Source organism: Castanea sativa, chromosome 9, assembly GCF_040712315.1.
Source record: "Castanea sativa cultivar Marrone di Chiusa Pesio chromosome 9, ASM4071231v1".
NCBI classification, from domain to species: Eukaryota; Viridiplantae; Streptophyta; class Magnoliopsida; order Fagales; family Fagaceae; genus Castanea; species Castanea sativa.
Genome location: NC_134021.1, coordinates 34,411,712 through 34,462,256, shown reverse-complemented (window position 1 = coordinate 34,462,256; position 50,545 = coordinate 34,411,712). Strand labels below are relative to the sequence as shown.

The 50,545-nt window shown below is 35.4% G+C and overlaps 3 protein-coding genes across 4 annotated transcripts; 1 reads left to right on the top strand and 2 right to left on the bottom strand.

Moving 5' to 3' along the window:
- Nucleotides 1–21,099: 21,099 nt before the first annotated feature.
- On the bottom strand, nucleotides 21,100–22,212 carry LOC142609094 (uncharacterized). Its single transcript, XM_075780726.1, has 2 exons — nucleotides 22,169–22,212; nucleotides 21,100–21,700 (listed from the first exon to the last, which is right to left on the bottom strand). Exons 1-2 carry the CDS (start codon nucleotides 22,210–22,212, stop codon nucleotides 21,100–21,102), a joined length of 645 nt encoding a protein of 214 aa, XP_075636841.1.
- Nucleotides 22,213–27,608: 5,396 nt separating this feature from the next.
- Nucleotides 27,609–28,198, top strand: LOC142609093 (uncharacterized). The gene is made up of 2 exons (XM_075780725.1): nucleotides 27,609–27,761; nucleotides 27,803–28,198. Exons 1-2 carry the CDS (start codon nucleotides 27,609–27,611, stop codon nucleotides 28,196–28,198), a joined length of 549 nt encoding a protein of 182 aa, XP_075636840.1.
- Nucleotides 28,199–32,753: 4,555 nt separating this feature from the next.
- Nucleotides 32,754–43,450, bottom strand: LOC142610247 (alpha-L-arabinofuranosidase 1-like). 2 transcript variants are annotated; one of them, XM_075782008.1, is made up of 18 exons: nucleotides 43,330–43,450; nucleotides 42,356–42,556; nucleotides 41,990–42,044; nucleotides 40,542–40,753; nucleotides 40,104–40,225; nucleotides 39,851–40,004; nucleotides 39,120–39,189; nucleotides 38,072–38,217; nucleotides 37,910–37,955; nucleotides 37,755–37,807; nucleotides 36,747–36,891; nucleotides 36,419–36,537; nucleotides 36,205–36,276; nucleotides 36,020–36,123; nucleotides 35,333–35,389; nucleotides 35,016–35,208; nucleotides 34,179–34,325; nucleotides 32,754–33,138 (listed from the first exon to the last, which is right to left on the bottom strand). In XM_075782008.1, exons 2-18 carry the CDS (start codon nucleotides 42,533–42,535, stop codon nucleotides 32,989–32,991), a joined length of 2,025 nt encoding a protein of 674 aa, XP_075638123.1. In that variant the 5' UTR covers nucleotides 42,536–42,556; nucleotides 43,330–43,450; the 3' UTR covers nucleotides 32,754–32,988. The 2 variants fall into 2 exon arrangements, with proteins under 2 accessions (XP_075638123.1, XP_075638124.1); XM_075782009.1 differs by lacking the exon at nucleotides 43,330–43,450 and adding an exon at nucleotides 43,171–43,263.
- Between the last annotated feature and the right edge of the window lie 7,095 nt (nucleotides 43,451–50,545).

The following is a 50,545-nucleotide window of genomic DNA, read 5'->3' as shown; positions in this document are numbered from 1 at the left end:
TAATATCATTGATTCTTTTTAAAAGTAATGCGATAATCACAAACTCTTCTACAATATTTTTACAAACTATTGAAGTTGTAAATTCTTATTGGTTTGCATCTAAACTTACCACTTACATCACTTTTTTACTTACCAATAACTACTCATCACATCAACAATTTGTAAAAAAAAATTGTAACTCTAGCATTTTCCTCTTTCTAAAGGCCATAAAAAAATTTATAGATACAAGTCCAAAAAAAAATCAGCCCAACAACAAAAATTACCAATAATAAAGGTAAAAAAAATTAAGTTTAATCAACCAATTTTGCCAAAAACAAACAACCCAACCCTTTAAAAAAATTTAAATAAAATAATTGTGTCTTTACCCAGCAACAATGCACACATCAAAAGCACAAAAAATAATAAAAAGAAAATAAAAATTCCCTTAGCAGTTAATTAAGCAGTAGAGTTGGAGGCCAAAACTATTGGAGGCCAAAACTGCCGCACATAGTCAACAGCAAAACTACCCCCTAACTCTAAGTCCTGACTCCGTCCCTGACTCCTAAGCTAAACCAAGATAATAAAAAAATCGTGTCTAGAACCAAAGGTCAAAGTTTGGAGGCTTGCTTATATGTGAGGAATGTGTTAAGCAGTTCACATTGCCCATCTCTCAATATTTGATGGCACCTTGTTTTCAACCATTCCTACGGTTCACTATTTGAAAAGTAGCTTAAACATTTGACATTTTAAATCCTCTGGTAAATTTTCTTCTGAAATAATCTATATATACTTTTATTCAAACTATTGAAGGAAGAAGAAACAAATATTTCAATTAAATACATCCAACTTTGCTCCTTTACCATAAAATAGCAAGCTTAATTTTGCAAGTTCTGTCTCCCAATTTTTTTCCGTGCAAAAAAGACAATAAGATACACAATAATGAAATTTGTGGATGGGGGAGCTTGTTGACTTGATTTTGGAGTACATGAGCTCAATCAATTTAGTCTATGGAAAAAAAAAACATTAATTAATTTTGGAATTTTTGAAAATAATTCAGGAAAAAATAGTTTTTAAGGGAAACAAATTTTTAAAAAAAATATTTTTGAAAATTTAATATTTTTGAGAAAGAAATTCATTCATGAATATTTTTTTGGTGGGGGGGGGGGTTCTTTTCAAGGGAAACCCATTTTTGAAATTCTTTTTGGAAAAAAGGGAAAGCCCGTATTTTATTTTTTGAAAAAAAAAAAGTTTATTTTCAAAGGAGTAAAAAGTTCCATAGATTAAATAATAAAAAAAGAATTTAGTTTCCAAAAGATAGAAAATTTCATGGATGATTGAAAAAGAAATTTGTTTTCATAAGTTAGATAAAATCCCGTTGATGATTTTGGAAAGATGGTTTCTAACAGATGAAAAGTATCATGAAAACAATTTTCAAGAGAGTAAATTCTAATTTTCAAGAGAGTAAATTCTATGGAGTTTTGGAGTGCATTTCAAGAGAAAAATCTCATGGCTTTTTAAAAAAGTATATGTTAGGAGGAAAATTCCCATGGATTTGGAAAGTAATTCTCATGTGAAAATAATCCATGGGTTTTTAGAATAGTTTCTTTTAAAAGAAAATTCCATGGGTTTGGAAAAGTGTATCCTAGAGGAAATATATCATAGTTTTTGGAGAAAACATTTTTTTCGAGAAAAAATTGAAATTCATGGTTTTTTTTTTTTGTTTTGAAAGTATCTCCCCTTTCAAAGCATTTTTATACAACAAGTTTTTTTTTTTTTTTTTGGGACAAGATAGGAATTTTATTCTAACATCATCTTAGTGTATATGTGTGTAAAACTTCATCCTGGAAACTTGACCTAGATCTTTTCCTCCCACACCCCATAAGCACTTATACTTGTAAAGTGACATCGCGCAAAAAATGTACGGTTGTGCCACAAAAAATTTTGAAAGTATGATTTGTTTGAAAACACAAAGCATACTTTGGAGACGATATTACTTTGACAACAAGTTGAAAATCATTTTAGAAGTACTTTCAGCTTCAGATCAAGCAATATGTGATAGTAGGAGTTTACACTTTACATCATTAAATAGGAAGTTAGCATGCAACCCCATACGCATACATGGAGGAAATTAAAAAAGAAAATAAACTCAAATTAAGTGAATAATCGCCACAAACATATAATCAACTCCACATGCATCTTTGAGCATATATAATCAATCTTAACATTCAAGTATACCCATTAAATACACCATGTACGTTCATAATGTATTCTTAAGCATATTCAACAAATTTCAAACATACATGCAATATATATATATATATATATATATATATATTCATCATACTCATCATGAAAGAGATTACCTACATACTAGCGTAAAATTGATTGATTCATGCATGGCCATATTATTCACTTAAACTTGTTATTTATTAACCTATAACAAACTTTATTATAAGAACAAAAATGGGCAAAGCATTACAACCAACATCTCAAGTGATATCCCCATTAAACATGCATGGATATATTCATTTAATCTTGGAAATTAGCATGCTAACATAAACTTGAAAATAATCCTAGCCTAACTAAACATGTTGAAAGTCATTCATAATCACCCAGGAAATGGTAATATAGAAATCACACAAAATGGTATTTATTCAAACAACAAAAGCAAAAAATCAAGAAAATAAATGGGATTTGTGAATTTTTACTTAATGGGAAGCCCAAAATTAATGAGGGATATATTAGGAGAATTTTGCTAGTGATTAGGAGAAAATTTGGACATTTTAAATGCATTTTTAGTTGACTCTCTTTTTTTTATTTTTTTCTTTTTGAGTATGAGAAGTGCTGAATATATAGAGTGAAAATAACTAATTGGCTGGCTCAGTCTCACACATAGCATGAGCCACTGAGGTCAAGCGCATGGTACGTGTGAGCATGTTACCTGGCTCTTGCATGTGTCGGCTTTTCCCAATTTCAATAAAATGGTTCAATTTTCACAGTTTTGAGATGCAAACTTTGGGCTCTTGTTTGGGGGTTCTTTATTATGTACTTCATTTTGCATGTTCTTAATTATTACGGTAGGTAGGAAAGCATGTGAAACATATATATATATATATATATATATATATATATATATATATATATATAAAGGTACTAGTATTATGCCATTTGGTGCTACAGTTAAAAACAAGATATTTATAGGGAAGTGGGTGGTTCAAATGGGAAATCTAAAATTTATTTTTTGTCATTCTTTGTGCAAGCAATTACGGCATTCCGAGAAACATGCAGCAAATATGTTTGTTCTAAAGCGTCGATAAACATGCCTAATTCACTAACATACCAACTTTTTGGATCATCCATGTGTGGATTGTGGCAAATTTATGTACAAAGTGGGCACCTCAAGCTGATTTTGCACCAATTTTCATTGGTATCGCAAGATTCTGTGTACTTTTGCAAACTTACTTTCTAGCATTTTCGCATGATTCTATGTACTTTTGCAAGCTTATGACACCAATTTTCTTTTTTTGAATAGGGACACCAATTTTCTTAAGATCCTAGTTTTGTAGCCTTTCATTCCAAATTTGGAAAGTTTAATGCACGAAAATATGGTACAAAATTTAAGTTTTAGCCCAAAAACCCATTTTAGTACTTTTGTGAGTTCTCTTTGTTCGTGTTGAATTTTTGTGCTCTGATCTTGCCATATCGAAATTTGTTTCAAGATTTTTCTAATGGCATCTCATCCACTTCATCTTAACATAATTTGATCCAATCAAATCGCGATCAAGCTTTAGGGCACTTTTTTTTTTTTTTTTTTAAATGGCGAGAGTTACTAGTTTTTCGCTATATCTTGTTCATATTAAATCCAATTTATGCTCATGTATAGTCATCTTAAAGGAAAATCAATTATCTTTCACATGAGCTCAATTTCTTTGCGAACACGATCATATTTTTGATAACCCTCGATCAAATTTCAGTCCATCATGGTCAAACTTAATTAAAGGGTATTTTTGTAATTATGGCTCTCAATTCATAAAATTGATTAATCTAACATTTGATCAAGACAAATTAATTTGATACTTGTGATTCATTTGGTACAAATATAATTTGAATTTTACCTTATCGACTAGGTAGATAATACCGTTGTGGTTTCAAAACCTACAAGATTGTGTGTAATTACCAATACAAAAAAGTTCCATATTTTACATTTAGCATCTCCAAAAGAACTAAGAGTATATTAGTTTGTAACAAACTAAACAATTTTCTGTCTTACCTGACAAAAGATCTTCATCTGGTCATCTGGTATTGAGAAGGGAACCCTACTCACCTTAGTATGTCATTGCTCAACCTAAGTAGAATGAAAAGAGGAGCTGGGAAATTCAAAGGGGGAGCCATAGCTTGCTGAGTCTCGTAGTTAGAAGATGGCTCTTAAATCATAACTTCGAAAATTGTAAGATGGTTCAACCAAGAAAGAAAAGCCCAAAAGAATTGTTTTGATTTTTGACAGATTTTTGCAAGGTTACATCTTTACGTCTATTATTACGGATTGTAACAAAAAATATAGAGGCACATTACATCAACAAACTGTGTATGACTGAGCAGGCAGAAATGGAAATGGTGCAACAGAGGCATATGCTATAGGTGGGCATGCATGTTTATTGATGATGCACGAGAATCATCAGCGAGTTGATCGTCCACACACGTGCTAATGGAGGTACTTGAAGAACAAAAGAGTAGAACCAATCAAAAGCACTGGTAGGGTACCGGCCAAAGACCCTCCCAAGGTTAAATTAGTGATAAAAGAATCTCCAAGAACTCAAGAGTGTCAAAGCTAAGGAGAAATCACGTATCTCAAGAGGGGTAAGGTCAGCGGTTTATATAGTGGTATAGAGCTGATCTGAATCCTTTGGTATGAGGAAATTTCCTTGTAAAGAGAAGTGTCCCGAGATACTCAGGATCACATTTCCATATATAAGAGATCTAATTGCGTGGTAGGGCTTTTGGTCGTGATGCATGTGCAAGCAATTTCTATGTAAGATCTATTGGCGTTGTCATGGATTTACAGTGAACTATCTCTCCAAGTATGCAGTCAATTGCTACATACTATCTCTCCAAGTATGCAGTCATGTCATAGATAGCAAAAAAAAAAAAGTGAAAAACCCGAAAACTAAAAATAAACACAAAATTTTAAAAATTTTAACTATTCAAACGTGCAATCACCTTTGTTAACACCAAATACTCGCATCTCAACAAATCGGCAACCTTGAAAAACATCAACAGATGCATTTAAAATTGGGCTTGTCCAATGAAGTTGCATGACGTTCAAAATGTCATCGGGAGTTCTTTAAGTGAAGTGTTTAGGATATGAAGGAATTTTTTAATTTTTTGAGAAATAGGATACGAAGGATTGATTTTGATATGATATATAAGTTTTATATGTAACAGTTTCTAAAACAAACCAAAAATAAATAGAATGTGATTGAGCGTTTTTAGTGTTATTTACGATTAATTCTTAAAAACTGTATTTAAAACCAATTGAATTACATGAAAAGTCACAATCTTTGGGTTTTTTAAGATATAAACGTGGTTGCAATTTATGTAAACACGTGGCGCATTGAGGATCGGTCAACAAAAAGTCAAACATTTCGACTATTAGTTATTATATATATTGGCTGAAATGAGTTTTGATTTGCTTTTAGGTTTGGGTTCGGGTTTGAGGGTTGAAAAAAATATTTTCCATTTGGGGTATATGTTTCTTCACAATCTGCTGATGTAGCTGAGCCTTACTGCCAAGGGCGAGTTTAGATTTTTTTGTTCTTAGACTTTTGTCTTCGCTTTTTTTTTAAAAAGTTCTTAGGTGAAGTTTGGGATTCAAGCTTGTGATCTTTAATGCATCTAAACATTTGTCATGTCAGCTATTCTCTCATCTATGGTCGCATTTTGCTGGCAAATTTATATAAAGATTCTCACTGTTTTTTTTTTTTTGACCAATAAAGATTCTCACTGTTACTATTGGTATGAAATGGAGTACGCATTCACATAGCAAAAGAAGGAAAAACATACCTGCATGATCTGTTTTGTTTCTTGAAAAACCTTTTAGCAAATTTTTTGAAGGCTTCAAGTAATCTTTCAACTTTCAAGAGATCTAGGTGGAAACTTGTCAGCCAGCTTAAACGCATAAATTAACCTTTTAGCCCCAGGGAGCTACTTCCTTTTAATAAAATTTTGATTGAATCTTGGTACCAAAAAAAAGAAAAAGAAAAAAAGAAAATGCAGATAACAAGTTCCATCAAACTATGGGAAATGGGATACTAATAAGGCTAATTAAGCAAAATTCCTAAATTAAGTAAACTCATTCGGGGATTTTTTATTTTAATCTAACATGGCGGTAGAGTTGGAGGCTGACGTAGCATGAAAAATAATATTTTATTATTTCATTTCACACATTAGCTTTTTCTATCCAAAAGATAACAGTAGAAACTAAATTGACATGGTATAGAAAATACTAAAGACTAAATTGATACAATTGAAAGATTATAGACCAGATTAAAATATGGTGTAAAGGATAAGAATCAATTTTGTTATTTACCCAATATTTTTACATCCATGGTAGATATGTGTATGAAATAGTGGATGTAATGTGTAAATAAGTGTGAAAAAATATTTTCCTAATAAAAAGATTATGATTTTGAATCATGATACTTTATGCATAGCTACAATCAATCATGTATCTATATTTACTATTTGTTGCTAACTCGTGCTATGCACAGGAATCTACCTATTTGTGAGGTAAACTAAAATGATTTTATAAAATCTTAAATTGATTAAGAAACTATTCTATTGCATGATGTGCTCTTGTATGACTTCAATTTATGTTACAATTTGATGAAGAAGTCATTGCTTGAATGTGCAATGGCTTACAAAAAATTTGTCAGACAGTTTCAAATACTGTAAAAAAAAATTCAAATATTCAAATATTAAAACTTTTGAAAGACCAAAAAATATTAAAGAATCAGATAATTCACTGTTTATAAATTATTGAAATATATATATATATATATATATATATATATATATATATGACTAAACAATAGAGAAATATAAGAGAAAGATGAGTTACGTTTAAAAGAATAATTCATGGCTATAACTATTGAAAGGAATCAAAATATTCAAAGTCTACAAATTATAGATTATATGTGTGTGTGTGTGTGTGTGTGTGTGTGTGAATACACAACAGAGAAATATAAGAGAAAAATATGTTATCATTAAAAGAATAATTTAGATGTTAAAACTTTTGAAAGGCCAAAAATATTAAAGAATCATAAGATTTACTCCCTGTAAATTTTTTAAGCAAAAAAAAAAATATATATATATGATTACACAGTAAAGAAAAATATAAAAGAATAATTGATTACCTTCAAAAGAATAATACATAGTATAGTCATTGAAATCTGATAAATATGTTCAAATATTGCAAAAACTAACATAAATTCAGATGTTAAAACTTCCAAAATGCCAAAAAAAAAAATATATATATATATATATATAATTAAAGAATAAGTTATTGAAACAATTCAAAAAATAGATGACTATTCAAAAGAGAAATATAAGAAAAAGATAAGAGTACACAAACCTGTAAAGTAATAAGTTTTAAATTTTAACGAGTCTAAACTTCAAACAATGAAAAAAAAAATCATATACAGTCACAAGCGCAGGGTTTGGTGGTTCATTTATGAAAATCACTTTTTAAAAAATACATGAAAAACCATTAAATATTTTTATATATATATATATTTTTAACATAGTAGAGAGGAAAATAACAGAAGAAAAACTCATACCTCTATTCAACTTTAAAAAATATATATATTGGGTTTTGAACCACTTTTATAATGTTCATGATTAACCTCACAAATTTAGAGATAAATTATTAATATTTGAGTTTAAGTTTTAAGTTTTAAGTTAGACTTTTTAGAGAAATAGAGTTTCACTCCTTATTAAGTTTGGACTTTGGCTATTGATGTCAAAGAATAGTCTATTTAAGGATGCAAATTGGTTCCCAAGCCCAAAGGATGGATGAACTTCAGCCCAAAGAGCCCACTACAATGAATTTGTAGAGAGTGGGTTGGAAAACTGGGCTTTAATGAGTTAGACAATAAGTAAAATGGATCTAGATAACAAGAAAGTGAAGATAAGCTCATTAAATCTAAAGAAAATCCTCCTCGACTCAATCTGGGGGAATCTGTTCTTATATATATTTCTCTCCTCCTTTCTTACAAATTTTTCTTCCTCTCCTAAGGGTGACCAATAAAGTATCATCGTGTGGCTGTATAGTTTCAATCTTGTCCTCCTCTGAAAAACTCAACGTCGGTTGGACCTCCATTCTAGCCCTTTTAGGCCCAGAATCAAAGTCCTCGGCGGGTAGCCGAGCTACAGACATCAACTTTGAGGGGTGAAAACCAGTTCTTCCAGGAGTAGCAAAGATGACATTAATTGTGCCCAAAGGGGGCCTTGAGGGGGTATTCCCTTGGTTTCTTGACCTTCCTTGGTCTCCCTGCCCATTGGGCCGATACAAAAACTGTTGTAACCTTCCATTACTAACCAGTTACTCTAGATGATTCCACAAAGTCCTACAGTCCTCGGTGGTATGTCCCCGTTCTTGGTGGTACTGGCAATGAAGACTTTGGTTACACCTCATGGGGTCTTATCCTATCTTGTTTGGCCACTTGAAGTATGGCTCATTCTTAATCTTTTCTAGGATTTGATGCACTAGCTCTTGGAATATCGTGTTGACCACTAGAGGAGTCGTAGACCCAGATTGCCCAGAAAAATCCCTTCGCGGTCTACTATCATTGTAACGGTTCGACTTGAAATCCCTCTTGTTCTAAGGGATAACCTTAGCCTTTCATTTCCCTTGCTGCTGGTCTTCCTTAACTAGCTTGTATTCGTCAATGCGGTCCATAAGCTGACGCCCACTCCTTATTGGCTTCTTGGTCAAGGACTTTCTCAAATCATGCTCGGAAGGTAGGCCGACCTTGAAAGTCCTTATGGCCACATCATCAAAGTCCTCATCAATCTCATTGAACATCTCCCAGTATCTGTCTGAGTATGTTTTCAGGATCTCCCCCTCTCTCATGGACATAGACAACAAGGAGTCCAAGGGCCGAGGAACCCTACTATATGTTATAAAGCGAGATCCAAACACCCAAATAAGTTCCTTAAAGGAATCAATGAAACTTTCCCCTAAGCCATTAAACCATCTCATGGTCACGGGCCCTAAACTAGAGGGGAATACCTTGCACATCAAGGCCTCATTCTTAGAGTACACAACCATCCTCTGGTTGAAGTGGCTCACATGCTCCACAAGGTCTGTTCGATCATTGTATATGGTGAACATAGGCTGAGTGAACCATCGAGGAAGTTTTCCTCCCTCAATTTGCTCGTGAAATGTGATCTGGAAATTTGGTTGAGCGCTCTGCTCATCGCATCATTTCCAAAGCCTTTGGAAGATGAGCCCATGTTTCTGCACTCATGGTAGTAGTCTGCATCATGGGAGAAAGACTCATTAGGGGGAGTCCTCGATCTAGACCTGTAACTGCCGTCTCTTTCCTCACCAGAGGAAGAATCGGACCTAGAGGGAGTTCTTCTTCATTGTTCACAGTGCAACTTCCTCTGCAGGTAGTTAATCTCTAGCCACATGTTTCTGGCATTCTCCTCATGAGAGACGTGGCTCCTAATATGGGCAGTGTGTACACTTACCTCTTGGTCCCTCCTTCGTTCAAGATCACAAAAGTGATCTTGACGTTGAGACCTCATAGATTTTACCTGGTTCGGACCTGAACCTACCATAGTTGAACGTTAGACTCACTATCACACCAGCTCTTCCCACAAATAGCGTGAATTGTAAGGATGCAAATTGGTTCCCGAGCCTAAAGGATGGATGAACTTCAGTCCAAAGAGCCCAATACAATGAATTTGTAAAGAGTAGGTTAGAAAACTAGGCTTTAATGAGTTAGACAATAATTAAAATGGATCCAAATAACAAGAAAGTAAAAATAAGCTGATTAAATCTAAAGAAAATCCTCCTCGAAACAATCCGGGGGAATCCGTTCTTATATATATTTCTCTCCTCCTTTCTTACAAATTTTTCCTCCCACCATTCTTAGGGACATCTTTCTATTTTATACTACATCCCATTCTCCATTTCCGCCTTCCACGTGTAGATTTGTTTGCTGGTCTTGATCCTTGTCCCATCAGCCATTTCCTAAAATCTTTGGGAGTTGCTGTAGGGCTAAAAATCACTGTTCAGATATCACTTCCTCATTAATGCGGCCAGAAAGTTAGATATAGAGCATTCAATGCGATGGTAGCAGCTTTCTCTTAGATATTTTATAACTGTTCTTTTGCTCTGTGCTCCCATGAAGCATATCCTCATCAATAGAATCTCCTAGAAGATCATTCTAGATAACAGGATGTACCACCTGACCTTTGCTATGCTTAGCCGAGGAGACACCCCTCCTTGGCCTACCTCTCTTAGCTTCTTCAATCATAACTTGCTCGTGGACCTCTAGGTCTGACGTCTTCATTACTATTTATCTGTTCTCAGATCAATGAACACCCTCGGACAAAGCCCATGACCCAATATGCATTTTTGGGCATTTTATCCCTACATTTTTGTAGGGGAGGATTTGTTCCAAGAGCGTACCACTACAACACGTGTTGTAGTGGTACACTCTTGCCTTCAGCTAAGGCTTATAAGGCATAAGTGGGGCGCATCTTTCTTCGATGTGGAGAAAGTCTTAAAAACTAATCATGTCGTTTGAAGAAACAAAGCCGTGCGGGTCCTTTGGCCCCAAAGCGGACAAACTGCTTGCAGGCTTGGAACAAATCCTCCCCCACAATATATATATATATATAGTCCTTATCTTCTTCTCTTATAATTTCTAAGTTTTTATTTGATTGCAATCCAAATTTTTCGTCTAAATTTTTTATTTAAAATATTAAAACACACACACACACACACACAGAGCATGTGGTAATTGACATTCATGTGACGTGAGTAATTGCAATGTTATTGCATTACAAGTCAAGCTCAAGCAAAAGCTAACGTGTAAAGCTAAATCCAATCCATCTTATACCAAAACTTGAAAGGCAAAGAAAAAAAAAATCAAACCTCAAAACTACTGGGAGAACTGTCTAAGTGTTTTAAATCATACACAGTACACACAAACAAACTTTTTTTTCCTACTCATTCAAGGTCTCTTTTAAATCATAAGTTGTTGTACAGTGATTTTGCCACCACCGACCTACAAGCAAGTATTTTTTTTTACAATCTATATGCACTTAATTCGTCTTTCAAATAATATTTACTGTTAGTTGTTTGCAACATATATTGTTTGGGTCAAATAGTTGAACAATGTTAAAATAACAAGCCTTGCAAGATTAAAAAGAAGATTGATTATGAATGAACAATGATTTCTCTATTAGGAGTAACATTGATTAGAAAGACAGATCTACATAGTTCTGATTTGAAAGTAAGTCCATAAAATAAATATATTTTTGGCTTTTAAATAATACTATTTAAACACTTTTAATGAACAATGTTTTTGGAGTGATTATATTTATATAAGATTATAATTATATAATTGTTCTTTAGTCTAACAACATTATTTATATTTTTAGACTAATATACGTTCATTGAGTTGATGTTACACCAACTTATGTCCTTAATCTTATTGGGGAATTTTGACTGAAAAATATAATATATACACACATGTAGCATGATTTTTCTTTCAATAATAATAATAATAATAATAATTCATTTAGCTATTATTATTTTTAATAAAATTATACATTTTATGAGTTTACTCTTAACTTTGTTTCAATCGTTGTATGGATTCTTCTAAATATTAAATTTATATTTATTTTTTTTCATGCATATATACACGCACATTTTGCATGATTTTTACTGACAATTATATAATACTAATTCATTTAGCTTTTTTAAAAATAAAATTATATTTTTTTGTTCTTTTTTTTTTTCTCTTATAATTTCTAAGTTAATACTCCGTAAGTCTCAATTTGATTACAATCCAAATTCTTTATCTAATCTTTTTATTATTAAATAAATTATATTACAGTCATAAGCAAAAGAAAAAAAAAACGTTATTGGAAAAACAAAATATAGAAGTTTTTGTTCATACTGATTTACCAAAAATGTTTTTGGATAAAGTTTATAAAAAAAAATTGTAAATAAAGTAATAAGTATTTGAGTTTAAAGTAAACAAATGCTCTTTTTTCTCCAAAAAAAAAAAAAGTATCTATATATAATAAACTTTTGTTCATCTAAAAAAAACATTTGTTGTTTTCTTTTTTTGGTTACAAAAAAAAAGTTTCCTTTTTTCGATAAAAAAAATGTTTTCTTTTTTCTTTCTATTCATATGACATTTTTTTTATTCCACTTTTTATGGGATTTATGAGATAGCAACAAACAAATTGATTAGAAATCTTAATTCCAATAGGATTTAAATTCTATACCAAATGAAACTCTATCTATATATTAATATAGATATCCTTTTTGAAATGAAGTTTATTCCAATACGTAAATGCCTAAATCTCATGACAAATATGCATTCTTTCTTCATTATTATTGTAAGGTCACAATTTGCACCCGAACCCAACAGTATCAAGGGTACAAGCCCAAAAGGCTCAATACAATGAAATTTATAGAGAGTGGGCTTGAAACCTAGGTTCTATGGATGTTGGATAGCAAAAATGATGGGTTAGATCCCCAATTCACATGCAACGAACCGTTTATGTAACAGAAATTCTCCTCGGACGTATGTCGAGGACAGTTTGTATTGGTTTTTCTTCTTTTAAAGATAGATTACAATTGAGGGTGGTGTCTACAGTATTTTTCTCTTTCTTCTCCGATCCCCCTCTTAAATGCCTTTCCTTTCCTTTTATATCATCCTCCTTCTTCCCTCCACCCTCCACGTATGGATCAAATTACCGATCCAGATCTTTGTCCCATCCACCGCTCTCTTGAAGTCTTCAAACAATAACTGTAAGCCTGATCCCCACTGTTCAAATGTCATTTCCTCATTAATGCGGCTAGAGAGATTGGTGCAGAGTCTTTAATGCGATGGTAACAGCTTTCTCTAAGATATTTCTCATTCGTTCTTCCTTTCTGTGCCCTTGTGGAACACATCTTCATCCACCAGACCTTCTAAAATCTCATTCTGAACATCATGGCATTATCATATGATCTTCACTTCATTTAGCCAAGGAGATGCCCTTCCTCAGACTATTTCTATCAGCCTCTTTCGCAACAATTTGCTCGTGGGCTTTTAAGTTCGGTATCATTACTACCATTAAACCCTCCTCGGACAAGTTAATACCCTTGGATCAGGCCCAAGGCCCAAGAACAAGCCCTGGACCTTTTGTCCTTACAATAGCCCCTCAAAACTTCATCTTTCTACTCCATCCGAGGAGAAATTTGAGGTTTTGACCTTTCGCATGCCTCTAAAACTACCACACGCAAAAACATCATTTCCTTCCTTTAAAACCGTTTCTAATGCCTCGAAATCCACAAAGCCCTTATTAATTGCTCCAAGCGACGCATTGTCCCCCACGTCCAACGGTGAGATGTAAATCTAACGGTCTGTATTTTTCCTTTGAATTTTTGAGCGGGATAACTACCATTCGGTTCCGCCTCTCATATAAAACACCTAGAAAGTTGCAATTTTTCCATTTACTTCGTAAATCGACCAGCTCTAAAGAATTCCTCATCTTTTCTACTCCCAAGAAGTTCCTGAAGAGTCGTCTACTCCTTCTCTCATAAGTTTTCATGCCTTTAAGTTTTTTTTTCTCCTCGGCTGTAGTCCTCAGCCATTAATTGTACCCCCTTTCCTTTTAAAATATTCACTTTTACTTCAACCAAATAGGTAGATTCAAATGTTTAGTAGATATTGACACCAGTATGGAGGGTTTTCGAGCTAAATACCACATTCCTCAAGAAGTGGGTTTGAGGTACTGCCCCCTAGAAGCCATAGCTGATGATAGGAAAGAATGAGAAGTTTTCATTCCCATAATCGCATTTTAAGAGGGCGGAATGACACTTCCCATGAAGAACGTAATCCGTGACTACTTGTATAAACATAGATTATGCCCAAACCAATGTACACCTAACATGTTTAGAATCTTAGGTTGTGTCGACACGCTCAACGAGCAAATGGGTTTAAGACTCACATGGCGTGACGTAGTCCACATGTATGAGTGTTACAAACTTAAAGACGTGGGGTATTACCTCAAGTCTAGGTCTAACATAGTTAGGCTCATATTGTGTCTTCTCAAATCTAACAAAGGCATGAAGGATGACTACTTAATCACCTTCGGGGAATGATACGACGGTCCTCATTGTCCAGTCAAAGAGGGAAAACTAGGTGTGATTCCATAGGGTTTAGGTCCCTTGGCATGGGGTTTAGTTCTTCTAATTTTATCATTTAGATTTACATTGTACTTTACTTTCTCCTTGTTTCACATCTACTGTTGGTCTAACCATGTTTGGCTTCTCGGATGTTTTTGCAGATAAACAACACGTATCAACTCGTTTGAGCCTATCCAGCATCGCGGACCTCAATAGAGTTTTAAGATCCAAGGTATTCGTGAGTGAAGACGGGCAGGTGAGGGCAGCCCATCTCATCTTAGGGTACGAACCGCTATCGACTACCTTCCAAGATATCAGCAACGCAATCATCGCAGGTGACAGGAGACGTAAAAGGATAGACGTTTGAAAAATGGGATTCCTTGCATCACGTGATCTACCGGACGATCCCTCTGTCATTCTCTACGTACGCCCAATAACAGTAATTCCTCCACCTGTGCAACCTGAAGCAGCAGCCGTCCGAGAAGAATCCACATCTTCTCGCTTGTCCCTTGAGGAGGAAATAGATTAATTCCAACTTGAGGAAGCAGAGAAACCTTCAGAGGGCCACATTGTCAACCTCTCGGATGAAGAAAATGAATCTGCTGAGAGTTCTGGTATCAAAGGTTTCATAGTTGTGTGTGTAGATAGCAGCGCCGAGGAAGAGGAAGAAGAAATGTCTCATCAACCAGGGAATAGCTTGAAGGATCTTCTTGCCAAGAAGGGCAAGTAGGCCACCACGAAGGACGCTTCGGGATCTCAGCCTCCTGCCAATTTCCTACCTCCACCTCCTCTTTTAGTCTCCCCCACTCCCATACCCAACCTTAAAAAGAAGAAAAGAGCAGACGAGGTTGAGGAAGAGGAGTTGGCCCAGCAGAAAAAATGGAAACTACAAAAAGCGGCAAAGGGCCAAACACGAGCTTCCTCTGTGGAGAGCAAGGAGAGCCATGATTTGGCTGAGGTGCATCACACGTAATCCCATTGGTCACCTCAGTTAGAGTTGGATGGGGCTCCCATTCCCTGCCACTCTACCATAAGGGAATTCCAAAAAGGGTACGCCCATTACTTGGTTGAGGCTCTAGAGCAGCCCATCTTGTTACCGAAGGACATGGCTGCCTTGGAAAAAATGAGGCAACCAGAACTATTCATGTCCCTAAAAAGGGATTTAGCTTTGGTATGTAACATCATCAACAACATCAACTACCATTTAATTACTTTATTATTGCGATTTACTTCCTCCTTATTCTTTTATTATTCTCTTCATAATGCACTTATTCACTATTTTTGTACAGGCCATCCAGGAGGTTTTTGTAGCAGAGAAATGGGTTGAGGATGCGCGAAACGATGCTAAGGTAGAGGCCAACATCAGGATCGAGACTGAAAAAGCTCTTGGCCTAGCTGAGCAGGAGAAAAAAGAGCTTGCTGATAAGTTGGTAGAAGAGGGGAAATTGAGGAGGAGCGTTGAGGCTGGACTTAAAACAGCCGAGACCTAAGCGGAGGAACAACGCAAACAGCTCCAAAACAAAGGAGTGGAGTTAGCCACTGCCCAACAAGAAATTCGGGGTTTGAAGGGTGAGTTAGCTCAGGCTAAGGAAGCAGCTCGCACCATTAAAGAGACCGGTGAGGCCGCATCAATGGCTTCCTTTAACAAGGGGTTGAAGAGACGGAGATTCGGCTGGCCGAAGAACTCGCGGAGGTGTGTAGGGACTACTGCCAGTAGGTATGGGCTGAGGCCCTTAACATGGCAAGTGTCCCTGCTACCTCCGAATGGAGAAAATTCGAGAATGTATGGTATCACCCTGATATTCGTGCAATTAAAGTCATACCTCCTCCTCCTACTACCTTCGAGTCAGTGCCTCCTACACAACCCTCTACTGTCCAGGGCTCTCTTCCACCTGCTAAAGCATCTACAGGCTCTGACCAAGCCACAAACCAGGGCGAGAAGACTAATAAGTGTCCAAGCAAGAAAGCTGGCCAGGGTGATCCTCCACTTGGGGCGAAAGACAAAGGAAAACAAATTATAACCCTGCTCGAGACCAAATCCGCAAATGCTCCCCTTGTCATCAAAGTAATGGCTCCCCAACTCAAAGAAACTGAGGTGAAAGAAAAAGGGTCTGAAGATAAAACAAAGGAGATTGCAACCAAGTCCAAGGAAACCAAGGTGTAGATCAGGACTCCTTCTCCTCCAAGCCCTCGTTTGTGACAACTCTAGCTTACCATAGGCTTTTTTTTGCTATTCTACCTACATTTCCTTTTCACAGTGTAATTACGCAAACTTATAATGACAAGTTCAAGATTTTTATCTTTCATTCCATACAGATTTCTTTTCATGGGGATGTCTAACTCTTTATCCTAATGCAATTTATATACACATCTTAATGTAAATTATATACAAAATATGAATGATTTGGCATTTAGTTGAATAGAGTAAATCCCAATACAAAATTTGATAACATAGGTAATATGACAAGGAAATACTCTCATTTCCAAAATAGAGGAATTATTAAAACACTTGTACCATTAATCAAGATACACCCATATTTTCATTTGACAACTTGTATATTGGGATTATCTCCTTCCCAAGACTAACAAGCAGTAGAAAACAAATGGAATCAAGTGAATGTGCATAAAACCAAAGCGGGAGAAAAATAAACTAACGCTAATATCTATGTAATAACTAGGCAGACAATGAAAGATACCAACCTTGCCAAAATATATGGTCCGAGAGACCAGGCATAATCATAGTCCAAGGACCAGTCATAACTAAGGTCTTGTTTAACACTTAATATAATATCAATTTCTACAAGGTATGTGGTCCGAGGATCCAAGCATAACCAAGTTTCTGTTTGATATTTAGAGAAATGAATTGAAGTGTTAATTTTCTCAAAGTACATGGTCCGAGGACCAGACGTAACTAAGGTTATGTTTAACACCTAATAAAAATATTAATTTCTACAAGGTATGTGGTCCGAGGATCCAAGCATGACCAAGTTTCTGTTTGATACTTAGAAAAATGACCTGAAGTGTTAATTTTCCCAAAGTAGATGTCCGAGGACTAGATGTAACTAAAATTCTGTTTAACACCTGATAAAAATTTCAATTTCTACAAGGTATGTGATCTGAGGAGCCAGGCATGACCAAGTTTCTGTTTGATACTTAGAAAAATGATAATCAACGCAACACAATGTCAAGAGAAATAAAATGGCAGAAGTGTCTTTCATTAATAATAGTACCTTCATAGGTTATTTACATTCCAGAGACATGGTACAACATTTTTATCTAAATCTGCAAGATAATACGCCCTTATGCCAGCTACGAAAGTGATACAATAAGGTCCTTCCCAGTTAGGTCCCAATTTTTCCCATGCTGGGTTCTTGGCAGTACCCAAGACCTTCCTCAACACCAAATCTCCCGGAGTAAGTGGCCTTAACTTCACATGGAAATCATATCCCTGTTTGAGTTTGTGCTGATAATAAGATAGCTAAACCATATCATTTTCTCTCCGTTCCTCAACTAGGTCTAGGCTATTTTCTAGTAATTTGTCATTACTACTTGAGATGAAAGAGCTCGTTCTTAGTGTCGAAAACTCTATTTTCAGAGGGATTACAGCCTTGGCTCTATAATTCATAGAGAATGGTGTCTCTCTAGTGGATCTTCGAGGTGTAGTTCGATACGTCCACAAAACATGTGGCAATTCTTCTACCCACCTCCCCTTAGCATCATCTAGCCTTTTCTTGAGCCCGTTGACTATAACTTTATTGACCACCTCGGTTTGCCCATTCTCTTGCGGATAAGCTGGAGTAGAATATCTATTCATGATGCCCAGATCACCATAATACCTTCTGAAGGCCTTATTATCAAATTGCAGGCTGTTATCTGAAATAAGTGTATGAGGGAGTCCAAACCTGGTAATAATGTTTTTCCAAATAAACCTCTTCGCGTCCACATCCCTAATATTTGACAAGGGCTCAATTTCAACCTATGGAGTGAAGTAATCTGTTTCGACGAGCAACTACCTCCTATTCCCTGCTGCTTTAAGGAAAGACCTTACAATGTCCAAGCCCCATTGAGCAAAAGGCCAAGGACTAGAAAAAGGGTTAAGGACACCCCCTGACTGATGGATGTTGAGAGCAAATCTCTGACATTGGTCACATTTCTTTGCATAACCTTGTGCCTCTCTCTGCATATTAGGCCACCAATACCCTTAGGTAAGAGCTCTATAAGCTGAAGACCTTCCTCCTGTGTAACTTCCACAAATCCCTTCATGTAACTCTTCCAAAAGTGATTCTGTTGCTTCAGGGTGTATACACAACAAATACGGTCCTGAAAAAGAGCGTTTGTACAACTTCTAGTCCTCAGACAGCCAGAACCAAAGTGCTTTCCTGCGCACTTTATCTGCTTTAGACTTCTCTTCGGGCAAGATATCATTTTTGAGGAATGACACTAGAGGATCCATCCAACTAGGTCTCATTCTGATTTGATGAATCCGAATGGCATTACCCCCTATCCCAGCGGGTTTACACAAATTCTTGATAAGGATGACCCGAGGTAGGCCTTGTGCCGAGGATATTGCAAGGGTGGCTAGGAAGTCCGCACGGGTATTCATACTCCTAGAAACATGCAACAAGGTAAAACATTCAAATTTTGATTGTAAATACCTAGCTCGGGCTAGATATTCTTGGATCTCTAACCTCTAACTTTCCTTCTACCTGGCCCACCACTAACTGTGAATCTGAGAATATTTGCACTGTCTTTCCTCCCATCTTCTGAACCATATCCATTCCTTCCAATAAAGTTTCATATTCTGCCTCATTGTTACTAGCCGAGAACCTTAATCTCAAGGATTTCTCAAAAGTGATTCCTTCAGGGAACACCAAGACTAGCCCTACACCAGATCCTCTTTGATTCGTTGCTCCATCAACATACACTTTCCATGTCTAAGGTTCCTTGCACGAAATCATGCCAATTGATTTTTCATCCATGCCCAATCTCTTAGCATTTTCTTCTAATAAGGGTTCAGCAAATTCTGCCACCAGATTAGTAAGAACTTGGCCTTTCATGAAGGTGCGAGGCATATATTTGATATCAAAAGCCCCCAAGATGGTACCCCATCTGGCAATCCTTCCGGTATAGTCAGCACTCTGAGGTACAGACTTAAGAGGAAATTGCGTTAAAAAAACAATCGTATGAGATTGGAAGTAATGGGAAAGCTTACGCGTAGCATGCACCACCGCTAGGATTGCCTTTTCCAATGGTAAATAGGGCACTTCAACCTCATGTAAAGATTTGCTCATGTAATAAACTAGACTCTGCACATCATTATCAACCCGTATCAGAACCAAACTAACGGCATGATTAGCCACCGCAATATATGCGAACAGAACTTCATCAACTTCTGGCCGAGACATGATGGGTGGTTGCGAAAGATATTCTTTAAGCTGTTGAAAAACCAAAGCACACTCATCGGTCCATTCAAATCCTTTCCACTTATTCAATAGTTGGAAGAAAGGCCTACACCTATCTGCAAACTGAGAAATAAACCAGTTGAGGGCAACAATCATCCTTGTCAACCTCTGAACTTCTTTAGGATTCCGAGGTGGCTGTAAGCTATTAATTGCCTTGACCTGCATAGGATTAACTTCAATTCCCCGATGAGTAACCATATAACCCAAAAACTTACCAAATCCCACACCAAAAGAGCACTTGGAGGTATTAAGGCGTAATTTTTACCTCCTTCGCGTCTGAAAAGTATCGTTCAGATCTTCCACATGCATGAAAACCGTTTTACTTTTCACCTCTATGTCATTTACATACACTTCAATAGTCCTTCTCAGCTATGGCTCAAACATCCTAGTCATCATCCCTTGATAAGTAGCTCCTGCATTCTTCAAACCGAAAGGCATCACCTTATAGTGATAATTCCCTGTAGGGGTGACAAAGGCTATCTTTTCTTAATCACCCAAAGTTAAAGGTATTTGGTGATAACCTTGGAAAGCATCCAAAAAACTCATCCGAGGATGCCCAACATTAGCATCTACTAGCTAATCTATACGAAGCATTGGGAAAGAATCTTTAGGACAAGCCTTGTTCAAATCTATGAAGTCTACACATACTCTCCACTTCCCATTCTTCTTCTTCACAACCACTATATGAGCCAACCATTCAGGATAAAATACTTCTTTGATAGCACCAGCCTTTTTGAGCCTAAGTACCTTTTCCTTGACAGCCTTAGAATACTCTCTTGATGAGCGCCGAGGTGGTTGCTTCCTTGGCACCACAGCCGGATTGACATTCAAATGATGACAAATGAAACTCGGATCAACCCCCGGGGCTTCATAAGCATTCCATGCAAATACATCCACATTTTTCTTTAAGAACATAACCAACTCTGCCTTCTCTTGAGGCGGCAATCGAACTCCTACCTGAAAGAACTTTTTAGGGTCATCATCTATAAGAACTTTCTCTAATTCTTCACACGCGGGATCTTCCACCGCTGCTGCCCTGGGCACAACCAGAGACATTAATTACTATAAGCCCTTCTCGGTCAAGGACGAGGATTTTAGCCCAGGCTGATGCAGAATTGCAGCCGTCATACACTATCTAGCTATAGATTAACTCCCAATTAGTTCCTCAACTTGATCCCTAGATGGGAACTTGACCTTGACATTTAGATTTGAGGACACGACCCCCAAAGCATGCAACTATGGTCTTGCCACAATGGTCATGTAGGGAGAATAGGCATTAACCACAATGAAATCCACTTCTACCACTTCTGAGTGGGATTGCACAAGCAACCTAATTTGTCCCTTTGGTATGACAGTCTTCCCCTCAAAGCTTATTAGTAGCGAGTTATAATTCGTAAGATCCTCAAGTCTTAAGTTTAGCGCCTTAAACAAATCAGGGTACATAATATCTGTCCCACTACCTTGGTCAACCATCACTCTCTTTACGTTGTAACCCCATATCCTTAACGTAACCACCAAAACATCATCATGGGGTTGGATAGTTATGATCTTATCTTCTTTCGAAAAACCCAAAATAGGTAGGGCATTCCCCTTAATCCTCTTCGGCTTAAAGCTAGACTCCTCGGCAAGGGTTCGTGCCACAGACATCACCCTGGAAGGACGAGAACCAGTCCTACTCGAGGCAGCAAATATAACATTGATCGTACCTAAAAGAGGCCTTAAAGCATCGTTACCTTGATTTACCAAGCCTGAATGACCTCTTTGCCCATTGAGCCGATACAAAAACTGCTTTAACCTTCCTTCCTTAACCAATTGCTCCAAATGATTCCACAAAGTCCTACAATCCTCAATGGTATGACCCCTTTCTCAATCATAGAGGCAAAGGAGATTTTGATTATGCCTCATGGAGTCCCTGGCCATTTTGTTGGGCCACTTAAAGTATGGTTCATTTTGGATTTTCTCCAACACTTGATGCACTAGTTCTTGAAATACAGTATTCACCACTTGAGGAGTGGTAGGACCGGATTGCCCATTAAAATCTCTTCGAGACTTGTTATTGTTGTATCTGTCTGACTTGAAATCCCTCATCTCCTGAGGGATAACCTTCGCCTTTCCCTTACCTTGTTGTTGATCTTCCTCAACCCGTTTGTACTCATCAATGTGATCCATGAGCCAACGTACACTCCTTACAAGCTTTTTAGTCAGAGATTTCCTTAAGTCGTGCTCAGTAGGGAGGCCAACCTTGAAAGTCCTTATTACTACATCATCAAAATCACCATTGATCTCATTAAACATCTCTTAGTACCTGTCAGAGTATGTTTTCAAGGTTTCCCCTTCCCTCATGGCCATGGACAATAATGAATCCAGAGGCCGAGGAACTCTACTGCAGGTGATGAAGCGAGACCCAAATGCTCTAGTGAGTTCCATGAAGGAATCAATAGAACCTACCTTCAGGCCATTAAACCACCTCATCGCAACAGGTCTCAAGCTAGAAGGGAAGACTTTGCACATTAAAGTTTCATTTTTAGAGTGTACAGTCATTCTCTAATTGAAATGACTCACATGTTCTACAGGGTCTGTTCGGCCATTATAAATGGTGAACGTGGGTTGGGTGATTTACAGTGGAAGCTTCCCCTTCTCCGCCCTTCGTGTGAAAGGTGACTTGGAAATTTAGTGCAACGCCCTACTCATAGCATCATTTTCCAAGCCCCTGAAGGAAGACTTCTTGTCCTTATGACCATGAAGATAATCCTCCTCATAGGAGAAAGACTCACTAGGAGGAGTTCTTGACCTGGGCCTATAACTACTACCCTGGGAATCTTCAAAAGAAAGGTCTGAAAAAGAGGAAGTTTGTCTTCGTCTCTCACAACATAGCTTCTTCTTCAGGTGGTCAATCTCCTTCGACATGGACTTAGCATTTTCCTCGTGATGAATTCTGCTTTCACCTCGTGAATGACTCTTGCACACTGCCCTCTCGATCTCTTTCCTACTAAAGATGTTGGGAAGTGATCTTTATGTTGGGACCCCAAAGCCTCTGCATGGTGTGAACCTGAGCTTGCCATAATGTTCAATTCCTAAAACACAAGATTTTCCACAGACGGCGCCAATTGTAAGGTCACAATTTGCACTCGAACCCAACAGTATCAAGGGTACAGGCCCAAAAAGCCCAATACAATGAAATTTATAGAGAGTGGGGCTTGAAACCTAGGTTCTATGGATGTTGGATAGCAAAAATGATGGGTTAGATCCCCAATTCACATGCAACAAACCGTTTATGTAATAGAAATTCTCCTCAGCGTATGCCGAGGATAGTTTGTATTGCTTTTTCTTCTTCTAAAGATAGACTACAATTGAGGGTAGTGTCTACAGTGTTTTTCTCTTTCTTCTCCGATCCCCCTTCTTGAATGTCTTTCCTTTCCTTTTATATCATCCTCCTTCTTCCCTCCATCCTCCACGTATGGATCAGATCACCGATCCAGATCCTTATCTCATCCACCACTCTCTTGAAGTCTTCAAACAATAACTGTAAGGCTGATCCTCACTGTTCAGATGTCATTTCTTCACTAACGCGGCCAGAGAGGTTGGTGCAGAGTCTTTAATGTGGTGGCAGCAGCTTTCTCTAAGATATTTCTCATTCGTTCTTCCTCTCTGTGCCCTTGTGGAACACATCTTTATCCACCAAACCTTCTAAAATCTCCTTCTGAACATCATGGCGTTATCATATGATCTTCACTTCATTTAGCCGAGGAGATACACCTCCTCGGACTATTTCCATTAGCCTCTTTCGCAACAGTTTGCTTGTGGGTTTTTAAGTTCGGTATCATTACTACCACTAAACCCTCCTCGAACAAGTTAATACCCTCGGATCAAGCCCAAGGCCCAAGAACAACCCCTGGACCTTTTGTCCTTAAAATTATTATTTTTATTTTGTTTAAGCTATTTTTCTTTAACTTAAAAAAAATTAATAAAAACTTCTCACGTACGTTTTAACCCAATTCATAATATAAAACTTTTGTACTCATTTATTCACTTCTACAATAATTTGTTCATATTTTAGTTACGTAGTCACACTTTCAATTCTCAAAGTGATAGAGAAAACAAACAACTTTTTTCTTTTTTCTTTTTCTACATTTATATTTTAATTTATAATTTGTGTTAATTTTTTAATTTTAAATTATGAATAATTTTGATTATATTCTTTATTTTGAATTTAAATTGTTGTATATAGGTTTTTGGTTGTGTTATATTCTTCAAAAAAAAAAGGAGAAAAAAAAGTAAATAAAAGAGTTTATATAAATTTGGCAACAAAGCTAAATAGATAAGCCTAATAAACGATTACAAATAATAGTGTTATCAGTATTTTTTATTAACGCGATTTAAAAAAAATTGAATAGAGAGTTAATTTATTAACGTGATTTAAACTCTACTAAAATGTTTTTAAGGGATTGGTTTAAAAAAATTTCAAAGTAATTTTCTAATTATTAACTACTATGCGCTAATTTCTAACTACCAAAACCCACAATTGAAATACTAATTTATATGAGATACCACTTCCAAAGATTAATATCTTAGTTATTATATATTATACGCCGACTTTGGTTTTTTAAAAGAAGCGTTTCTCCCTCTCCCTGCAAAACAAAGCGATTATAATAAGAATTAGTTAGACAATGATAAGACTACACCACCTTTTTTCTGCAATAAATTTTAAAATTCAAATCATTTTTCATGCATATACACACACATGTAGAGTGCAACACTGCAACGAACAAAACTTAAACTTAGTAGGGTGAAACTCACTCAAGTTTCAACGTCTTCTTCCATGCTTCCAATGACAAAAATTAAATTATCATGTCAGTCTCTCTCTACTTCAAATTTTTAAATGTTTAGTAATTTTGATTGTTCTTGATTATTGAATAGATATTTCTACTTAAACATGATTTCAATTATTGTTTTGGATAATTTTTAACTATTAAATTCAATAGTTTTCCATTTAAATATATGTGATTAATTGAACCTTAAATTCAATGTATTATTGAAAATCATTTATATATATATGCATTTTATGATACCTTAGTCTCACACAACATGCAGTCATTATGTAACTTAAAAGTAAAATATTCATTTATTTTTATTATTTATTTTAAGTAAATTAATAAAAAAAATTATTTACATATGAATTTTGATTAAATCGTGCATTGCATGGGCATAATGCTAGTATATATATATATAGAGAGAGAGAGAGAGAGAGAGAGAGAGAGAGAGAGAGAGAGAGAGAGAGAGAGAGAGAATTATGCATTTTTGCATATATACAAAACATCGGTGCCTAAAAAATATGTCAACATTTAACGCAGTTTTTTGCATGCTCCTCTAATATATGATACTTATGCCCGTGGCCCATAAGTTGATGTGTTATAGTCTTTGCAGATGAAACGTTCAATTTCATCACTAACTACGAACTATATTTTGTGTTTATAAGGAACTTGTGATTTACATCTTCTGTGACTAAATCACATACAATGCATCTCATGGAGTATAATAATGTCCCATTAATTTATTTATAAATAATCTCATATAATTAAACAATTTAATTATTAATGACATGCTAATAAATTGGATTTTAGGGCGCGCACACACACACACACACACACACACATATATATATATATATATAGAGAGAGAGAGAGAGGGAGGGAGGGAGAGAGAGAGAATTATGCATTTTTGCATATATACAAAACACGGGTGCCTAAAAAACATGCAACATTTAACGCAGTTTTTTGCATGCTCCTCTAATATATGATACTTATGCTCGTGGCCCATAAGTTGAAATTAAAAATAAATAAAAAAATCAATTTTTAAGTCTTATGACGTATTAGATTCATCATATATAATTCCTTGAGATGGAATAGGCCAACAAGTTCCCTCCTCTTTTTTTTTTTTAAGACAAGCTTCTAGTGTATGACCGATGCGCTTAAGCCTTAGGCACGTAGCAGCAGTTAGAGTCTCACAGGTGCTTGTGGGAGTGAAAGTGATCTTCCTCCTACGTTCTAGGTGGTAGGGTCAAGGAAGCGAGTGGTCAAAATGACGGAAGAGCTTAAGGTATTATGGCAGAAGTTAAAGGTCATTGAAGAGGAAAAGGAAAGTGTAAACCTAGGGAGAGAATGCACTAGGGCAGGAAATGAGCGAGGGGAGAACTGCCTAGTTATGAAGGTGTTATCACGGCGAGGGGTTTTTTTAGACGCTCTAAGGAATAATATTAGGATGTTATGGAAGCCAAATAAGAGCGTTAGGATTTCGGTGATTGGAGAGGAGATGTTCTTAGCAGAGTTTGACAACGAACAGGACAAGATGAGAGTCCTTGAGATGAGCCCTTGGCATTATGAGAAGCAACTGATTCTACTCTAAGAATTTGATGGAGACTAAGACCCAAAGGATATTGTCCTCAGGTGGTATCCTCTTTGGGTTCAAATATACAATCTACCCCTGAAACACAGGACAAGGGAAACAAGGATGCCATTAGGGTGAGCCTGGGGGAGGTTTCGGAGGTGGATGTGGCTGACACCGGTGTTTAGTGGGGAAAATGCCTCCGGGTGCACGTCAAGATAGATGTTTCACATAAGCTTATATGGGGAAAAAAGATAAACATTGATGAGGGGGTGGCTAGGTCAGCGCATTTCAAATATGAGCGCGTCCCAAATTTTTGTTATTGATGCGGTCTACTGGAGCATGACTTAAAGGATTGCAAGCAGAAGGATGAGATAGACAAAAACAGCCAAATGAGAGAGCTCTAATATGGCTCATGGATGAGAGGTGATTCAGTGAGGATATTAGGATGGGAAACAGCTTACGCAAAAAAGAATAGAAAGGGAGGTACACGATAGAGAATACCAGAAAATGATAACCAGGGTCCGAAGGTCTAGACATCGAGGTATGAAGAGGTAGGGGCTGATAAAGGAACGACAGAGGTGCAGACCATCGAGGAAAAAACCTTGGAAAGCACGACACAGGTCTTAAGGGCCAGAGCATGGGGCAGCGTGGATTATCATGAAGAGGGTTTGGTCAACACCATCGAAGGAGCCTCAAAAGAAAGTAGTGATATTTTGGTGAAAGAAGGCGTGGGCAGAGAGCAGACTAACATTGGGATTGTAAAAAGTGGACAGGGAGCGAGGGAGACATATTAGGCAGAGACCCCAATATTTAAATTTGAGCCCGCGGTAGAGGTGCAAGAGGAGGGAGGTCACGTGGGTTGGGGTTTAACAAGAGATAGGGAAGGCCTAATGGCCATGACTTATGACATGGAGTTAGGATGGGTTGCGGAGGTCCTGGGCCCAACTAGTGGGCATTGGAAGAGGAGAGCCCGTGAGGGCCAAACCAAAGGCAAAGAAAAAGCCCTAAGCCTAGTGCAGAAAGAAAGAAGTGCTCAAAACCCATCTATAGAGCTAGATCAGAACACCTTGGAAGTGAAAAGAAGGAGAGTGGAAATGCAGGAACGTGTTGAGGTTGAAAATGAGACTAAAAAGGATGGCGGTGTGGCGAATGCTGCGAAGCAGCACCGTCGAGCCCAATGAGCCTCTTGGCATGGAACTGTTGGGGCCTTGGGTCAGCTCCGGCGGTTCGTTCACTCACCAATGAAGTAAAAAATTCCGACCCTGTTTTGGTTTTCTTATCGGAGGCCAAGGCAAATCAGAAGAGAATAAAGGCAATTCAAAGAAAGCTTAACCTTACTTAGGGGATTATAGTGCCAAGCGATGGCCGGAGTGGGGGTTTGGCGATGTTATGGAAGGAAGGGGCTGATGTGTGTTTCAAAAGATGTTCAAATGCGCACATCAACGTGGTGGTTCGTGAGGGTGTCGGCGCTTAACCATGGCGGGCAACGGGGTTCTACGGACACCCTGATGCAGGTATGAGATTTATTTCTTAGAGATTACTTGAATCACTAAAGAGGCAGTGTGATCTGCCGTGGGTAGTCTTCAGGGATTTTAACGAAATTGTGCAATCCGATAAGAAATTGGGTTGGTTAGACAGGGATGCAAGACAGATGGAGATTTTTAGAGAGTGTTTATTTGATTGTGGTCTTAGGGATTTGGGTTTGGTGGGTCAACGTTTCACTTGGTGTAATGGTAGGTTCAGTGAGCAGCGTTCGTTGGTCAGGTTGGATAGGTTTGTGGCAAATGAGGAGTGGATGAAGATGTTCCTTGAGGGAAAAGTTTTTCACAAAGCAATGGCATCCTCAGATCATTGTCTACTAAAATTGTCCCTCAGGCAACGGGTTCAAAGAAGGAGAAGTAGTAAACGGTTCATGTTTGAAGCCATGTGGACTAGAGAGGAGGGTTGTTGAGAGGTGATCGAAGCAACCTGGGATCCTTTGAATGCCAATCTGGATGTGTAGGTACGGGATAGGTTAAAGTGCTGCCAAGATCACTTGCAGACCTGGAACCATAGGGTGTTCGACAATACAAATAAGTGTTTAAAGCAGAAGCAGAGTCAGCTACAGCAGTTGGAAGAGTTAAATTTGCTACACGAACCAGCGGAGGAGATTTAGGCACTGAAAAAGGAGATAAACAAAATACTGATTTGTGAGGAAATGATGTAGAACCAGAGGTCAAGAGCTTTAAGGGTTAAGTGCGGGGACCGGAATACAAAATTTTTTTATGCTACGGCTAGTAACAGACGTCGAAAAAATAGGATTGAAGGATTGTGTGACTCAAGGGGCAGATGGAGAAAGGACTGTGAAGAGGTGGAAGATATAATTTTGACACATTTCAAGGAAATATATAGTACAAGCTTCCCAGTTGACTTCAGGGCTAGCTTGGGGGCTGTGGACAGAAGGGTTTCAGAAGAGATGAATGAAGACCTACTAAGGGACTTAAGAGGAGAGGAGGTCTAGTGTGCGCTAAAGTAGATGCATCCCACAAAGTCTCCAGGCCCAGACAGTATGTCGCCTATATTTTTTCAAAAATATTGGAAGATTGTTGGCCCTCAGGTAGTAGACTATGTCCTCCAGACCTTTAGAATAGGTGTTATGCCAAGTGGCTTAAATGACACTTATGTATGTCTAATTCCTAAAGTTAATTGTCCCCAAAAGATAACGGACTTTTGACCAATAAGCCTATGTAATGTTATTTATAAACTTGTATCAAAAGTTTTGGCTAACAAGTTGAAGAGAATTCTCCCGGAAGTTATTAGCGATGCCCAAAGCGCCTTCGTACCAGGAAGGCAAATTACAGACAACATCCTTGTGGCTTTCGAAATCATGCACTGCATAAATCAGAGGAGGAAAGGAAAAAAAGGGTTTGATGGTGATAAAGCTGGATATGAGTAAGGTGTATGACCAGGTTGAATGGGCATATTTGGAGGCGATGATGAGCAAATTGGGTTTCCAAGAAAGGTGGATCTCCTTGATGATGATGTGTGTGACCACGGTCTCACACTCCGTGCTTCTAAGTGGAGAACCAAAGGGGAGGATCGTTCCTACTTGTGGACTTAGGCAAGGGGACCCGATATCACCATACCTTTCCCTTCTGTGTGCTGAAGGCCTCTCAGCCATGCTTAGAAAGAATGAAAATGGGGGAATTCCAAGAGGCATAGCAGTATGTAGGCGAGCTCTTTTGGTTTCTCATTTACTTTTTGTTGACGGCTATATAGTGTTTTGCAATGCCTCAAGGAGGAAGGGCTTAGACTTTTAAAAATCCTTGAGGTCTATGAAAGGGAGCCGGGGCAGAAGCTCAATAGAGAGAAAACGTCCCTCTTTTTCAGCAAAAACACAAAGAAGTCTGGTGGCTGCAAGAGGGGTTCTTAATAGTGGCCTGCGATGGAATATTGGAAATGGGCGAAGAGTAAGGATATGGGCAGATAGGTGGATCCCGACTCCTAATTCGTTTAGGGTAGTAAGTCCTCGGCCACAAAATTTCGAAGGTGAGCTAGTGGAGAATCTTTTAGACCGGGAGATTGGGAGGTGGAACACTAGTATTGTGAAAGACAGTTTCTTACCTCAAGAAGCGGAGGCTATTCTGAGCATCCCAATCAGCCAAAATTTGCCGGATGATGCCTTGGTCTGGGCTTGGACCAAAAAAGGTAATTTCACGGTGAAGAGTGCCTACCATGTAGCACACGGGTGGCTGATGAAAGGTAGAGGCAAAGGGACTGGAAGTGAGGAATCAAATCAGAATAAGAAAAAAGAATTTTGGAAGGCTATTTGGGGTTTTAAGTATCCAAGTAAGTTAGACACTTTATGTGGAGGGCTTGTAGGATTATCATTCCTACTAATTATTGCCTTTGGCTCTAGAAGGTGTCCAAAGGGGATGAGTGTGGGCTATGTGGGAAGGTGGAGTCCTCAGGTCATGCCTTGTGGGATTGCTGGATGGCAAAAGTGGTTTGGAAGGAAGCCAAGATATATTTACCGGGGGGATGCCTCCCTCACCGTGACTTCATTGATGTGGTTTGGCAGTTTTGGAAAAAGCGAAAGGAGGGTGTGCTGGAGCGCCTAGCGTGCAAAGCGTGGTGCATTTGGGAGAACAAGAATGCTGTAAAATTTGAAGGAAAAGGTAAGGAAGCGAGAAGGATTGTGGCTGAGGCTAATGCTTTTGTTGAGGAATTTAGTAAGCATATTGGTGCCCCAAGTCAACTTGCCCCTCCGAGAGTAGAAAGATGGACCCCTCCTAGTGAAGGATGGTATAAAGTAAATGTAGATAGGGCGGTGTTTAAAGAGTTAGGCAGCTATGGAATTGGGATTGTAATCAGGAACGAGAGGGGAGAAATCATGGGAGAGATGAGCAAGAGGATGGATGCTCCTCTAGGAGCGCTGGAAGTGGAAGCTAAGGCCTTTGAAGAGGGTTTGCTGCTAGCTGGGGACCTCGGGCTAAAGCAGATTGTGCGGGAGGGAGATGCGCTTAAGGTAACAGATGCGCTGATGGGCTGCAGCTCTCCCCCAACCTCTATCTAGATGATTATTGAAGGTATCCAAAGGCATAAATGTAAAGTCCAGGTGTGGAAAGTAAACTATGTTCGTAGAGCTTGTAATATGGCTGCCCATTTACTGGCAAGGCATGCAAAATTAGTGAATTATGTTATCTGGGTCAAGGATATCCCACCCATCATTGAATACCATGTAACCAAAGATGTATCAATTTTGGACTTTAGTCCAGTTTAATGAATGCTATTTGAGGTGTTTGATTATCAAAAAAATTAAAAAAAAATCATCATATATATGTTATACATTTTTTTTTATTTTTTGGAGAGATATATTATACATAGTTAAGGCCTTAAGGTGGCGTTTAATTTGGTGGAATCCACATTAACTTTGACATCTAAATTCTAGTGAATGTGATGCTTGACAATCAAGATGCTTGACTCCAAATAAATTATGAAAAACAAAAAACAAATTATAATTCATAGAAAATTTAATAAAATTATAGAATTTTTTTTTCTTTCTAAATGACAAGATCAGCTCGAGGAGTATTTAGGCCCAACTATTTATCAAATCAAGCTCAGCCCAATCAAGACATTCTAGATGCTCGGTGGATCAGAAAAACCGAGGAGGTCGAGGAGCAGTTGTCCCTTGGGGGACAGAAAGTAGGCTGCAAGAGCTATTATATTGGATTATTCTGATGAATGTTTATTTAGTTTTGCAGAAAATAGGTTATTCCATAATTGCCCCCCCCCCCCCCCAAAAAAAAAAAAGAGAATGTATAATTAAGATTGGCAATCCCCTTAATAATTTTTTTCTTGAGTGTTTGTATATTATGCGTCATGGAAAATAATCAATTAAAATATAGTTATGCTATACAAGACTATATCACCCCTCGTTTCAGAGTTAACAAATACTTAGGAACAGTGTAAGAGCCCGAAAATGTAACTGTGATTGGCAACTGGATTTAGTTTACATTGAATGGTTGGCCTTTTGATCACTTTGACATTGCTAGCTTTAGATCCCTGTCGAAACACTATATCTTAAATTCAAGTTTATTTTTTAGAAGAATTTTTAATTCAAGTTGATTATTAGATTTGTCATGGAAGGTTTAGGTTAAACACATAATCATAATATTATGCGAGTGCCAAAATATAAATAAAATGAGATATAATGAGCCAAGAAACATAATAAAACAACAGGAAAACTGAGAGGCTTGAACTTATCAATCCCATGGTGAATAGTTTCACTATAAAATAGAGGTTTAAAATCAGAAACCCTATTCATTGTAAATCTAACTACACTTATCGAACTTAATTTTGAATCTCCACAAACATCTCCGATGGTCTGATAGTGATCTGCTATAACGTCAACTTACATAGTTACATGAGTTACATGTGTATTAAAAACTAACTCTCTCTATTAGCCGTCATACAGTCCTAATCAAATATTCGACTCGACTAATTGGAAACCATGAACCGTATGAAAAAGAACACACATTGCTTGGTATAATAGGTGTATAACTTTACATTATAACGAACTGCAACAAAGAGCCCGATAATCTTAAGCTACAGTTGTTAAAATCATGAGCAGCAAACTCAAATCAACAACTGGTTTATTAGTTGAATTCTTAAGATTCCCCCTCAAGATGGCAAGGGCAATGACTACTGCATCTTCTTCATCTAATGATCTAAGCCAACATGATAATGAGGATGCTATTAGGTTTGTCCTAGTTTTCTATCAATTCCTTTGTCTAACATTTCTAACTACCAATAAATAAATAAAAAAGTCTTTACAATAATTTCCCAATCACCCTTTTTTCTTGAAACTTGTCTCTATTTTATCCTTCTTTTTTTTGCAAGATTATGCTAATCTCATTAGTTTCCTTTTCTTTTGTACGAGCTCAACATCTTACTATTTCTTTTTTATATGTGAAAGAGGTAATGCATCCACAAGAAGAGTTTTTATATTATAACAAACATGGAACTGGAAAACAGCAAGTTTGATATAATAACACTCAACAAACACATAAGCTCTGAAAACAACCAAAGGACAGAATTGTCTCCACAAAGATGTTACAGTCATGGAACTAAAAGGCAGCAAGTTTGATATTATCTACAACATGACGTTACAACTGAATAGCTAGCGAACGACAATGTCATGTTCATAGAGTTATTTTGATTAATTCATAACATTACTCTAAATATTCATCAATTAATAGTTTAAAAAGAAGCTCGAGAGGAAGAATCAGTTCCTGTAGTCCTGATAATGCTGGATTCTTTTAACAAATCAAATGAAGTGAAAGAATGAGGGAGGAGTATGACATTCATTTCTGTGCCAGCATTTTCAAGTAGAGTCTTGGTTGGTGTTACCTGCATATAATGGAAGTAAAAACAAAATTAAGGTCGGCAAAATTTTACCCACGGAAAAATTTTACCCGCAGCATATTTACAACACTATTGTTGCCAAAAAAATAGTGCTGGGAGCTCCATGAGAGATTTCTCAGGTGGTAAAGCAGAAATGCATTAGAATTAACAAATTCATGAGAAGATAGAAGTTGTATCAGTTATAATATGAGCTGCAGACTGAAAATGAGAGTTTTTTTAATATATGCACAAATATACAGTTCAATCATTGAGTGATATGTCAGAAGCTGAATGTGCAAAAAAATATGAGTACTAAAACAATTTGCATCAGGACTACGAAATTTCAAAGTATAACGTGTTTTTGGAATGCCAGTCAACTGGAAATTGGTGATCTGATATGCTTCAAGTTCCATTTAATTTACTTACACAAGCCATTCACAGTTAATAAAGCAGAAGGGGCAGAGTTATATTTTTACTTTTTGCTCGAAGGAAATTCAAATTTCTGGAACACAAAATTAGCGAAGGTGATTACTTATCAAAAGAAATCAAAGCAACAGAGAAGTATATAGTGACAGCACTGAATCGACTGATGTTTTCATTACAGCCATTGATTTAACAAGAGATATGATCCTAGATAGAGTCATTGGTGAATAAGATTTCAATAGCCAAATCCAGCTAACTACGAAAAGGTTTTGGATTATAGTTAAATCAGCAGTCTGCTTAGAAGTTTTGCTTTCAATTTCGCCTAACTTTGGCTTGTTAAAGATGGAACTGGAAAAATCAAATCGACATTAATCAAATATTATGCCAATGTCTTGGTCAATGAATATTTCACTCACTTCATAATTCTAAATTAATAACTTTTACTGACCTTTAAGAATATCTAAAGATAATTTTTTTAAGATACTTATGAAGAAGACATTCATAAAAATAAAATTAAAAAAAAAAAAGCATATGATTTATGAATTCATGGAGACTTCTGTATCAAGTAGAAGATGTGCTTTCTATAATTATAATATTTAAGGAAAAGGCAATTCCTCAAGTACCTTTTTTGGCTGGTTGAAGGAATTCTCGTCCTTCAAATTACCAGAAGTGAGTACAGTCTTTGTTGACCCAGATAATTGTATGGAGTTAGGATCCAATCCACCCACATCAATCGTGAGATTGACTTTATCACCTCCAAAGTTCACTATCTGCAAAAGCAAGAATCCCAACGTGATAAACTTGCCACATAAATCAGATCTAAACCATAGTCCAATGTCTTCAGTAGATAATCACAAAAGCTAACAATGCAACTACTGAGTATGAAAACTGTAAAAAACCACTCATCCAAAAAACAAAAAAAATTGTAAGAGACCTAAATAGACAAAGTTCTGAAAATCACATAAATGATTTGTCATACTTACCCGAATGTTATAACCCTTTGTTGTACTGTTTTGCCTCTTATCTATCCATATAAATTTTTTGTGTGCATGCTCTCTCTCTCTCTCTCTCTCTCTCTCTCTATATATATATATATATATGAAAAGAGAAATTTGAATAAACCATAGCATCAAGGTCCGACTTATTATAACTCCTATATATATAACATATATGCACATGCATTGTAGAAGTCTAAGCCATGAACTTATGTCATTTAAAGGCAGTTTAAGCAATAGAAACCCAATAGTTTTGCAGCACACTCAGAATTTATGCCTTTTCCTTTTTGTCCCCAAGGTTGTTCATGGTAACATCTAAGAAAATCTTTGAATTTTTATATGCTGATAAAAAAAATGAAACAAAAAGAAAACTATACAATTAGCCAAGAAATTGCGGGTAGAGCATGATCTCAGAAAGCATTAGAGTAAAAAAAAGATACAGGGATCAATGATGATGAAGTACACCTTTATTCTTAGGTAATTGTTGCCATCATTTGAGTCCTGCCAAGTAATTGCAGATGCAATAAGTGACGTGTTTGTTTGGAGTGTTGAATCAAGAATAGTTGCTCCACTTGACTCTGTGAAAAAGCGTTGCACCCAGTAGCTAGGTGTTCCATAAAGCTGCGATGAGTTAAAGACAATTGCATCTGGGTTCCACCTTAAAAACACAGAAATTTTTTCAATTTTAGTACAGCAATCAAACAAAAACAGTGCCACTTTTTCTCTTTCAAGAGCCTAAAATATAGAGAGATATTTCATGGGTAAAGATGGAAAAAATTTACCGCCTGTCATTGGCATTCACAAAAAGTGGTGCATAGCTTGCCATTTCAACAATGTCACTGCATTGAAGTATGAAAAAATAATCATCTTTCTGATTGGTGATAGAATTGTTGGGAATAGAGAAGCTTTGTAAGCTAATTGGCATTTAAGTAAAACAATACCACCTGTCATCAGCTTTCACAAAAAGCAGTACATATTTTAAGGGTCAGGAGCAATCAATAAACCATTTCTTGATTAATATTGTCACTCAACTTTTTGGGTATTCTTTTCACTTAGTGTCATTATGCCTAGTTTCTCCAGGGCATAGTGGGATGGCTCAAAATCCCAAGCTTGAGGACAGCACATTGTGCAAAATTTTCCTTTCGCGGTTTTTGATTGCTAGCTTCTGGATATTGGTGCTAATGCTGATATGTTTCCACTTTATGTTTTTTTTTTCTTTTTCTTTTTCTTTTTCTTTTTCTCCTGTTTTCTTTTTGGCTCAACAAAGGCCTAATTAGAAGATAACGTTTCCATAGATCTGTAGAATTTATATATCACATCCATCTCTCACCAATGAGTATTGTTATTACAAAATAAATCCTCAAGGCAACTGCCTTGGGTTGGCTTGCTAGAATCTCTCTTGGCCAAACACCGCTACCTAAGCCCATCAGAAAATATTAAAGAATGCAAGTTAAAAAATTGCAGCAAACCTGTTCTTTTCAATCCCAATAAGGAATGCGGCCTCGGCCAGTCCTGCTAAAAGACTTCCTGTGCCAGCATCTGTCCCAGTTACAGCATATTCACTTACAAAAGCCTGAAGTATATTAATGGAAACATTATTCAAAATATATAATCAAAAGTAAATATATAAATCATCAGAGGCACATCATCACACCTTTGGACCATTACGTGATGTATGATCAAATCTATGAGCTTTAGAATACAAATCATTCGCGGATGTATAAATCTGAACAAGAAACCAGAGAGTAAGACAAGTGCTGTTCCTTGTTGTCCAATCAACAATCCAAGACATTCATATTATCACAGATATAATCAGTCGACAAAGGTCCATTCATTTGAAATGAATATAAATGATGACAAGAATTTACATGAAAATCATAAAAATCTGCAGGGTGATCCAACTGTTGAGTAGACCCATCACAGTTTGTGATCATTTTGATGTCTGGATACGCCTGCGTTATGGCACTATGGAACACGAGGTAATTTCCTGCTCAATGAAAATTTAAAGAATAATGAAAACGAAAAAATAAATAGTATAATAACAAGAAAGTTTGTCTTAGATCAGATATATTAATTTAGGCATGGAGAATACCATCTTATGCTCGTATTATAATATCTAAAAAGCTATTCATTGTATCTGTTTCACAATAACCAATTTAAAAGTAAATTTTTTTTAAAAATCACAACAAAGATAACCTCGGTAATTCTTTTTCCCACAATCCTCATTCCCAATAGCAACATATCTCAAGTCAAAAGGTTCTGGGTGTCCCATTGCAGCTCGAATAGAACCCCATGTAGAATTAGGATCACCCCTAGCAAACTCAATACCATCAAGGGCTTCCTGTAATCAAGGCAAACGTGATCAAAGAATGCCATATGAAAAAGAAATCAATATTTTTAGCACTGAACAGTGAGGCTGGATTACATGAATGGGGGAAATGCCAGTAGCAAGAAAATTTTATTTTCTGTCCTTTCTGTTTTTCCTTATTTGATCTATGAAACTCGGTTAACAAGTTATTAGTGAAATAACGGCAGTGAATTAGCAAGTCTACCATACTTTATCCCACATATAGCAAGGGGAAGAATTAATCATTCTTAATGTCAAACCCGAAGCACAGCTGCTCAGATATGTTCACCATAACAATTATACCAATAAAGGGAAGGAGAGATCATATACAATGAATTGATACAACTCCTCCTATCTGCATTAAGAGCTCAATTCACAGATACATGGTGAACAAATAAACTTTCTTAAAAGAACAAGAAACTCCTATATAGGTCAATAGCTTGCAAGGTTTCCCCTAAATGCTGCCTCACCTATTCTACCTCTACTATAGTGAACAAATAAATTTTCGTTAAAAAAAATCTCCTATCTGTCAAATAGCTCACAATGTTTCCCCTAAATGCCACCTCATCTATTGCTACACCGCCACACCCTACTTGGTTTCTGAAGAGACATTAATGTCCACAGATGTGTGTCCTCATCTGAGTGTCCTTCAGTAACACCTTAGTTGAAGCTTGGACGTTGGTTGGAGAAGAGTTGTTCACATTAAAGAAAACATAATTTTGATTCGGATAAGCTTGGGATGCAGTACTAGCATCCATTATTATAGTAGTTGTCCTAAATATCTGTATTACTCCAAGTATTTATTAGCTTTTTGGCCTATGATAATGTAGTAGGAAGCAAAAAACTTGTAGACTTACTTGCACAAAAGGCATGACACTGGAAGTATCAACTTGATCATTATGACTGACTCCTGTAGAATTGATAAAGTAGAGATAGATAAAAATAAATTATACAATTGCTAAACTAAAAAAGAAAGAAAAACAGTTAACATCGCCAAGCATTTGTAAAGTACCATTGTTGAATACCCATATCGGCAATGTATCTAGGTCCTCTGCCAGCTGCAAAACAAAACATTTACAGCTTAAGATATACTCAAGCAGCGTGCATTGAAATTTTTTCAAGTTACCAAGAACCCCAACAATCCTTCAACCACCAAATTATATACGATACATACTTGAAGAAACTCATAATAACCAAGTCCATCATCAGTCCAGTACATCCAAACATCACCAAAGTGCCCTGGTCTCTCTTCCCAGGGTCCAATAGACGCTTTCCAGCGAAATGCATTTCTTAACCATTCACCTTCAACAAAACAGCCACCTGATGCAATATGTTTCAGAAGCATACTGCATTAGTTAGGTTCCAACTTCTGAGGGATTAAAACAACATTTCCAATTAATTATGATGTCAACCCTGTCAGTCAATTAATGAACAGAAAAAATACCCAATGAAGCATGCAAAAGCCAGCTACTGCTTCTTTTTAGTTGGGATGCAGGTGGTGGTAGGGGCTGGACCACAGTTATATGGGATAGAAAATGATCATTCTTAAAGATTTAATAAGTATTTAGCTCATAACCTCACAAATTTCTAGTATACAAGGCTCGTCTGCATAAAATTCAAAAGACTAAAAAATATTATATTACCATAAGTAACAAAAAATATTTAGCAAAGGCCAGAAGGGTTCATAGCCCATACACAGGTTATATAAAAATGGCACACTACCACAGAATAATTTTAAAAAAAATTAATTACAGCTCAATATTTAAGGTTAAAAACAGCTACAAGGCCTAGGAAAAACATCAAAGAGCCAAAAGAAGAGTGAACCGAAATCCATTTGAACAAAACTTTTAAGAAAATTCAACTTGATTACACCTAAGGATTCCACCCACCGTCAAAGGCACTCCTATTAAGTAATGTATGCTATATAGATTGCAGTCATAATGAAAAGATGCAGATACAAAATAAGTACTCAAATCAACAAACCACGTATAAAGGGAGGATGTAAATAAATTTAACCTATGAACCTCAGCATTGTAATATTATATATAGAAGGAACCACGTATAAAGGGAGGATGTAAATAATTTTAACCTATAAACCTCAGCATTGTAAATATTATATATAGAAGCCTGCATAACAAAGTCAAAATACTCCAAAAGGTAAATATGTTCAAAGCAACACAAACTGAATTGAGAACTGTTAAATCATATAAGTTTATCCTTACCTGGAAATCTGAGAAATCGAGGTTTTAAATCTGTCAGCATTTCAACAAGGTCACTTCGGAAACCATGTCCCTATGCCAATATAAAATTTCTTAATTCAAGATCGTGTTATTTTTCTACTTCTACAAATGAACAATTGATTTTTGTGGCAAGGGAGGCCTTAAAGTAAGAAAGAATAATTTTAAAAAAAAATTGTATTGTTTTAATGAACATATTTTCAAAATCAAAATTTAAATGCAATAAGTTGTATGCCATGCCTCCTTATCAATAAAAAAAAGGGAAAAAAAAAAAAAAAAAAGAGACAAGAAGAAGAAGGTTGTATGCCATGCCTCATGTGTGACAAACAGTGATTCATATACATAAAATCCAATGTGTGGAGTGGTACAGGACAAGGATGATGTAGAGCAAAAGGATAGCTCTCATGGAAAATCCATAGACCCCTCATCACATCAAGTGAACAGTCTGGATTGAATGAACATCCTTCGAGATGACACTCAACAGTCAATCCCTTCATTTATTTACTTGTGAGGTCCTAGGTTTCCTTTCATCATATTTAAGAGATAGAAATACGTGATTTATGTAATATAAATAATTTCAATAGTTACACCAATCTCAAACCATACATCATGCTTCCATAATTGTATCCATGTGCAAATATTTTATATATAATATCTATGGACTAAGCCACACTTTGAGCATATGTATACTTCATGTGATGAGCACAAATGAGTACCTTGTATGTGTCCAAGGGCATAACTGACACTTGGTCAAACCATATAAGTCCTGCTATGGTTGTTGTCAATTGAAGTCTTGATTTAGGATTCGAGGCTTTGGCTTCCAACAGCACCTCCACCTTCATCCAGTCTGATACATCAGAAGCAGAAGCTCTGGGAGGGCAGTCAAGTGTATAATTAAAGGATGCATAAGACCCATTTTATAAGAAAAATATTTACAGAATTCCCAAAGAATATACAAATGTTGCTCACATGATGTTAGCAGTTGCTAGTGTCTGCAACCCATTTGAGTCCGTCAATGATACAGATACGTTAATTGCTCCTGATGAACGAACATAGAGAACCACTTTGTATGTCTTTCCATTTTGAATGTTCTGAAGGAAAACAAAATAATAGGATTTGTCACAAATCAAAAAATAAGTGGAGAATAACTATAAATTATTAATCAAGCAATACAGGATGTACTCTCTTGAGGTCTAAACAACTAGGATGTATGAACTACTAGAATTCACAGACTGTAAGCCATGTCCTAATATTCAAGATTTTCATTAAAACAAATGTTCCATGCCTACTCCTTTTCAACTTGTAAATCTTCTAAAGCAAAGGGAAAAAAGTAAGAGAGGCACAGAAAAAGAAGAATGAAAGAGACAAAACAGTAATCTTATAGAATTGGTGTCAACTAGTCCTTACCATGCCCCAGAACCCTGGGTTATAAACACCAACTCCCCCAACTGGACAGATATTGGTGCCTTCGCTGTCACAGAGCACCTCCATTTTGAGGGCAACCTTATTGCGCTCAAAGAGTGATGAGCGGTCAGTTGATACAATAAGGGATGACTCACTCCCGATAATAGACCAAGGGTCAATATTTGAGGGAACATTAGGACCCCCAGCTTCAAAACCTGGAAGAGAAACTTCATAAGAATCCACAGCTTTGAAAAATCCAGATATGTTTAGAGTAGACCAAACATGAACAAGCAGGTCAGCATCTTGCATCTAAAAAGCTAGTTGTCCATGACAATATATAGAAGTGCAAAGTCATATTATACTATAGAAGTACAAGGTAAAATTCAACAAGCCAATTTATTTTATCAACACCGGTATTAAGCAAAGTGGATTATCAGATTCTAAATAAAATACTACCTCCATCCCAAAAATTGATGATGTGCTTGCCTTTGTGAGTGTCCTAAAATATATGAAAGTTCCTCAAAGTGAAAGTTCATCCTTCTTTAATTTCTTATATTGCACTCATTTTTGTCCCATAAAATAAACAAATATCTTGTCAAATCGTGCCACCTCTAGTATATAGTAGAATATAGTTAAAGAAGTTCACTATATTTTTACATTTTTGTTAATAATTGCATCATTTAGAACCATGTGATATATTTTTGGAAGGATGGGTATAAAGAATTTCACGGATTATAATTCTTATCAATATTTCAATATTTGAGATAAAGAAAGTAATTCTAAGCATTTAGTGAGAAGCACATGTTGAAACACTCAAACAAGCTATAACACACCCACTCCCTCACCTCCCTCTTTCCCTCCCCAAAATGATGCAGTTTGCACCCTGTAGTCTAATGACCCATGTTCAAGTTTTTATTCTTTATCTACAAATGTAATAATTCGCAAACCCCAAATGTCAGAAATCATTAAGAATTAGGGTAAAATGTTCTTACAGCCCTTTGATTTAGCACATTTCTATTCAAAATCCTTGATTTTTTAATTTTTCTAACAAATTCCCTTGCAGCATCCAATTTTTCTTTTTGAAGACTTTTGTCCACTTCCTTTTTTATTATTAACACAAATAAGTAACATGAAATGCACATGAACCTATACATCTGTCTCTAATCACACTTCTTGTTGTACCCAATTATTCTCATGAGAATAATTTCCATTAATGTTTTTAAAAGTGAGAGGATGAAAGCAGAAGAAAAAAAAACCACAGGGAGGTATAATTAAAAATTTTGAGGACACAAAATTTGTTAAGATAACTGCATCAAACCACAAAAGGTGTGGGTGTGGGTGTGGGTGTGGGTGTGGGTGTGGGTGTATTTTAACCTAAAAATTGAATAGAAAACTTTCTTCTTTCTACAGACTTTTCTCTATTTTGGAAGTTCATAGTATTTAGAAATGACCTCTGTTGCTTACAAGCTCTGCCCACAACCCACCAGCACCAGCATGGTTGATCTCCTGCAAAAACGATTTTGAGAGAAACTGCTCAATCACCCTAATTATAACATGCAATTATATGTCAAAAAATAGAAAATAGTCATTTCACACATCATGCGGGGTCACAAATTTGAAAAAAAAAAAAAAAAAAAAAACTTAATTAAATGAGTTTGTTGTCTCTTTAAAGACATTTTATAAGATTGAAATCAAATGGAGCATGTCTAATCTAATTGATCAAGATTCCATCTCCAAAATTGAGAACTCCATAGAGGCCCGTTTATCAATTCCTGATTATCAACGTATGCAACTGCATTGTAAGTCAAGAAACTAACCTCAAAAAATAGTCCAAAAAGTGTGTCCGGTATTGGTCGTCCTGCTGCGTCAGAAGCATTTACAAGCAGTTGTGCTGTAATGTTGGTGTCAACTCCAATAGCAAAACGTTGAGACACAAAAAAGGTCCCAATGACAAAGTAAAGCAGAAGAACACTGTAAGGGACCTTGCAAGAACCCATTGTTTCCTCAACACATCCAATCTATTCACAACAAAGGATTTGATAAAGGAACTTATTCAGTTACATTCTGATCAATTATACAGAATAGAAATATAACAGGATAAGCAGAAGTTTGGTCTTAGGTGTGAATTGCCATGTCTAAACATAGGAACTGCCTAAAAATTGGAACCCAAAAACAACTTTTTTTATCAATTCCATTTGGTCACTGTAAGATGATTACTACAGCCAGCTATGCAAAACGTTAGAATAATAATAATAACTAAAGAATGAGATTTACAAATAGTTGAGCTAATAACACAGTAAAAATTCACACTACATTCTAAATTTTGTCATCTGAACAATATGGTGTATATGATCAAATTATTTAGAGAAACTGAAGGAGATTGAAAAGCTTTTCAATTCCAAATACAGCAGAAGTTGTTCACTCGAATAAATTACTGAAAATTATAGATTGAATACAGAGGAGAGGAAGAAAGAGAGGAGGAATTGAAATTAAAATTACTACAAAGACCCAGATATTATTAGAACAGACCCATTAACATTAAACAGAAACAGAGCCTTAAAATTGAATTTACAGCCTTTATTAACAATTTAATCAAGTAAAAGACAAACAAAAAATAATAATAACATAAAACCTTTTAGACCAATTATTAACCAGAAAAGGAGAGCCTAAGTTGGAAAATAATAAACAAGAAGACCCAACAATGATCACACAAAATTAAAAAATCATAATTGAGCTAAATTTTTAATTATAAATTCAAGTAAGCGAAATTTCTCAGAGAGACAGCACTTACAAGGTTAGTTGGTTTGAAAAACAGAGTGAGAACAGTGTTGTTGGAAGGGTGGATATGAGTCTTAAGAATAGTGGTGGGTGTTTGACTCTGTCTCTCACTTCTCTCTTAAAGAACGGACTTTATCCCAACTGACTTATATAAGCCCAAGTACTTGATACTATTTGAAATTTTTTTGTTTGGAGTTATCTTAGGCAACTTTTTTTTTGAAGAAAAATAAGATATTTTATTATATTCTAGTATGTGATAATTGAATAAGTGACGATTAATGTATAGTTTTTAGTTACATAGAAGTTACATTGTACTTCTTTCTTTAAAAAAAAAAAAAATTACGTTGTACTTTTAACATGTCATATGACTTTTTTTTTATGGGACATTTCATATGGCTTGTTTTACATAATAGTAATCTTATAATTTACTAAATAGTTAGTTAGAACTTAGAGAAAAGAATAATTGGAGTTAAATTTTGTTCCATGCTATTTTACAATGAGAAATTTGGCAAAAAAGTTGGCAAAAAATATACAACTGGATATCATAGGTGGTAAGTTAAAAATTTATGTTAGCAATGGTGTTGATAAAAATCAATAAAAAATTACCGACTCAACTAATATCTTGCCTCTTCTTAAAGACATCTAGTATCTTGACTCTTGTTTTTCAAAGATTAATTTTTATTAAATCTGTAGGCATTATAGTACTGTAGCTCACTTACTTGTAAGGCGAGCAATTCACTCTTAATTTCAAGTCTAGAAGAAAGATATATCCCTAGATATTACCTCTATTTTAGAGACTGATTATGACAATCCAAATAAAATAAAATATTTCTCTTCTCAAAAAAAAAAAAAAATCAACCATTGCATACTGCAAAGTGTAAACAAAAAATGTTTTATATGTTAAAATTTAATGTGACCAATGGATCAGATGAAGTTTCAAAATTTGTTGTCTGAAATCTTAATCATTACAGAGTCTGAGCCTTTGCACTTTGCCTTGCCTTCACGTAACTAAGCAGTTATTTGGGATGGATTACAAGGTACAACATCCAAGTGGTCAGCTCAATCATTTTGTTTTGTGGGCCCCCTAATTTGGCAATTCTATCCTCTGCTGCATTTCATAGTTTTCAATTTCTCATATGAAAACATACCTTCTTTCCGCGTTTAATATATCGTCGACAATATTAGGTTTCAATCATAGTATTATTAATACCACTCTCTTTGTCTCTTGTCTCTTTGGCTTTGCACAATAATTAGAAACAAAAATTAAGTATATACTATAAGTCTATAAGTCTTACCATATATATTAACACCAGCATCATGTCACGCAAAAATTTCATTAAGAAAAAAGAAAGAAAATTAAAAATAGATAAAAGAGAAAAATGGCAATAGCTAAATAAGAAATATATAAAAATGAAATGTTAACAAGCACTAGGCGATGCTTGTTAAGGTTTTTTTTTTTTTGTTTCACTTAAAAAAAGGAAAAAAGTTATTAAAAAAAGGAAAAAAGTTATTAAAAAATTTGCCAAAAAAGATTTTAAAAAATTGCCAAAAGTTGAAAAAATTATCTAAAAAATTTCCAAAAGTGTGTTGTTAACAATCTTTGATACTTTTCGTTTTTTCCTAAAGGTGGACACAGAGGTAACGTGAAACCATTTCATAAGATATTTCTTCTCTAAACATAAGAAATAATTTAGTTATTTCATTTTAAAATATGACTTTAAAAAACATGACTTTTAAGTTATATGAAGGTGAATGGAATTTTTACCCAGTATGTGGTCAAATAATTACTTACAATGAAAAAGTTCATTTGATTTGTGATTAGTATTCATGCTAAATTCATCTAGTTTATTATCTATTATAACATATTAAAGTGGAATTAAATATTAATTACATTCTTCTTCTTCTTCTTTTTGGGAGAAAGTTATTAGATTTTACATACTTAAATTTGTTTCAAGTTTCCCTCTAATTAAATTAATCATAACCCCCCCCCCCCCCTCTTTTAGGAAGAACTATGCATAGCGCATTAAAATTTAATCCATTTTTTCTTACAAAAACTTACTATTAAATTAGGTATAAACTTTTATGGAACAATTTACTATGTTCTAAAAAATTGGCTATTCCTTTTGATTTATTTTATAACAACTCTATTTTCATAATTTATTTGAAAAATATAAACATTAATTAAATTTATTACATCACAATAATAATAAAAATTAAGAAATAAAAACTAAGTGTATGTATCGGTCAACGCACTATATATATATATATATATATATATATATATATATATATTTTTTTTTTTTTTTTTTTTTTGGGTACTATGTACAATAGATCAATAAATAATGAACAATAATGCATAATCTACCGATTAATATCCTTACAATGTTTTTTTTATATATTTTTTTATTTATTTAGATAGGTAGATAGTAGAAGAAGGGAGGTAAAATTCGAACCACAGACACAACATGCCATAACAGATGCAATTACCACTAACTTATTTTTTTCAAGAGAAAAAAAAAACCCCTTATAGTATTAAATGTGTGTACAAATATTTAATATGCATTTTTAAATGACCTTGAGTGCATGTTAAGGATTAGAAGTTAGTTAAATTAATTTTCACCACCATATATACGCATATATAATAGGACATCCTAACATATTCCATTCAAATTTTGGTTTTTATAACTTGTTATAAAAATTTTACTGGTCACTACTCACTACATGTAATGCGAAGAGCCAGGCCAAGAATAAAATCTACTGTATCATATTTTATAGATTAAACTAGAGGTCCAAAGCCAATAATTTGATAAAATTTATTTATAACATGCTTCAAAAAATAATAAAGTGAAGTCAATTGATTCATTATATATGAATTAATAGCAATATGGATCATGAAAATAAATATATTAATTATTTTTAGAGGAATCTATCCAAATTTCTAAGTTTCGCCATAGTGTCCCTTGATGATTGTTTGACAATTTATTTATATGAGTAAAAAGTTGAATTTTTACTATTGAATGTATTACACATTAAAAAAAAATTATCACTTTTTTTCCTAATCTTTTTATTTTTTCAATTAATGAATAATTGTGTTCTATATTCACAAGGGGTATTTCTTTTTTCTTTTTCTTCTTTTGATTGTTGTTTGTCCATAGGGACTAGCTATAAGGGGATGGGGTGTAGGAAGAGAGATTCTGTGCAATCTATATAGACCAGTATACCTTTTAAAGCCATTTGGTTGGTACGCTGGTTTGTGCATGCGTGTACATATAACAATTTGCTCCCTAAATAAATATGATTAAAAGACAGAAAATAACGTGGAGTATTCTTTTATTGTGCCTTGCGTTCACTCCAAGACAAAATATCCATATTAGATCACCTGTGACATCTAAGTCCACTTTCGATGGTATGATTGCTTGTGCCTTTGAAGCCTCATTTCACAAATATTCGTTTCTTCAGCCCAAAAACAAGCATTAAAAAACTTAAAAACAACTTGACAGCAAACAGATATTATAAAATTTTGGGATCCAAATGATTAGAAATGAACCAAGCTTTAGGCGATTAGGTAGTAACAGTTTTAAATTGGACTCAAGTTCAAGTTGACCCAAGCTCACAGACCAAGGGTTGTGTCATTGGTGTCACTTGCTGATGGGTACAAGCATGGGCCGACAAATGAGTTAATGAGGATTTTGATGGGCTAACATGTGATGGGCCGACAAATGTGTATTTTCAAAACTCGTGCCTGCAAAGTTAGGGGTCGCAATTTTTATCTATATTCATGAATCCACTTATTACCCACTTTATTGAGATAAGTTTTAACCCAACTCATTTGAATATTTGAGTTAAATGGGTAAAGACTCATTTAGTTATTTAATTAGATGGGTCTAAATGGATAAATCCACTAATACCTACTAAACCCATCTAAAATTTAAATAAACAACATAAAATCTAAATTTATAGAAAATGACCAAAATACCCCTCAAACCTAAAAATGACCAAAATACTCCCGAAACTTAAAAAATGACCAAAATACCCCAAAATCTAAAAATTACCAAAATACCTCAAAACCTAAAAAATGAACAAAATACCCCCTAAAACCCAAAAAATGACCAAAATACCTCCAAAATCTAAAAAATGAACAAAATACCCAAAACATAAAAATTACCAAAATACCCCCCAAATTCCAAAAAATTACCAATATACCTCCGAAACCCAAAAAAAAAATGACCAAAATACCCCCAAAACCTAAAATTACCAAAATGCCCCCTAAACTCTAAAAATGACCAAAATACCCTCCAAAACTTAAAAATGACTAAAATACCCCAAAACCCTAAAAATGACCAACATACCTCGCGAAACCTAAAAATAACCAAAATGCCCCCACAAAATCCAAAAAAAGGACCAAAATACCCCCCAAAACCTAAAAATGACCAAAATACCCCCGAAACCCAAAAAATGACCAAAATACCCAAAAAATCCACAAAATGATCAAAATACCTTCAAAATCTCTAAAATGAGCAAAATACCCCCCCCCCCACCAAACCTCTAAAATGTCCAAAATTTCCTCCAAAACCCAAAAAATGACCAAAATATTCCCGAAACCTAAAAATGACCAAAATATCCCCAAAAACCTTAAAATGACCAAAATACCCCTAAAACCCAAAAAATGACAAAAATACCCCCAAAACCCACAAAATGAGCAAAATACCCTCCCCCAAACCTCTAAAATGTCCAAAATACCCCCAAAACCCAAAAAATTTACCAAAATGCTTACTAAACCTAAAAAAATGACCGAAATACCCCCTAAACCTTAAAAATGACCGAAATGCCTCTGAAACCTTAAATTAACAAAAATACCCCCGAAACCTAAAAAATGACCAAAAATACCTCCAAAACCTATAAAATGACTAAAATCTTGAAACTTGAAAAAATTACCAAATTACCCCGTAACCTAAAAAATAACTTAAATACCTCTTAAACCCATAAAATTACCAAAATACCCCATAAACTTAAAAAATGACCGAAATACCCTGAAACCTAAAAAAAGGACTACCCCTCGAAACCTAAAAAATGACCAAAATACCCCCAAAACCTAGAAAAAATGACTGAAATACCCTTGAAACCTAAGAATTACCAAAATACCCCCTAAACCTAAAAAAATTATTAAAATACCCCTGAAACCTAAAAAATTACCCAAATACCCTAAAACCTAAAAAATGATCGAAATACCCCAAGACCTAAAAAATGACTAAAATAACCCTAAAACCTAAAACAATGACCAAAATACCCCCAAAAACCTAAAAAATGACCGAAATACCCCCAAAACCTAACAATTACCAAAATACACCCTAAACCTAAAAAATTACCAAAATACTCCTTAAACCTAAAAAATGATCGAAATGCCTTCAAAACCTAAAAAATAACTAAAATACCCCCGAAATCTTTAAAAAAAAAACCAAAATACCCTGAAACCTAAAAATTGATCAAAATACCCCTAAAACCTATAATAAATGGTCGATAAAAACCCCTGAAACCCAAAGTATGACCAAAATACCCCTAAACATGTAAGATGACCAAAATACACTTGAAACATCTAAAATTACCGAACTAGAGGTTTAGGGTATTTTGGATGTTTCGAGGATATTTTTGACAAATTAAAGGTTCTAAGAGTCTTTCAATCATTTTATAGGTTTCGAGGGAATTTAGGTAATTTTTTAGGTTTCGAGGGGATTTTGGTAATTTTTTAGGTTTCAAGGGAATTTTGGTAATTTTTTAAGTTTTAGGGTTATTTTGATAATCTTTTAGATTCTGAGGGTATTTTAGTCATTTTTTAGGTTACGAGGGCATTTCTGTCATCTTTTAGGTATTTAAGGGTATTTTGGTAATTTTGGAGGTCAAGAGGGTATGCAAGTAGTTTTAGATGTATTTGGTCATATTGGGTTAAATGGCTGGGTTACTAATTAAATGGGTTGGGTTGGTAATGGATAATTAATTTATATATAAACGGGTCATAAATGGATAAATGGGTAATTACACACCCAACCCACCCATTTGCCACCCTTATACAAAAAACAAGGTTCAAGTGTTTGTTACATACACATTCATACTATAGTATGAGTAGGAAGCCGTAAGTGAATATTAAGTTGGGTTTTTTTTTTTCCTAAATAAAAAAGGGGTTTTCAACGTGAATTCATTTACTCACGCCATATGACAATAATGAGTAATATCATCTATATTGCTAAGACTTTGATGAACTATAATCATAGGCACAACACATTCGTTGAAGCGCTACTGCTTGATCCGCAATATTTGAAAGTTTATTATATATATGCAACAAGCGCAAAATATATTTCCTAGTAGGTAGCATGATGTTAAAAATATATAAATAAATAAAATCGACTAATGTTTATTTGCATATTCTTGCTAATGTCTTGGCCTTGCCAACTCTTTAATTTGATTACCCCACAATTGAAGGCTGGAAGCCCAGAATTAAGTGTAATTAGAATTGAAATAGGAATGAGAGTAGTTTTTTTTTTTTAGAATTATGTACTATTTTTTTGTTGTAGGTGTCATTTTTAAAGACATTTAAGATTATTTTAATTTTAATTTACCTAGACGTTCAAAAAACATAATTTAGATTTATTTTTAATTTAAGATTATTTAAGTTTTAATTTACAATTAGTGATAAATTATATTGATTTTAACTACTTTGAACTTATGTGTTTTATTAGTAAAACAACCCAACACTCTAACCATACTCTGGCTAAATTAGGTTTTATGTTCTCTAAACAATGTTAATTATTCTAGTGCATGCCTGCACGGGTTAACAATGTTAATTATTCTAGTGCATGCCTACATGGGTTAACAATCTGATTGTTGCTAGAAGGGGGAAGTTAGGGATGGCTAACTATAGAAAAAAATATATTAAAAATAGTACCTTGTCTCATATTTTTGGCATTGTTTAGAAAATCTAACTAGAACACCTTTTTAATGCATTGTATTTATATATAAAAGAAAAGTACAATGCATTGTCTTTTTAAAAAAATAATAATGTACAAGTTTTCAAATTATCTGGTTAATTTAAAATCTAGTGATGTTGAATTTTTAGTTATAAATTTATTTATCATCTATATTATATTAAAGCCTAAGCACAATTAGAATCAAAATTAATTTTTAATTATTGTTGGATTTTGTGCTATGTATCTAAATTTATTTTCTTAATTTTGATG

Coding starts and splice junctions, on each gene's coding strand:
- LOC142609094 (XM_075780726.1), bottom strand. CDS start 22,212: ATGGCCATGAGGGAAGGGGAAACCTTGAAAACATACTCTGACAG. Junction 21,701..22,168: donor TTGAAAACATACTCTGACAG/GTACTAAGAGAT, acceptor TGAGGATTGTAG/GACTTTGTGGAATCATTTGG.
- LOC142609093 (XM_075780725.1), top strand. CDS start 27,609: ATGGCCGGAGTGGGGGTTTGGCGATGTTATGGAAGGAAGGGGCTGATG. Junction 27,762..27,802: donor CTACGGACACCCTGATGCAG/GTATGAGATTTA, acceptor GAATCACTAAAG/AGGCAGTGTGATCTGCCGTG.
- LOC142610247 (XM_075782008.1), bottom strand. CDS start 42,535: ATGGGTTCTTGCAAGGTCCCTTACAGTGTTCTTCTGCTTTACTTTGTC. Junction 36,124..36,204: donor CATCACGTAATGGTCCAAAG/GTGTGATGATGT, acceptor AATATACTTCAG/GCTTTTGTAAGTGAATATGC. Junction 35,209..35,332: donor GTGAATGCCAATGACAGGCG/GTAAATTTTTTC, acceptor TGTGTTTTTAAG/GTGGAACCCAGATGCAATTG.